This window comes from Salmo salar, chromosome 03 (assembly GCF_965601325.2).
Source record: "Salmo salar chromosome 03, fSalSal1, whole genome shotgun sequence".
Taxonomy (NCBI): Eukaryota; Metazoa; Chordata; class Actinopteri; order Salmoniformes; family Salmonidae; genus Salmo; species Salmo salar.
This window is the reverse complement of record NC_138293.1, coordinates 63,470,560-63,542,648: the sequence shown is the minus strand read 5'-3', so window position 1 is coordinate 63,542,648 and position 72,089 is coordinate 63,470,560. Positions and strand designations below refer to the sequence as shown.

At 42.7% G+C, this 72,089-nt stretch overlaps 1 protein-coding gene across 1 annotated transcript; it reads left to right on the top strand.

The window, feature by feature from the left end:
• The first annotated feature begins 38,805 nt into the window (after nt 1-38,805).
• On the top strand, nt 38,806-67,013 carry LOC106601038 (C1q-related factor). The gene is made up of 2 exons (XM_014192909.3): nt 38,806-39,921; nt 65,138-67,013. The coding sequence occupies exons 1-2, from the start codon at nt 39,319-39,321 to the stop codon at nt 65,315-65,317; spliced, it is 783 nt and encodes a 260-aa protein (XP_014048384.1). The 5' UTR covers nt 38,806-39,318; the 3' UTR covers nt 65,318-67,013.
• Nucleotides 67,014-72,089: the final 5,076 nt, after the last annotated feature.

The following is a 72,089-nucleotide window of genomic DNA, read 5'->3' as shown; positions in this document are numbered from 1 at the left end:
TTTGCCATTAATAGTTCAGTAATGGGCATTGCACATTAGGCAGTAATGAACCAATGCCAAAGCAAAAAAAAGATGAGAATGCACTTCAATCATCATCATTGCCAGCACCATGACCAGTATAGAGAAAGCCCATGCTCTTAAACCAGCTGAGGGATGGGGCTGAAGAAATGTAACCACTCTCAAATTCAAAGACAGAGCTCTGGATGCAAGGACTGACCATCATTGGTATTAAAATTACAGTTTGAACCATGTTTTGAGGCTATACAGTATTTGTTTACATTTACATTGTTTAAAAACAGTGGAATAAAACAAGCTTATATTTTGGGTTCTGATGGCGTACAACAGTTGAACTAAGCTCATAAGGCATTTTTCTGATATTTTTTTCAAGAATCAGTGGGTATAATGTATGCCATTAATTTAAAAGTCAAAAAATGGAAATCGCAGAATGCCCCTTTAAGTCTTCTAGTGAGTCTGTATGTGAAATAGGGTGAGATAGGGAGTCAGAGCTGCATTGCCCATTCCATTCACTCTCCTTCAAATAATGGGCTGCCAGGTGAGAGTTGTGGGGCCTCTCCTCTGCTCTGCCGTGGCTGACTGGAGAAGGATGCACTCTCTGTGAATTGTCTTCAGGTGTCACCTCCAGACGGGCTACCTGGCTGCAACCCCATCTCCTCTATTCAGGCCTAATAGGCAATCCATCCATCCCCACTATCTCCAGCTCTTGTGATGGGCAGCTAATTAATCACAATTGTGTGAGTTTTTATTAAATGATTTGGTCTCTCTTGGTCTTGTAACCCCCTTCTCCCTCAGAACAGTGTTGTCTCCTTTCCTCTATATACCCTAACAAGCAGTGGTTGGAACCACAGTCTTTTCTAATCGTTTCATTCTGAACAGAACCTTTTTTTCGTTCCAACCAGCAAAATAAAGTTCAATCCCCAAAAAGTAACAGCTTATATTGTTCCTTTCTGTTCCTTTTGAAACCTCCGATGAAATGTATTTAAAGTTATTTAAATGAAATGGACAGTGTAGGGCGCGAGATGGGACTGAAATTTTGCTGGTGGGGAGAGAGTGAGAGAGGGTGTAGGAGGAGGCTTGGTTTGAAGCACTGGGCATCTTGTTATGACATACATTATCTGAATCAGGCTCACAGGAGGAGTGGCTTCTATGAAGGGACATTGAATGTCTTTGAACGTCAGAGAGTTGGTATAATGTTGGACCAGCTAACAAGCTTGTGTGTGCAGAGTGGCACCAGAATTAAAATAAAAACACCTGTTTTTGTGGTTAATAAATCCATCTGTACACAGATCCCTCGCAAGCGTACATACTGCACCGTACCCAAATACATCCTATGTAAACATACCCATACAATGTCATGACAGCACTTGCATGTACACTGTATACCTGTATACTGTATGTTGCACATGTCAACATTGTTTTGGTATAACTAAGCATGTGCGTGTGTGTGTGTGTGTGTGTGTGTGTGTGTGTGTGTGTGTGTGTGTGTGTGTGTGTGTGTGTGTGTGTGTGTGTGTGTGCGTGTGCGTGTGTGTGTGTGTGTGTGTGTGCGTGTGCGTGTGTTTGCACATCCACAGAGATAATGATGTTTTGGTCATTGAACCCATGTCAGTCATGTGTTATTGTCTGAAGAAGCCTGAACCAAGAATCAATAACCTGACGTTTGTGATTAAATGGGAGTGACACAAAGGGAGAGAGAGAGAGAAAGAGAGAAGAGAGTGAGAGCGTGCGAGTGAAAGGAAGGGATGGGCAGAAGGAATTACACCTCCAGCTCTGTTAGCTTTAGTATCCACAGTGTAGCAACGTGGTCCCATATCATAGCCCTAGAGTTCATAAAGAATTAATAAACCTTAAATATCAAAGTTACTTTGTCTTCCTCAACACCTCATATTGCAGGAGCACTCCTGAGCCTATCCTTGACAGCCCTTTGATTAATTTCCTTTGGCCTGAAAGACAGGAAATGAATAGAAAGCTTGGATATTGTCAGGCGCTAAATGGAAAAGTGCTTCTTCTCCGCCTCGCTCTGGAGCCCGACGCTGCTGCTCTGGCAGGATCAATGCAGCGAGAGCTGCTTCTCAGTCCCCCTTGGCTGCTGCTCTCCTCTCCTCTCTCACACGACCCTGAGTGGAAACGGCTTCCAGAGTGTGTATAATTCATACAATGCCATGATCTGTCTCCGGGCCGCATGGGCATCATCTGAGGAGTGACGTACTCCCTGCAGTCTGTCACTCCTCAGGTCTCTGTGGTGTCACATATATACACACACACACACACACACACACACACACACACACACACACACACACACACACACACACACACACACACACACACACACACACACACACACACACACACACACACACACACACACATCCACACATCCACACACATCCACATCCACACATCTATGTGTTAATATACTTGTGAGGACTTTTTGGGACCAACAATTGATTCCCATTGAAAATCCTAACCCTAACCCTTACTCTAACCCTAAACCAAACTCTTAAAAAGCCTTTTAACAAGTGAGGATCAGCAAAATTTCCTTACTTCTCTGAACTTCAGTTAGTTTACTATTCTTGTGAGGACTTCTGGTACTCACAAGTATAGTAAAACGTGCACGCACGCACGCACGCACACACACACACACACACACACACACACACACACACACACACACACACACACACACACACACACACACACACACACACACACACACACACACACACACACACACACACACACACACACATAACTTGTCAGAGGTCCTCTATTATAAGCCGGCCATAGTCTAATGTGTCAGAAGCCATAGTACAGTATGAAACTAGAGTTCTCTCAGAGATATAGAGAAACAATATAGAATGGATAGGAATGGTTGATAAAGAAGGGACTTAGGTTCATAGAAGGGGTAACTCAAAGCCTCCTTGCCCAGGGAAAGTGTCTGACTCACCGGGTACAAACACAATGCTCATTTCCTTGTGGGGCTGAGATCCATAGAGATGCCTCTGGAAAGGAACAAAGGACCAAGAGGAGAACAAACACTTCAGGCTTATCCAGAGAAACTCTACAGGATTATAAAAGCGTCTGAACACAATTATGAACGGTACTTGGCCTTATGGACACACAGTAAATACAGATTTAATGTGACCTTAATGTATTCTTCTTCAGGGAGACTGCGATGTTATGAAATGACTGAAGGGGTCCATCAGAATACGTAAGAGTAACTGACTTTGGCTGGGTCATAAGAATATCTCTGCTGGACATTACTTCTTGGTCAATGCCTCGTGGTCATTGTGTTTAGCGTGGTCAGTGAACCCTGCATGGTCAGCTGGCTGCTCCGGCAGCATGGTGCTCCACAGGGGTCACTGTTTCGTGTCTGCTGGTGTAGGTCTTGGCCCAGAAACACAGGGCCAGAGACAGCATGTGGCTGGGCTTCCTGCCAGAGCTTGGATCCAGCTGGGGTTTGGACCCTGGATTGGGTCACTACCACACACACCCTGCAGGAGAGCAAGGGGAACGTGCGGTCAGCTGAGTTAGCCCAACCTAGTTAATGCTGTACTATAGTTAACCATTAGGAAAGTATATTACTGTACACAAAACAAGTGTAAAAACTAGTTTTTGAATACTAGTTGTACCTGCCAAAACCAGCACTTTATCTTGACGCACTGCTCTACACAGGGTTTCTCTTTTTTCTTAACATTACACTAGAAATTGGGCATTCCAAGTTACTGGTGCTCATCACTTCCCACTTCCTGGTTGGATTTTTCTCAGGTTTTTGCCTGCCATATGAGTTCTGTTATACTCACAGACATCATTCAAACAGTTTTAGAAACTTCAGAGTGTTTTCTATCCAGATCTACTAATTATATGCAAATATTTGACTCTGGGTCCGAGTAGCAGGCAGTTTACTCTGGGCACGCTTTTCATCCGAACGTGAAAATACTGCCCCCTATCCCTAACATGTTTTAAAAAATCTAACATTTTCAATATCCACTACTCTGTCCCAAAAATATGTTATTTTGCTTCAGCCTTGGTAGGTTTGGTCAACCTACTGTCGATATAAAATCATGAAAAGATGACTGTCTATGCCATTGTACTGGTCACACCATACTCTACAGGTCATCATACTATCAACAAACTATCTGTTGACAACAAATACCTGCTAAGGTTACGGTTAGGGTTAGGTTCAGAATAAGAATTAAGGTAAGGGTTAAGATCAGGGTTAGGATAAAGGTTAGGGTTAGAGCTAGGGTTAGTAGATAGTTAGTTGAAATTGTACTGATAGTCTGTAGATAGTCTACAGAGCATCTACAGATGGACTATCCAAGTAAAGTGATAACCAATACTGTAGTTCAACTTCTTTCAGTAATATTATTATTGTCGCTCAAGGTTGCAAAAGCGGAATTCCATTTTTTTAAACACCCAGCAATTCAAACCTCTGCACATCCTTCCCTGACAAAAGACAGAGTGCGTGTGGGAAGGATTCTTAGAACGCACACAGTGGGGACTGTATAGTACTTGCATGACTCAAGCCATGCCTATCTACAATGGCCTGAGCTGTGAACTGAATAGGCTGGTTAAATGTTTGCTGATTGTGATGAAGACCAAGGGGAAGGAAGAAAGAAGGAAAATAAAACTAGTTGACTGCTGTATTGAAATGTTGGATTGGTCGGGTTCGAGGAAGACGGCCGAGGTGATTCGGTGCAGCAATAGCGTTTTGTTTTCCAAGCGCTTGACCTAGACAATAGCCTCCGAGATGGAGCCCAGAGAGTGAGAGGGTCCTGGGAATGGATGCGGGAAGCATGACAAAGCTTTGCGTAATGATGTCGCTTTCAATTACTAACCTCTGTCAACCCTGTGCACATCGGAGGGCAACTAAGTTCCACCCAGAACAAAGAGAGCTGAGCTTCCCCACCTCCTCCAAGGAATCAATTGAGACAGAGATCAGAATGCCGACTGAGGCAAGGGAAGTGCTCAACTGAATCCAGAATCAAGATTCACTATGCTGTGGCCAGATGATGTGTTCCCGACCATCAGGAACTATTGTGTGTGTGAGTGTGGGAGTGTGTCTGCATGCGTAACTTTCTATGCCCTATATGTCTGTTTGTGTTTGAGATTGTTTGTGTGTGTGTGTGTGTGTGTGTGTGTGTACTGTATGTGAGAGTATGTGTGTATATATCTTACTGTGGGGATATAAGACAGTTGGCTGTGCCAATGCCTGCTCTTCTGGAGCGGGCCTGACACCAGACTAGAAAGATTTCGTGCCCGGGATGCTGCTTTAAACATTGCATGTGTGCGGCTGTCAATCTGTGTCCGTTCAAAAAGTCCAAGAGTGTGTAATGAGTCATGCGGAGTCGCTCGCTCTTGGTCCTGACACACTGCGCACACACAAGCCCAGTGCCGGGGTCAACGCGTGTGGACACAGCGTCCCGTATGGAGGAAGGACGACCAAGACCCCGGGCGTGTCCAGAGGCCAGAAACACAGCTCGTATTGCATCTGAGACCAACGACTTTCTCAGTAAAACTAATCATCACTGCTCTCACACAATCACCCCACCTGTCAGTTGTTGTGCTATAACACTTACAAGGAGATGTGAGACAGAATTTATAATGGAGACACACAGTGAGTTGAATTGATGTTAGGGGGTTCAGTCTAGAGTATGTGTGGATGTCAAATCTGTGAATAGATAAAGTAAAGGTCTGTGCCCCTTCGTGCCCCAGAGTCAGAGGAGTCAAGGGCCCCCCTGCTGTTGATGAGCCATATGGCCCTGGAAGATGGAGGTGTGTGCCCGTGAGGCAGCTAGAGCCATGCCATCCCTGTGCTGATTTCTCGTTATCGCAGTATAAATAGAAAGAGAAGACGGAAGAAGCGGTGCATCGTGTCACAGTTGTTTTTGACTTCGGTGTGAGACAGATGGTGCAAATTAATGACCAAGTCTGAAAAAAGACAGACATTAACAACTGCGGCGCCGGCAACCAAAGTGAACAACTCACTTGTTATTAACAAAGTGGCACTGTCTATCTGACAGCTTTTGTGGGAGCATTAGCTCAACTCACCTCGATCACGTGTCACCCATTTGACTTTTGCCTGACCTTTTGTCACTTCCAACACGTGACTGGTTGACTCTATACTCTTTGGCTTTTACTTTATTGGCTGCGTGAGCAGAGTGTGTGCTTGTGGCGGTGGCGGGTGGCGTGGGTGGGAGGAAGCATCGAGGAATTGCCGAGCGGAGCGGCAGATGCCTGTTGTCCTCTGAGGGGGCTGGCAGGCAGGCGAGGTGAGGCGGACAAGGAAGAGGCATGGGGGCTAACTGTAAATATAGCTCGGCACTGAAGCTCCCCTCAGCTCCTGGACAGGCGATTCCATTAAATAGCCATGTATTTCCCAGCTCCTGGCTTTATTGCGGTGTTGCTCAGGGATTGAGAGCCCAGGAGGCTCTTCAACATTATTAGCAGCTCGCAGTACATAATCCCAGGGCAGATACTCGTCTATCAGCAGCCCAGACATAGGGCGAGTCAGAGAGAAGGAGACAGTTGTGAGAAGAGCGAGGGAGAAAGACAGACAGACAGACAGACGGACGGACGGACGGACGGACGGACGGACGGACAGATGGAGGGACAGACAGACATTTTTTAAATTAAAATTTTGCATTCACAAAATGAAAAGTTGACCATTTACAGTGTGTCAGCAAATCCATACCAAACCAGCAGTAAATGTTATTTCAACACTGTTATTTTACGATAGACGAACAGACCGTTACATGGTAGATGGACATCATATGGTACCCTGTCTTTCCAAAGGTCCTTTGTGTATCAATAAGCCCCTGCACAGGAGAACAGTGCCACCACACAGACAGACTCTGTTAGCCTTTGCCTGGTTCTAGAAACTTCTACTGGGTAGTTCCAGGTATTGATGGGTTGGTTCCACAGTACCTGGATGTACATAAAGACAGGCAGAGGTTAGCAGTTGGCTGAAATGTGCATGTCTAGGTTCACGACCTGTGGATCCGGGCCTGGATTTAATCAGATCAGCGCTAACCCTGGTTAGCTGACAAACGCATTGCTTTTCATTGATTTAGTTTAGGCGGGTTGGAGGTATAACTGAGCTAGAGCTGTCAAATCGGTGAGTGGGGGCTCTTTTGGCCACGAAACCACACCCGTCCTTATATCCTAACTGCGTTAGAGATTCAGAAAGAGAAAGGCTATATAAAAACAATGACACTCAAATTCAAAATCATTTAACTAAATAACAAGGATTCCTATCAGCCTAATCAAGGTGTAGATTACATTCCACATTCCAGTGTTAGGACGTGTAACACGGCAGCAATGGATTTCTACTAATGCGACTCGGTACATGTGACTTGGTGATGTCTGTAACAGGTACAGCGACGGGAGCCGCTTGTGGATTAGACAGCTCCAATGCAGTTAGACCTCCGAAAACTCCTAAACAAAAGCAATGACAAGATATGCGTTTGTCAGTTACTGTGGATTACCGCGGATATGATTAAACCCTGAACCTGGTGTCAAGAGGGTTAGCTAAGAGGTGGCACAGTTCGACCTACATTGACTCATTTCAGTGTTGATTTTTTAGCTATTTTTTTTTCCTGTCATCTGTTTACAAAATGGGGTTGTTGACATCACAGCCCCAGACATTTATCACATTGGCGCTATAAACTGATTGAGTGAGTTGCTTTTGTTTGTCAAATGTTTAATAACTAGCTTACTGGAATTCCAGCCATTTGTAGCATTATCTTTAGACTACTGTTGATTTTCATTCCGTTGTGTCTTGTCTCTACTAGCCAATGGACATTCAGATCTCTGCAAGATGCATTGACGTGTGTAGTCATTTCTGTTGTTGCCATGGTATAAGGGATCTAACTCGGACATGCAGAGCCTACTTGACAATCTATAGTTAATGGATCTTAAGTCGACAGTGTAACGGTTGCATTCTAAACTCTGTGTAACTGTTACATTCTAAACTCTGTTTAACTGTTACATTCTAAACTCTGTGTAACGGTTGCATTCTAAACTCTGTGTAACTGTTACATTCTAAACTCTGAGTAACTGTTACATTCTAAACTCTGTGTAACGGTTGCATTCTAAACTCTGTGTAACGGTTGCATTCTAAACTCTGTGTAACGGTTGCATTCTAAACTCTGTGTAACGGTTGCATTCTAAATTCTGTGTAACTGTTACATTCTAAACTCTGTGTAACTGTTACATTCTAAACTCTGTGTAAATGTTACATTCTAAACTCTGTGTAACTGTTGCATTCTAAACTCTGTGTAACTGTTACATTCTAAACTCTGTGTAACTGTTACATTCTAAACTCTGTGTAACTGTTGCATTCTAAACTCTGTGTAACGGTTGCACCCTAAACTCTGTGTAACTGTTACATTCTAAACTCTGTGTAACTGTTACATTCTAAACTCTGTGTAACTGTTACGTTCTAAACTCTGTGTAACTGTTACATTCTAAACTCTGTGTAACGGTTGCATTCTAAACTCTGTGTAACTGTTACATTCTAAACTCTGTAACTGTTACATTCTAAACTCTGTGTAACGGTTGCATTCTAAACTCTGTGTAACGGTTGCATTCTAAATTCTGTGTAACTGTTACATTCTAAACTCTGTGTAACTGTTACATTCTAAACTCTGTGTAAATGTTACATTCTAAACTCTGTGTAACTGTTGCATTCTAAACTCTGTATAACGGTTGCATTCTAAACTCTGTGTAACTGTTACATTCTAAACTCTGTGTAACTGTTACGTTCTAAACTCTGTATAACTGTTACGTTCTAAACTCTGTGTAACTGTTACGTTCTAAACTCTGTGTAACTGTTACGTTCTAAACTCTGTTTAACTGTTACATTCTAAACTCTGTGTAACTGATACATTCTAAACTCTGTGTAACTGTTACATTCTAAACTCTGTGTAACTGTTACATTCTAAACTCTATGTAACTGTTACATTCTAAACTCTGTGTAACTGTTACATTCTAAACTCTGTGTAACTGTTACGTTCTAAACTCTGTGTAACTGTTACGTTCTAAACTCTGTTTAACTGTTACATTCTAAACTCTGTTTAACTGTTACATTCTAAACTCTGTGTAACTGTTACATTCTAAACTCTGTCTAACTGTTACATTCTAAACTCTGTGTAACTGTTACATTCTAAACTCTGTGTAACTGTTACGTTCTAAACTCTGTGTAACTGTTACGTTCTAAACTCTGTGTAACTGTTACGTTCTAAACTCTGTGTAACTGTTATGTTCTAAACTCTGTGTAACTGTTACGTTCTAAACTCTGTGTAACTCTTTCGTTCTAAACTCTGTGTAACTGTTACATTCTAAACTCTGTGTAACGGTTACGTTCTAAACTCTGTGTAACTGTTACATTCTAAACTCTGTGTAACGGTTACATTCTAAACTCTGTGTAACTGTTATGTTCTAAACTCTGTGTAACTGTTATGTTCTAAACTCTGTGTAACTGTTACATTCTAAACTCTGTGTAACGGTTACGTTCTAAACTCTGTGTAACTGTTACATTCTAAACTCTGTGTAACTGTTATGTTCTAAACTCTGTTTAACTGTTACATTCTAAACTCTGTGTAACGGTTACATTCTAAACTCTGTGTAACTGTTACATTCTAAACTCTGTGTAACTGTTATGTTCTAAACTCTGTGTAACTGTTATGTTCTAAAGTGCATTTTGACAACTGTGTATCCGTTTTACACTTTCAAAATATCACCTTCCCTTTTACTGTGGTATTTTCGTACTGGCAGGTTGCCACCTCAGACGACCCTATATCGTCTCTGTCTGGCCCTCCATTTCAAAGCTAACACTCGAAGTGTTTTTGGTTCTACCTTAGCATTAATGTAAAAATGCTCCTCTCTGTTAGGGTAATGATGTAGTGACTACAGAGTTCAGGTGCAGCTTGGAGAAGTGTGTCTGTAGTCCTTTATAGACTAATCTTGACATACTAAACGTTCTGCAGTAAGAGCACTGTTGAAAATGTTCTCTAATTGTAATAATTTCCAAGATATTTGTTAGCCCTACCAACCAGGTTTGGTGTGTGTCAGCTGCATGACTAGTGGGTAAGGGAGGGGGTGTATGAGCTGAGGTCACTATACTTTATGTGTATTTGCATGTGCTCTCCACCATGTGTCCCTAGACCCTGCAGGCTACCCCTCCAGCACCCTGGCACTGCCAACTCTGTGAACTCTGCCAGCCGCACTGCTTGGCTTTGGTTGATCACCCCCACTGCAGAGAGATATTGGCTTCTATAAGCTCCTGCTCCACCACACTCCCATCAGCCAATCATCCCTCTCTCTCTCACTCTCTCTCGCTCTCATCATCTCTATCTCCTGGCTGTGACATTTGCCATTTAGAAAATGGAAGGAGGGTGGACCCTTATCCAAAAAACTCTGACATTTCCTCCCTCCATCCCTCTCTCCTTCATTACAGACATGTCTGGAGACAACACAGTATAACTGACATTGCGTAAAAATGAACCCAGCTCGGATGATGTCATCAATATGCACTTCACCACGTCATGCTAGTTGTTCTGAATGGGAGCTATTGTTCCTACTCGTGTGTTTGTTTTTCAAATACCCTTTCTCAGTATCCTCACTGCAGAGGAAAATAAACGCCTGCCTTGTAATTTAGAGGTAACTGCTGCTTCACTTCCTGTGATCGGGAGTAAAGGTTAATGCATGTTAATGAATGCTTGCTGAATGTCATGAGGAATGTGTTGCTGCTTCTGTGGGTATTGTACTGTAGTACCAGTATGTGCCATTCATACTGATGCTCTAGATCATGTCTGCTGAGACCACTTAATGTTAGAGCATCTCTATCCCCATCTCCTTTATTCATTCATTTATTCATCTATAACACACCTCCCCTCTTACAGTCAAGGTCTGCACACAATGGCATACTTTCACACTACTTTTGAATAGGTTCCACAAAGGCTATGGTCAAAATTAGTGCAATATGTAAGAAAATAGTGTCATAGTGCATTACTTTTGTGAAGAAGAAAAAACATTTCAGGGGGTGCTGCAGCACCCTCAGCACCCCTACTTCCTGTGGCTACGAACAGGGTGCCATTTGGGATGCAGACAGGCATTTGTAATAACCAAATAAGTCTGCACACACACCCTGTCAGATCCTTCTGCCCTCCCACCCCTTTCCCTCTCCACCAATAACAGCAGGGTGGTGGTGACACATATGGCCAATTAAAGGTGGAAGTGGAGACGATGATCTGAGTTGAAAGCTTCTTCACACGTGGCGGGTGGCCAGACAGCCAGAGGGAGGAGGTGGAGTGGGGAGAAGGGGTGGGTGGTGGTGGCAGGGCCGGCTCCAGGCATAAGTGAAATAAGCTGTCGCTTAGGGCCCCATGCCGCTAGCAGGCCCTCAACCCCAAACAATGTTTCATTCGTTTTTTTTAGGTACTCAGTCAGGGTCTCAACTTACTGTTTACATTTTAAATGGTAATTATTTTGCCACTATGGCCTATTTATTGCCTTACCTCCCTAATCTTACTACATCTGCACACGCTGTATATATATTTTTCTATTGTGTTATTGACTGTACATTTGTTTATCCAATGTGTAACTCAGTGTTGTTTTTGTCGCACTGCTTTGCTTTATCTTGGCCAGGTCGCAATTGTAAATGAGAACTTGTTCTCAACTGGCCTACCTGGTTAAATAAAGGTGAAATAAAAAATAAAATTTGAGTTTGAATAGTAGAATACACAAGGTTAAAGTTCAACATTTGGTTGCGCATCAGCAATTTCTCTTGTTATGTCAGTCACTCAATTAGCCATGTCAGCGAACAATTTTTAGATTGGTAAATTAGTCTAGCCAGCTATCATGGCCTAATACTGACCGGTTATGCAATACAGGGGAACGTGCCCAGGGGCCCTGACCTCCAGGGGACCACCACTGATTTGTTAGTCACTCTCACTTTAATATCATTAACATGGCATAAGTCAAGGCAAAATGTGTATAGCAAGAAATGCACTTTAAAATGTGCATTTCTCTCCACTGTCAAGAGGGTCACTAAAATGTTTGCCTGCTTAGGGCCCCCAAAAGGCTAGACACGGCCCTGGGTGGTGGTTAGGTGGGGAGGATGGAGAGAAACTCACCAGTAGCCCTCCTCTCTCCCAGGCAAATCAAAGACAATTTTTTCTTGATCAATACCGTCCCTTAACTTCCCTTTATTGCTCTACCTAGGGGAATGGGAGGTGGGCCTAAAGGAGGGGGAAGCAATGTTCACTTCATAAATCATGCAGAAAAAAATGTCAGGGGGGTAATTGTGGTTTTCTAGCACCCTTTAAAGGGAGGCAGATTTTATAAGTGGGTTAACATCACCAGTCGACCCTAATTTCTTCTCATTACACACACAGAGGTATCATCAAGCCTGAAATGTTGCATGGCTACCCTAGGAACCCTGGCCTAATTTCCCACAAACACACACTTACAGAACATGCCCAAACTCCTACACACAGCACAACACCAGGCCCAAACTCCTACACACAGCACAACACCAGGCCCAAACTCCTACACACAGCACAACACCAGGCCCAAACTCAGACACACAGTGCATCACCAGGCCCAAACTCCTACACACAGCGCAACACCAGGCCCAAACTCCTACACACAGCACAACACCAGGCCCAAACTCCTACACACAGCACAACACCAGGCCCAAACTCCTACACACAGCACAACACCAGGCCCAAACTCAGACACACAGCACAACACCAGGTCCAAACTCCTACACACAGCACAACACCAGGCCCAAACTCAGACACACAGCACAACACCAGGCCCAAACTCAGACACACAGCACAACACCAGGCCCAAACTCAGACACACAGCACAACACCAGGCCCAAACTCAGACACACAGCACAACACCAGGCCCAAACTCCTACACACAGCACAACACCAGGCCCACACTCCTACACACAGCACAACACCAGGCCCAAACTCCTACACACAGTGCAACACCAGGCCCAAACTCCTACACACAGCGCAACACCAGGCCCAAACTCCTACACACAGCACAACACCAGGCCCAAACTCCTACACACAGCGCAACACCAGGCCCAAACTCCTACACACAGCACAACACCAGGCCCAAACTCCTACACACAGCGCAACACCAAAGGCACATACTGTTAAACATTTTTTTTTTTTTTACTTTACATTCTGAAACACCTATAACTGTTAAATGTTCATACATAAACACGTTTTAGTAGAGCGTTTCAGACTCAATTTAGTTCAGACTCAATTTAAAAAACGAATATTCTTCAATCATTGGCTCATTTGCTGTAATGAATTGTGCAGGAAGTGGCTTGTTAATATGTGCAGTCTCATCACACACAACTAACCTCTAATAATCTGCACAACTCCAGTGTTCTCCTCAGTACATCCAAACCCCAGTGATTTCCCAAATAGATGGCACAGATTATTGGAACCATTTAGCGGCAGAATGTCATTTTCTTTGCAGTTTTTCCCGTCATTTGTAATTTTTATAAATTTGTATTTAACTCTTATTTTACAAGGTAAGTTGACTGAGAACACATTCTCATTTACAGCAACGACCCGGGGAATAGCTACAGGGGAGAGGAGGGGGAATGAATAACAGTGTAATAATATAAACCCTGCTTAGACCCCAGGAAAAGTAGCTGCTGCCTTGGCAACAACTAAATGGGGATCCTAATAAATACTAAATATGAAATACAAAAATTCATGAATTGTGTATTTATGTGGAAGAACGTGATATTCCATGAAAATAATGTTTTAAAAACTCTTTAATTGGCATTCTCATTCTCTTCATCTCTCTCTTGCTCTCTCCCTCTTTCCTCTCATGCATTTCAATTTCCCAATAAGAATCTCCCAGCGTTTCCCTCTCTTACGGTGTTTTGTCAGTGCTCTCTCTTTGATTGATTTCTGCTCTCTCTGGGATGATTAATCCCACAGTGGCTATACAAAGAGCCTGACAGAATCCCCCTGTAATGGATTCACAGTGAGACCCCACCATTTATACAGCTAATGAGATGTGGTTATAGAGCAGAGGCGAGTGGGACAGTGCTACTATACTGTATGTGGGGGGTAACTCACGTCCATCAGGATCAGAGCGCTTAGCTGCTAAATATCTGTTTAATGATAATGGGAGAGACAGAGAGATGATTAGAGTAAGAGAGGCAAGGCAGTATAGCTGTATGTGGGATTTATCTAATCTGAAGAGGGCCCTCAGGAGCTTTGGTGTAGATGGCTGATTAAGGGTATTCTCTCTTGCCATAACATCCAACCTTGTATAGTATCCCAGTGTGCACCTCACCTCGTCTCACACCCATGAGTCATTGCTCGTGCCATGACAACCCCTCCCAAAATCCTTGGATCTGTCATTGAACTAAGACCCCTTTAGGCTGTTGACAGTATTTCAGCTGGTGATGATGCCTGTCCATTTAGCATGTATCCCTTTACATGTCCAATTGACTTTGTCAGGAGGCATATCAGCAAAAATGTTGGTTGTGGGCACAATACTATGAGGGATAGATAGAGAGTGACAGCTGAACTTTACTGGGTCTGAGACGTGGCAGCAGCTGCAGACATGTCAGTGTCCCACATACATTACAGTGCTCTGGCTGGTTTTGGCAGGTCTGGAGGAACGGGGTTGGAGGAGGCCGGAGGAGAGGACTGCAGGGGAGCTTCTCTCTCGCTGCAGCTGGGCGTGGGAAGGGGGACTGGGGACTGGGAACTGTGGATGGTATGGTCCAGTGGAGTGTACTCCCTGCACACTGCTCTGTCCATCTGTGTCACACCCCACAGCGTACAACCTCTATCATCTTCTGTCAGAAGTCAACAGGACTGACATGTCTGCAGCTCCCAGTCACAGGGGGAGGGGGAGAGATGGGGGAGGAGAGGGGAGAGAGAAAGGTGGAAGAGGGTGGGGGAGGGATTGGGGAGGAGAAGGGAGGACAGAGAGGAGTGAGGAGAAGGGAAGCGAGGAAAGAGGAGAGGGGAGGAGGATGGGGGAGAAGAGAAGGGAGGAGAATAGAGGAGGATGGCGGGGGAGAGAGGGACGGAGAACATAGTCCAGTCCTGTGTAAAAACACATGTAGGACCCGCAGGGGGATCAGAGGCCCCAATCACAGCTGGCAGTCAGACATATGTGTTGGGGGGAATGGGAGCCCAGGCTTGCTGCAGTGGGTTACCCCAGGTCACTGCATAAGTGATAGCCCCTTTTCATCAAAGAGTGAACAGTTTAAAGGCCTAGAGAGTAGAACAGATTATAGAGTGCATACACCATCCCCCCATAATGGTCCCTTGTCCATGGCATCACATTAGCTCGCTCACAGGAAGTCAAATGTATGTGTGAAAGTGTGAGCCTTTCCTGTGCTTGTGTGTGTTTGTGTGAGTCCACGTGTGTGAGAGAGACAGAGAGTCAGTGAGAGAAAGAGAGTGGTAATGAGAGTATGCATGTTTTCTAGCATAGTGGACTCAGTAGAATATTAACAAACTGATAGTGACAGGTCACGAGAGGGCTGGGAAGAAGCAGAGGGGGGCCAGAGGTGCCATCTCTCATCCCTCAGCGCTGGGCCTCACTGGCATAAAACAGAGAACAGCAGAGAGCAGAGAGAACAAGCCTTCTGGTGCCAATAAGGGCATACAGTTTGTCTGTCCCTAGCCCACCCTCCTTTACAATAGGCCGAGGCTGCGGATCTGTAGGCAACCGCCCAGTCCCGCCGCTGTCCCGCCTCCTTGATCCCGCTGGAAAGATCCGTGTCATGTTCCGCACGTGTTTCTTTGCCGCTACCTAACGCACAGATTTTTGGTGCCACCCTCCCTTCACATTTCTCACTGTCAATCGTGAATTATGTCCATGCAGCATCTGCATCTGCATGCCAACCAAGGGGGGTTTGACCCAGGGAACCATACAAGCTAGAACCGTCACTGACTGTGAGCGAATTTCAGAGCAGATGGTGTTAACAAACTATAGCACAACTGTGTTTTGTTTCAATCAAATACATATTTTGCTTAGTGGGGTGTGCTGTTGTGTTGTGGCCACGTGAGAGAAACATTTGAGCATTTGCACAAGCATCCTAAAATCTATTAAGAAATGAGGTGGTGTGTTTTTGTTACAGTAATGTTTATAATATGCTATTATATGTAACACAATTCAGGGGAGTCGCAAGTCACGACTTCACAGGAGGGCGAATTAGAACGTAAAAAATATATTTTTTAATCAAAATGCGTAAGTAAAACTATGTGGTTCTGTACAATACAGTGTTCATTTTGGCAGCTATTTTCAATATAGTTTTAGTCATTTCTTCCTTGTTAGTTTTAGTGATTATCAGTTGACTAAAACTCTGGACCATTTTAGTTTAGTTTTAGTCACAGTCATTTTAGTCCCATTTTAATGAGTGCATTTGTTTTCTACTATTCCCCCCAAACTGTGGATTTTCAGTATTTTTACTAACCTAATATCCCTGCAGTCAATGCCTATAGTTAGTAAACGTTATCAGTGCTGGTGGTGATAACAACAGTGGAAGTTGATTTGGGGTGAGAAGGTTCAGGTTTCTTAAAGATCAGGGTTTGTAAAGCTCACAGCTGCTGCAGTATATTTTTGGAATAACACCATTGCTGTGCTTCTGCATGACGGTTCAAGGTTAAGTTCTGTGTCTCAGACGTCAACGGTGAAAGCTGAGGTGGAGTTGAAGAAGATAATTATGGACCATCACTTTGGGGGATGTTTGCCTCTGGAGGAAGTGCAAACCTGGCAGGGGAGTTGTGTTTCTGCTGACTCTTACAACTGCGGCCTGTCAGTGGATATTACGGTACGTGTGTTTCTGTGAGAGTGTGAATGTTTATGCAATAACGTGTGTTTGTGTGTGTGTGTGTGTGTGTGTGTGTGTGTGTGTGTGTGTGTGTGTGTGTGTGTGTGTGTGGTGTGTGTGTGTGTGTGTGTGTGTGTGTGTGTGTGTGTGTGTGTGTACAAGTAGTGTACATTTAGCTAATAGCACCACCCTATATTTCTTTGCAGTGCGAAGTGTCTCCAGGTACAGAGGTGAGAGAGAAAGAGAGAGAGTTTTCCCCTCAGTGCAGGAACCATTAGTCAGAATGCAGGTGATTTATTGGTTGTCTCCTTGCAGAATTTAAATTAACTGTGCTGCTGTACAGGGGAGGCAGGGACACAGGGGGGAGACAGGGTGAGGGAAGTAGGGGGAGGGAGCAACACAGTGCTTTTCAGTTGTTCCCATTTTTGCTCTATCGCTCACTCAATCTGACTCTCTCTCTCTCTCTCGCTCTCTCTCATGGGAGAATTAGGACCACTTTCTGGCTCCAGGAGTGCCAGTCAGTTGTTCATCTCTCATGAGTCTTTCAGATGACTAAGCAGTAGAAATGTACAGTGAGATTGGACTGATTCTCTTTTAGAGACAAAAAGGAGCCAAAAACAAATAGCAAATCAGACAGTACAATAATAAGCCAAGTCTGCAGTAAAAGGCCTTAGACGAAGTACTGAGGCCACCATTACATTGCAGATTATTGATCACAACACACTTCCCCTTTAAGTTCAAAGTTGTTTAAGTGTGCTAAAGACGAAAGGAATGGGAGAGCAGTTCAGGACAGACAGTAAGGGTTAAGTAGTTAAAAGTGTTCTGAGAATCAGAACTTAATGTTTACTGAGTATCTCAGTTAATGGTTTTCTGAGTATCAGCACCATACACTTGCCACTAATACTGTATGATCAAGCATAAACATCAACATATTACATAGTCCTATAAGTATAAATAATAAACGTGCCTCTGCTTGCTGTACCAGTGTATAGGACATAGTGACTGTGATAGTAATCATAGCACCTCTCATCATATCAAGCTGTGTCTTTTCCCCCCTCTCAGATCCATATTAATGATGTTCTGTAGCATACACTCCTCCCTGACAGCTAGATGATGTATAATTGAGAGAGGAGACGTCCATGCCTGGAGTGGAACTCAGATCGCTGATGATGAGTGTGACTCACAGCCATGCACTCCAAGTTCATCAGAATTCTTTCCACATTGCTCATGATTAATCTAGACCACTTCATTACCATAAATACTTAAGGAGACAAAGCTTGTGGGTTCTCCCTTCTCCGGCTGGGTAGTCTTTGGTGATTGGCTGGGCCAGAGTCCCAAGGTGCAACACTGCGTGAGAGAGGAGGCTAAGGCTCACTCTAGGTGACATGGGGCGTCTGCCTCACAGCCTACTGAGGAACTGCTCTTCAAAAACACTATAATGATATGAATATACTATGCATAGGCAGTCCAAGACGTGTATAATTATTTGAGTGAGTGTGTGTGTGCTAGTTTGTGTTATTATTGTGTCTGTGTGTTACCGTGGCGTGTGCCTTTGTGCATGTTTATTGGTGTGTGTGTTTTGCTCTGATATTAGCTGAGAGCTTTCTAGCTGGAGATGTGCTTTTTCAGCACATACAATTATCTCAAAGTCTTCCCCCTACTTCCTCCCTCAGCTCCTCAGGCCAAACTGTATGTAGTCATTACGCATCTATTTCCCCTGTGAGTGTCCTCGTCCTTTTGTGTACTTATGAGCTTACTGCTAAACAGTAATAAGGAGCCACGCATTATATAATACTTCACTGATATCAATATTTACATTGCCACAAAGCACTTCATGCTGTTGAATATTTTGGACAAATTTTAGATTCATGCTGTTAAGGTACTTAAGGACAGTGGAGGGCACTTGAGTGCTCAGACTCAGACTGTTGGAGATCTGAAGTCTGGAAGTAAACAGAGCTTGGACTTGCCTCAGTGAAATACACAGCAATAAGTCGTTCTCAACATTCAAGTAAAGAAATCTACAGGTCTAACATCTATGGTAAGAAATCTATGGTTTGCTGGACTTAACTATTTAGGTTGAGACGGCCCTGACAAAATTAACGCACTTCTAAAATACAGTGATAACCCCCAGGCCATGAGCTAAAACATAAGCTTACTGTATATTCATGTCTTTATGGGGTTTTCTCAATTCAATTCATATTCACAAGGGAACACCAAGCTACAGAACATGTTAAAAAGGTAATAAATGACAAACGTTCGGTGAGCTGAAAGGATGGAGGTAACCTTTTCCCCTCCTCTTCTACCATCCATCCATCCATCCTGTCTCTAGAGAAGCACCACTTCACACCAGACCACAATTCCTCCATGGTTCTTCCAAAACACTCTAGCGATGCTGCGAGCGAAGCCAGGTCACAGTGCACCCAGGCTGCGCTCCTGCTGAGGCTTTGACAGGCCCCTGTCTCCAACGCATGGAGGATGGGAACCACTCTGGGATTTCTCCCTTGGGTCACATAAAAGAGAGGAAAACAGACAACTCCAAAGTCTCCCATTTATTTATATATTTTGTCAGTACAAATAGGTTTTTGAGAGCACTCAAAAACTCAACAAAATAATATAGTTATTTTTTACCAAAAACTTTGAAAGACATTTCAGTCAATGGATACTACACAATAAAGACAAAAAAAAGCCCCATTTATATCTGGTTCTAACATGGATAATTCGTTCGACGCTTGTCCACATTCTGGTTGTGCCCACATTTTCAGAAAGGTGTAAACGATTAAAAGATGTACCGTGATCTGATCTTCCTGGCCACCTCCAGAGGTAGTCAGGCACACATTGTATCTGTATATCTTACAAGTGTAGACAGATCTGGACAGTGAAACCGTTAAAATCGTCACTATCCCGTCCTCTAAAATCATTGACAGGTGGCACTACTGACTTAGCCCTCATTATACCGACTGGGGTCCAAAGGTGGTTCATTCAATTCTTGAAAATGTTCATTACTTTTTCAATCAACTTGTTTTTAATAAATCTAAATCATTGTTTAGTGTTTCTGTATCATAACAAACATGCGCTGGCGCACACCCAGAAACATTATTTTGTGTGGAGGTGCTGACTAACGGCAAATAAACTATAAACTCGCACATTCCATATTTAAAATCCCAGTAATTTATTGGGTAATTACTGAGAGTTTAAATATGGAGTGTGCAACTCTCTTTATTTTTTTATAGTTTATAGTGTTTCTGTATCAACATAGACTTAAAAAAATGTGAAGTCCTTTGGGGTCATTTTGACCCCAGCCAAAAACACCTACAGTTATTCTATAGTAATGTAAAACTGTAGATAGGACCTTTATTTTCTCAGGAGACAGAAGTTATCCATACCACCAGAGGGTGGAGGAGGACCTGCATTAGTGATTTTGACTCCCCATGTACTCGCCTAAGATTGTACTTTTCTATACCACGTATTGTCTGACTGTGTACAAAACCAAAATTACCTTATTTTTGCCAATGGTATAAATACTTAATGCAACTGCAATACAGAACTCAGATACAGTCTGAATCTACACAGAGCGATGTATTGGTGTGTATTGTTCGAAAAGTAGTTATTCTACGGCAAATCAATAAATACATTTCTTTGACTCCAGGTTTCTCTGGAGATATAATATTAAGTTATACATATCCTCGCAGGGTGGAGGGGGACCTGTTGAAGTGATTTTGACCAGATAGACAGATCACATACAGAAATGAAGCACCTTATATACTCGCCTATGGTTATAACAGGTTATAACTAGGTATGACCATGTACAAAAACAAAATGACCTAACATATATGCTTAGTTGCAGTCAGAACAGATCATAAAAGTCTGTCAGGGGTATAATTACTTGGTAGAAATGGAATACAGAAACCATCTACCCACTAAATGTACATATAGTGCTGTATTGGTGTGTATTCTTCAAAAAAATCGATTGACGCACCGGTGCTTGAATCTAAGTAGCACAATGAAGAAAATCCCCATCAAAATCCTTCAGTTAAAGTTTTTGCATTGGATGCATCTCAATCCACCGCATCCGCACTTCCTTCCGCATCTGCGGTGACAGGTGGCAGATCTAGAGTGATGTTTGTCAGACCATGAGACATCCCAAAAATTGGTCTTCTCACGAAAACATCTGTAGCTTCCGAACGGTTTGACCTAGAAACTATTATGACCACTCTATGGAAAGGGGAGACTCTCATGAACACGGACTCGTCTGAAGATAACCGGTACTGGTAAAAACAAAATGGAAGTATGAAGGTAGTTTTGTGCCTACCCAAAAAAGGGGTTAAATACGTGTAAAAAAAACTAACATTTTTTTTTCTTTCTTATATCTTCTAGATATAGGACAAACACTTCTAAACCTTGTATCTTATAATTAATTTTAAAAATATTTTTTGTCATTAATGAATGTGTTATTCAATGCGCTTCTCTGGGCTATAGTAGTAAAGGTCAAATTCCAAATCCAATAAAATATATATACAGTGCAATCGGAAAGTATTCAGATCCCTTCCCTTTTTCCACATTTTGTTACGTTACAGCCTTATTTTAAAATATATTTTTTTGTTGTATCATCAATCTATGCACAATACCTCATAATGACAAAGCGAAAACAGGTTTTTAGACATTTTTGAAAATGTATTTAAACTAAAATACATTAACTTATTTACATAAGTATTCAGACCCTTCGCTAAGAGACTCGAAATTGAGCTCAGGTTCATCCTATTTCCATCGATCATTCTTGAGATGTTTCAACAACTTGATGATAAATTGATTGAACATGATTTGGAAAGGCACACACCTGTCTATATAAGGTCCCACAGTTGACAGTGCATGTTAGAGCATAAACCAAGCCACGAGGTCGAAGGAATTGTCCATAGAGGTGTGAGACAGGATTGTGTCGAGAAACAGATCTGGGGAAGGGTATCAAAACGTTTCTGCAACATTGAAGGTCCCCTCTTCAGTAAAACAGCCCGCTTAGAGTTTGCCAAAAGGCGCCTAAAGGACTCAGACCAAAAGGACTCTCAGAAACAAGATTCTCTGGTCTGATGAAACCAAGATTGAACTCTTTGGCCTGAATGCCAAGTGTCATGTCTGGAGGAAACGTTGCACTATCCCTACGGTGAAGCATGGTGGTGGCAGCAATATGCTGTGGGGATGTTTTTCAGCGGCAGGGACTGGGAGGCTAGTCAGGATCAAGAGAAAGATGAACGGAGCAAAGCACAGAGAGATCCTTGATAAAAACCTGCTCCAGAGCGTTCAGGTCCTCAGACTGCTGCGAAAGTTTACCTTCCAAATGGATAACGACCATAAGCACACAACCAAGACAATTTAAATCTATTTTAGAATAAGGCTGTAACGTAACAAAATGTGGAAAAAGTGAAGGTGTCTGAAACCTTTTTTATACCTAAAGGGGTCCTAAAATTCCAAATCAAACAGCTAAATGATACATAGTATGATCATTTTAAAACAATTCCATATGTCAGCTTAGAACCCCCCCCCCCCCCCCCCCCCCCCCCCAGAATTGCTATAACATCCTTTATTATAAACTGGGTGGTTCGAGCCCTGAATGCTGATTGTCAGTTTATAATAGCAATAAGGCACCTCAGGTGTTTGTGGTATATGGCCAATATACCACGGCTAAGGGCTGTATCTAGGCATGCGTTTCGTAGTGGCCATATACCACAAAATCTTATTGCTTAATTATACCATAGCATTGTTGAATACTTTTTGACTGGCGTGAAGGACATTCTAGAGTATGCATTATTTCCCTATAAAACACGGTATATTTGCACAGTAGAATTAATAGCTATAGTTCATTATTTGATGTTCTATGTTTGAGCTGCTTTTGAAAGCTAAAGTTGAATTGAAAACATTATTGGCATTGTTGAATTGGACTGATGGTTTGGTTAGCTAAGCTAGGAAGACAGTTTGGTCAACGCGGCAACTACTGTTGCTATCTAGTAAACTTACAAGCTACTTCAGTGGATGTTGAACATATTTCTCCTGGCAAATTAACACATTTCTAGTGGCAAATGTGTTAAATTATAGCCATTGTATGTAAGGGATAATCAACTTGGGGCTCTATGTGTTCCATTATTTTCCAGAGAATGCATAGCCCCTCGTGGATGATCTATTACATATTCTATATGTGAAACTTGTTATGGCATTTAGGTTGCTATAACATTTGGTTTGAAGTGACTGAAAATTTTGGTATGCATTTTGAAGCATCCTGCCATTGGCCCTACCACTCCCATTGTTTCACTAGCAGCGATGCTAATGCTGGCTGTGGGGTAGGTAAATAAAGAAAACTAAGCCATATTTTTGGTCATTGTCTCTCAGGATAAATGGATGATTCACTTTTTGTCAATAAAATTAAGTAAATTTAAAATGTGGGTGTGCCGCCTCTCGTTTTACCACATAAATATGAGTAAATGTGTATTTACTTAAAACTTCTAAAAACAAATGATACTAAAATCAAATTATGGTAAATTGGCTTTTTAGTACGTACAGTGCCTTCAGCAATTATTCATGTGACAAATATAATTAAATTAAATTTTTGCAAATGTATTGCCAATTAAATACAGAAATATCTCATTTACATAAGTATTCACACTCCTGATTCAATGCATGTTAGAAACCCATTTTTTGGCAGCTTTTACAGCTGTGAGTCTTTCTGGGTAAGTCTCCAAGTGTATTGCACACCTGGATTGTACAATATTTGGACATTATTCTTCTTTTAAATTCTTCAAGCTCTGTCAAGTTGGTTGTTGATCATTGCTAGATAGCCATTTTCAAGTCTTGCCATAGATTGTCAAGCCGATTTAAGTCAAAACTGTAACTAGGCAACTCAAGAACAATCAATGTTGTCTTGGTAAGCAACTCTCCAGTGTATATTTGGCCTTGTGTTTTAGGTTATTGTCCAACTGAAAGGTGAATTTGTTTCCCAGTGTCTGTTGGAAAGTAGACTGAAGCAGGCTTTCCTCCAGGATTTTGCCTGTGCTTAACTCTATTCCATTTATTTTTTATCCTAAAAGACTCTCTAGTCCTTGCCAATGACAAGCATACTCATAACATGATGCAGTCACCACCATGCTTGAACATATGAAGTGGTACTCAGTGAAGTGTTGTGTTGGATTTGCCCCAAACATAACACTTTGTATTCAGGACATTGTTTGCAGTTTTACTTTAGTGCCTTATTGCAAACAGGATGCATGTTTTGGAATATTCTTTTCCTTCTGTTATTTAGGTTAGTATTGTGGAGTAACTACAATGTTTTTGATCCATCCTCAGTTTTCTCCTATCACAGCCATTAAACTCAGTAACTGTTTTAATGTCGCCATTGGGCTCATGGTGAAATCTCTGAGCGGTTTCCCTCCTCTCCAGCAACTGAGTTAGGAAGGTCGCCTGCATCTTTGTAGTGACTGGGTGTATTGATACACCATCCAAAGTGTAATGAATAACTTCACCATGCTCAAAGGGATATTCAATGTCTGCTTTTTTTATTTTGACCCATCTACCAATAGGTGCCCTTCTTTGCGAGGCATTGGAAAACCTCCCTGGTCTTTGTGGTTGAATCTGTGTTTGACTGAGGGACCGTACAGATAATTGTATGTGTGGGATAAAGAGATGAGGTAGTCATTAAAAAATAATGTTAAACACTATTATGGCACAAAGAGTGAGTCCATGCAACCTTTCGTGTGACTTGTTAAGCATAGTTTTACTACTGAACTTATTTAGGTTTGCCATGACAAAGGGGTTGAACACTGATTGACTCAAGACATTTCAGCTGTCCATTTTTTATTAATTTGAAAAAATTTCTAAAAACATAATTCCACTTTGATATTATGTATGTAGGCCAATGACACAATCTCAATTTAATACATTTTAAATTCAGGCTTTAACACCACAAAATGTGGAAAAAATCAAGGGGTGTGAATACTTTCTGAAGTCACTGTACATGGAATGTACTTTGGAAGAAAAAAATTAAGAGACAAATGTCCGTTCTACATAATATGGAAATTCAATGTAATTTAGCAATTTCGCAGTCTGTTTTGGTCTCTTTTTATTTTATTTCCGATAACATAAATACTATTTTGAAAGAATATCTTACAAATAATTTGCATACGATGGGTGAATTTGCATACACAATGCAGTCACAGTGGACGGATAACAGACACAATTTAATACCATGTGAAGAAACATTTCTGAAGACGTGGTCACAATAAGAATGTGGATAAGATCAAGACACATGATGCATGATAGTTCCAGGTATAAACAAGGCTAAACTGGGGATATTGTCTGCTCAAAGAGTGGGGGTATTGATCAACACCTTGGGTGTATTTCCTTTCCCTCTCCCATCTTCAGAATGGTTTCCTTCACTGAAATTTGTTGTGGGAAGGGAAGTGGTGTATAATGTCACAGGCAGACAAATCAAGCAATCACCTTCACAAGATGCTTCACTGTACCAGGTCCACAATGCCTTCCATGGCTCTGATCAAATCTATTGGTCAGCTGCCATTCCCCTCAAAGCCTAATTCCCATACTTTACCCCAACTCACAATCCAATTCCATTTTCCCTGCCACTATCCCACATTTGCTGGGTATTTGCCATTATAGCCACTAGACTTTGGAACAGTCTGCCACTGGGGCCAGGCTTGCAGATTCAGTGCCTCTTTTTAAATCCCTGCTGAAGGCACTTTTATAAAGATGCTTTGGTAGAACCTTATAATAACTCTATGTAATAAAGCATTTATAATGGATTAGTAAATCATTTATGAATCATTATTCCATTCATCAGATGTTGAATATAGGTCCTTATAAACCATTTACTTAGTTGTCTTTTTGTCACGTCCTGATCAGAAAAGGGGTATTTTGTTTTTGTAGTTTGGTCAGGATGTGGCAGGGGGTGTTTGTTTAGAGTGTCTCGGGGTTTGTTGGTCTATGTGCTTATGTAAGAGGGGTGTTTGTTTAGAGTGTGCTGGGGTTTTTGGTCTATGTTCTATGTTAGTGTATTTCTATGTTCAGTCTAGTCTTTCTATTTCTATGTTTAGGGTTTGTTGATTGACCTTCAATTGGAGGCAGCTGTTCCTCGTTGCCTCTGATTGAAGGTCCTATGTATAGGGGTATTTGTGCTATGGGGTTTGTGGGTAGTTGTTTCCTGTTTTGTGTCTGTGCACCTGACAGGACTGTTTAGTGTCGTTTGTTGTTTTGTATACGTGATTTGTTTGTTTTTCCCTTCTTTTAATTTAATAAAGAAGATGAGTATACACGTTCCCGCTGCACCTTGGTCTAATCCTTACGACGCCCGTTACACTTTTAGCATGGCCTCATCTAAAGTGTGGGCTGTTTATACTTTATAAATGCTTTGAGTGACGAGCGTTATTTCTCACAAAAAGACGGACATGCTTCCAGTGCTTCAGTCTTTTAACCTCAGACTATTTTCCCAAGTGGCTTTGTTTGGTGGCACCTTTACTGGGTCTTTAAATGTAGTAACTCTTTAAACGTATAGTTCAGCAAAATAATCTATTCAGGTATATGTTTCCTTACCTCGTAAACAGTTCTATAGACTGCTCTTAATCTCTCGTGGACAGATTCTGCGCGTAAAGCGAAGAATCTGTCGCAACGATGACATAATGCATAGGATAATGAGTCGTTTTGGAGTTTGTGTTTTCGTCACAGATGAACATACCAGGATTGGGCGAAGGCAGGGCTTTACCTTCGACTGCTTCGCGTGTGAAGTGAAATTATGGTAGGTTTTGGTAGAAAAGTCACTGCCAAGAAACATTTTCAGAATACATGTTTTTATTTCACTCAGCATAGTGTGTCTAAAGTTACACATCACGCTATTACAACAGTGTGACTGTTTTGGAATACAATTTTCAATATATTTTCTTAAACATCCTCTGTATTGTGTCCTTATTGTTTAACCATTCAGGGCTGGTCCTGGCCGGACCAAATCTGAACCAAACATAGACGTCTATGATTGGTTCAGATTTAGTCCGGAACATACTAAAAACCAACGTTGATGTTGGTCTGTGCTTACTGTGTAATGACACAAAAAGGTGTAATGACACACTTGGCTATTAATGGCAATTTGTCATTTATATATTTTTTTATTTTACCAGGTAAGTTGACTGAGAACACATTCTCATTTACAGTAAACAACCTGGAGAATAGTTACAGGGGAGAGGAGTCATGCCTATGACATGCGGTATTGATCAAAAGTGGTGTAATAGCCTGTAGTTTTCTTGACATTTTTGTCTGAATCATTGTGAATGTGTTACCCTGGCTATATCTGCTACATGATTTATGTTAGATCATTTTTTTGACGGAATGTTGGTGGAGTGCCACAGCTATGCATCTCTCCAACAGGGAGGCATGCTGGGAATGGACAAACAAAATATTTTGCGCCCCTGCCTTTGACAAAGTGGGCGCTGCTTATCACATGGCGGAATCAGCCCTCACATAAAATGCCCATATGCCACTCGTTGAGAGAAATTGTTTTTGGGGCAGATTTATGTGAGGTTTTGTGTTTTGGGGGTGTGTCTTGGTCAGTTTAGCTCTTAAAATGCCGCCCTCATCAATCTGTCACCATAGGCGTCCGCATAATCCTACCTAATGAGCGGGCTGACCCTGTAACCATTGATACAGTATAATCTAGGGGCCATTTTGAGACCTTAAGGAGCATCAGGTACTGTTGGAATGTTTACTAATGGCATGTCCATCTTTTTGTGAGAAATTACACTGGTCACTCAAAACATTTATAAAGTATTTATAAAGTATAAATAGCCCACCCTTTAGATCAGGCCACACAAAAAAATGTAACTAATAGTAAATGGTTTATAAGGAACTATATTAAACATCTTATGAATGAACTTATGAATCATTATTAAACACTTTAAAAGTTGTTTATAAATCCGTGGGAGTAATGATTCATAAATGATGAATAAACTATTTACAAATCCATTATAAATGCTTTATTCTAAAGTGCTACATATGCTTTTAATGTATGATTTCAATGTATGATTTTAATGAGCTATCTTGTTTCATTCTCCTTCCTCCTGTTTTTGTTTCTTTGTTAGAAGTTTTATTTATTTTATGATGTGAAGCACTTTGTTACTTGAAAAGCGCTATACAAATAAAGTTATTATTATGATATTAAAACTTTCCTGGTAGATTGCAAATCATTTCCCACAATTGTGCTTCGCAGGAAGTCAAGCCCTGTCTCACCCTAATCCTTTCCAATCACTAACTTATCCTATATATTATTGCACTGTCTCATTCTATGCAACCTTTCACTGCTTGGAGACTGTCAACAGAGGCATCCTCCATGGCAGCAACCTCTGGGCGTGGCCAATGACAACAATGTGAGTGACAGTCCAGCCAGGGAGAGAACCTATGGCTTGGGGACAGTGTGTGTGTCACGACTTCTGCCGAAGTCGATGCCCCTCCTTGCGCGGGTGGTGCTCGGCGGTCGACGTCACCGGTCTTCTAGCCATCATTGATCAGTTTTTCATTATCCATTGGTTTTGTCTTGTCTTCCATCACACCTGTTTCCAATCCCATTAATTACTTGTGTATTTAACCCTCTGTTTCCCCTCATGTCCTTGTCGGTGATTGTTTGAATGTTATGTTACGTGGGTTTGTGTATAGGTGTGCGACGGGTATCCTTTACCCATTTTATTTTGTATTTTGCTTTTGGAGTTTGTTTTTTAATGAAATACTCCATATTTAACCAACTTGGTTTCTCCTGCGCCTGACTTCCTTGCCACCTACATACACGAATATGACTGTGTGTGTGTGTGTGTGTGTGTGTGTGTGTGTGTGTGTGTGTGTGTGTGTGTGTGTGTGTGTGTGTGTGTGTGTGTGTGTGTGTGTGTGTGTGTGTGTGTGTGTGTGTGTGTTTGTGCGTGTGCAGGGGGGTAGGGTAGAGAGAGAGTTTGTAAAACTGAATCCGTCTATCCGTTAAACTCAGGCCAAAGGGTCTGATTCACTAAGGATTTCTGACTGCAATGACCTTGGCTTGCCTGATGACTCAAACGGAAGTCTTCCGCTGCTCTATCGTTCACTACATACTTCAGTCTGAGACCGCCGTCACTGAAGTCATTTGTAGAGACATCAACATAAGGGGTGTTCTACAAAACAATCAGTGATTGGATATTCTCTAACCAATAAGAGTATCAAAGCCAATGACGAATATGCTGCTACACCCATGTGTGTATTGGCTCTGGCCCAACCCATCGGTTTCTGGCACCAATCAGACGGTCTAGAATGAATATCCATTCTCGAAATCGTTGTGGAGTTACTCAAATCCAGACTCATTGCGGAGAAGAAACCAGCGTCCGTAGTCGTGGTGTAGCGTTTGGCCGGAGCAAAGATTTTGGGTAGCCAGTCAAGCCCTAGGCATGACTGAGGAGCGAAATGGAAATACTAAAAAGCCAAAAAGGCATTAAATTGCAGCTGAATCACTTGCAGTTGTGAGATGTTTCCACTTATGAGTGTTATTACTCCCTAGCGTCGTTTTCTTTCAATACATATTGCCATTTACCTGGAGCAATAGCTCTAGCAGTTGTTTAAAAGCAGCAAGGTTTTTAATCAAATATGCATCACTATAGAGGACTATGCTGCGCCGGAAAACATCTATGTTCTTGGATGCTGCAGTAGTGCACATTGTCTGTCTGTTGTTTTCCCTGTGGGTTAGAAGGTGCATGAGGGACAGTTCTGAACTGACTGTCCAGAACTCTTAACAAGTTTATATTCTACAGACTGACCACCTCTTTTGTCTGGATGAAGCACTAGCAGCACCTCTTTGAATATGTATTTAAATGTAGTCAGTAATACTGATATTCAGAAGTGTCTGGCGGAGTGGGAGGACTAACAGTGAATCTCCCTATTTTTAGACAGAGAAGCCTTCATCGAGAAATGATATATAAGACGAATACAGAGATAGATGGAATAATATTATTGATTAAGGGTACTATCAATGATTACTCAATCATGATCAAAACTGTGTAGCCATACGTGGCATGTGATTCGCCACATGTACAGTAGAGTAAGTCACAGTATGTCACACAGAGCAGAACCCCTGGGACAGACAGCAAGGCCTCTTCATGATCTCACACTCTTCTTCACTCAACAGCATGTCACAGCCCCGTGAGTGTCAGCACACTGCATGAAAATAAGTTACATCATAGGGACCTACCCTGTCTACCCTGGGTCTCTGTATGTCTCTGTATGTCTCTGTCAGGGAAAATGGACTAGACAATAAACAAACACACACTGAGCCATGGCCATGGGGAACGGGATTTAGGGAATGAAGAATGTCAAATGATTGTTTTTCTTATTACTGCCTTACAGAGCGGGCTGCAATGAGGGTTTGTTGAGCAGGTAAATCATCTCATATTTGACAGTTAGCTTTAGTGACTGCAGTGTGTATTTAAAGAAACTGTACAGTTTATTAAACTAAAGCACCAGGCAGGTGTCTAGACAGTGGTAGAGTATTTGGGCTGGTTTTGCAGAACCTTTGAGTTATTATTGTGCACTGTAGTTTCTATTTCGCTCTCCTGAGAAATAACCATTGACAGAAAAGAACCATCCACAGAAGTACTGATCTTTGGTTGTTTACCTTGACTAAACATCCGGATTAGTCATTGCTCGTCTGTTCCTAAGAGCATGTTTCTCTAAAGACCTCATTGAGCATAATGATTCTATTCACAGACATTCAACACGTCCAACTTAAAGGACCCCCCCCGGAGGAAGTTGCCACCACTATTTTGACGTAATTTCCTGAGAGGAAATGCACTTTAGGTTCCACCTCGGAAGAATGACGAAGGCTACCTATACATATTCACAAAATGGGTGTGGGAATTTCCACGCTGAGTTGAAAAACATCAACAAATAGGCCACTGACATCTGGCTAATCTTATCTAGCTAGCTAATGGTATCTGTTATTGCTTTTCTTTTACAACACCATACTAAAAAGATTAGCCAGCTGGCTCTATGGCTGATTCTGGAGCTGGACTTGTCATCAAGCATTGATTTTGGGAAAACTTTGTCACTGACGGAAACCACTGGCCTATCTTTGTCTTCACCATCTATTGTTATCTCCAACGTTTTGGCATCTTCCGCCGCAGAAATAGTTAGAAAGAATAAGATGAAGCACCGGTAATATGGATAACTATTGAACGATCGATGATATGCATTTTTCTACATTATAATAGACAAGGTGCAACCTTTGGTGGGTAAGCTGCTGGCAGGCTTCGGCTGCGGTTCAGCAAAGCCAAGTCAGCCCGTGCTCAAGGTTCTCACAGGGGAAGTGAAACGATAGACTACAATGACCTTGCTCATGATCATGCACGTCGCAAACGAAACGTAACTCTATAAGTTACTTGAATTTTCTTTTGCGGGTGACTTTTCAATATCTGGATAGACACTTGAGGTTTCTAGTTAACGTTACACTAATCAAAGCAGTGGTGCATGTAGTGAAGCAACATTTTTGTGGTCAAAAGCATTCATCTTAGGGCGACGGGGGGAGGTGGTTGCAAAATGCTATCATATCAACCAATTATACCATTTACAAAATGGTTACATATATATACTGCTCAAAAAAATAAAGGGAACACTTAAACAACACATCCTAGATCTGAATGAAAGAAATAATCTTATTAAATACTTTTTTCTTTACATAGTTGAATGTGCTGACAACAAAATCACACAAAAATAATCAATGGAAATCCAATTTATCAACCCATGGAGGTCTGGATTTGGAGTCACACTCAAAATTAAAGTGGAAAACCACACTACAGGCTGATCCAACTTTGATGTAATGTCCTTAAAACAAGTCAAAATGAGGCTCAGTAGTGTGTGGCCTCCACGTGCCTGTATGACCTCCCTACAACGCCTGGGCATGCTCCTGATGAGGTGGCGGATGGTCTCCTGAGGGATCTCCTCCCAGACCTGGACTAAAGCATCCGCCAACTCCTGGACAGTCTGTGGTGCAACGTGGCGTTGGTGGATGGAGCGAGACATGATGTCCCAGATGTGCTCAATTGGATTCAGGTCTGGGGAACGGGCGGGCCAGTCCATAGCATCAATGCCTTCCTCTTGCAGGAACTGCTGACACACTCCAGCCACATGAGGTCTAGCATTGTCTTGCATTAGGAGGAACCCAGGGCCAACCGCACCAGCATATGGTCTCACAAGGGGTCTGAGGATCTAATCTCGGTACCTAATGGCAGTCAGGCTACCTCTGGCGAGCACATGGAGGGCTGTGCGACCCCCCAAAGAAATGCCACCCCACACCATGACTGACCCACCGCCAAACCGGTCATGCTGGAGGATGTTGCAGGCAGCAGAACGTTCTCCACGGCGTCTCCAGACTCTGTCACGTCTGTCACGTGCTCAGTGTGAACCTGCTTTCATCTGTGAAGAGAACAGGGCGCCAGTGGCGAATTTGCCAATCTTGTTGTTCTCTGGCAAATGCCAAACGTCCTGCACGGTGTTGGGCTGTAAGCACAACCCCCACCTGTGGACGTCGGGCCCTCATACCACCCTCATGGAGTCTGTTTCTGACCGTTTGAGCAGACACATGCACATTTGTGGCCTGCTGGAGGTCATTTTGCAGGGCTCTGGCAGTGCTTCTCCTGCTCCTCCTTGCACAAAGGCGGAGGTAGCGGTCCTGCTGCTGGGTTGTTGCCCTCCTACGGCCTCCTCCACGTCTCCTGATGTACTGGCCTGTCTCCTGGTAGCGCCTCCATGCTCTGGACACTACGCTGACAGACACAGCAAACCTTCTTGCCACAGCTCGCATTGATGTGCCATCCTGGATGAGCTGCACTACCTGAGCCACTTGTGTGGGTTGTAGACTCCGTCTCATGCTACCACTAGAGTGAAAGCACCGCCAGCATTCAAAAGTGACCAAAACATCAGCCAGGAAGCATAGGAACTGAGAAGTGGTCTGTGGTTACCACCTGCAGAACCACTCCTTTATTGGGGGTGTCTTGCTAATTGCCTATAATTTCCACCTGTTGTCTATTCCATTTGCACAACAGCATGTGAAATGTATTGTCAATCAGTGTTGCTTCCTAAGTGGACAGTTTGATTTCACAGAAGTGTGATTGACTTTGAGTTACATTGTGTTGTTTAAGTGTTCCCTTTATTTTTTTGAGCAGTGTATATTTTTAATACAGACTAGCTAAGAAAATAAGTGAAAATTGACCAACTAGCCAATGGATTATGATCATTTTTTAAATAATTTGCTATATGGTTCCGGCGGCTGAATACAAGACTGTTTGGCTCATCTCACTCGCAAAGAGGAATAACTTTGCCATGCTGGTGGGCGGTAACATAAACAATTCAACCCAGCCCTGAAATGATACCTAGGCTGAAGAAAATAATTTATGCATATCATAGGAAAAGATACCGCATCCACACTAATTTGCACGAAGTGGGCAGTTCAGATTTGTCACGTCAAGCCCAAATATATAATTGTTTGACTAAAATGATGACTTATTGACTTAAATCATAGTGCAACATCATGGGAAAGCTCTGGCCGTCATCAATGCTGTCACATTAGTAAACAATGCAGTTGTTTACTGTGTCATGGCTGCTCTAGTGGAGCACACACCCCGAGGGTACAGTGTTAGTGTTTTTTGTTTTCACTGAAGTCATGCCCCTCGCTCTGTTTCTTCATTTACCTGGATGTGCAGTGTGTTAAAGTGCCTCATCAGCAAGTAAAGCAGTGAGACAGAGCAGGCTTAGTTCAAACACACACGCATGCACTTCCTTTACAACTTTCCATGTCATCTCTGTGCCAACTGTTTTCCGATATTCCGACCCTATCATACCCCATCCACCCAGCTCCCTTAAATGCACCCCCTCTCTTCCTCCTTCCTTCCTCCCTCCCTCCCACCCCTCCCCTCCTACCACGCCAGCTCACTGCACTTTGACTTTGTCTCTCTCTCTCCTCTGTGTTGTGAGTCCTCTCAGTGGGAGCCAAGTGATCATGCACAGACAGCGGTGACTTGTTTCAGCTGTGTATGAAAGGAGCCCATTGATAAAGCCCTGACAAGACCCACACAGCACAGGAGAGTCAATCAGAGAGCCAGCCCCAACTGGATAGACAGGAGGACTGTGACTGTGTCTATGCACTGTTTATTTGTGTTTTTATTTGATTGTTTTACTCTTTCTTCGACCTGGTCCAGTTTTCTCTTAAAAGAATGCGACCCTTAACATCTTCTCTTTCTTAGTCCTTTTTTATTTACTTATTTTCTTACTCCGGTATGTTCAGTCTGTCCTCCCTGTGGACCTCTGAAGCTCTTTCTCTCTGAAACACATTTTGAGATCTTTGTTTTTCTTGAGGTGAAAAAACTACAAAGCTGTAGTGCATTGAGCTGTGTTTGGTTGGTTGTGTCTGATGCCTCAGAGGAGACGGCCTCCTCTCCTGACCCCAGCCACGAGTTAAAACATCTCTGAGGAAATGCAGGCCACAGGGCTAAGGCCATGACCAGAATTTCACTCATTCAATTTTAAAAGCTTTCTGCACCTTCTCCTCCCCCCTCCAAACCCCCCTTTCACAGAAACAAACCGGAAAGCATGTTTCAAACTCTCCCTGAAAAAGTCCATTGTCTATTTCAACCTTGATACTTGTTTTTGTCCGCTATTTTGACGATTGACACCTGATCAACATAAGAAACCACTAATCAGCCTCTCACTCACTAAATAACCTTGTTTATAACCACCATCAGTTAAATATCAGGTTTAACTTCTCCCTCACATGGTGCTAATTGCAGAGCAGTGGGGGGGATTTCAGCACCCCCTTTCACTGAACAGCTCCATAGGATTGGGGCAAGGCTGAACTGAGCTGTGAGCCTCCCGCAATGTTTTTCCTAATTATCTTTTCGAAACCAACATGGTCTGATTGCTGAAACAATGTCTCTTTGAGGATTGTCAGTTTTTTCAATTGTATTGTATTTCTCCTTTTTAACCTGGGAAGTCACATTGAGATTGACATCTATGTTTAAGGATAATAAAAACTTGGACACAGAGCTAAGTGAATTATCCTCATTGTATTACAAGGGGGAGGAGAAGGTGTAACCTTTTAAGTGTTTGTTCCAAAGTCCTAGAGAGTTTTATTACTGCTTAACCCTCAATGTTCTGTCACTTCAATACAAGACATTTCCTTCCATTCAATGACAAATCAATCCCCATAAAACGGTGACACCGATTTTCACTGGCCATAACATTTTGTCAGCCGGTTATTGTCATGCAAAAGAGTGCCGGTCTCACGGTAACTGAACGGTAATTAACATAAACACATCTAGCATCTCCAGGCCTCCATGAATACAAGCTGTATACAAACCACTGTTGCGCGCCTTTGGAACATCTACATTTAAAAAAAAGGAATGAATCAATTTAATCTACACCATCACAATAATCCATGATTTAGTTTAGTCAGGTCTAAAGAAACATGAGATGTAGAAAATGTATTTCAGAAGAACAGAATGTGAGTTGACCTACTGTATGTTATGTGGTTATGCTCCATGCTATAGGATGCACTGTAGGCTTGTTTATTTAGTTGACAATATATGCTTATAAGTCCCGTGCAATTATTTTTTATTATATGATTTTATCGTAAGAAGAATATAATTGAACTTAGCTGAATAAAATAGAAAGGATATTTTTCCCTTTTGGCGCGAGTACACATACAGTATGAGAGTAAAAGTGATCATCTGAAACAGGTCCTATATAGAAGAAAGTAGCAAAAAAGCTGTTCCTTGCTTCAGGCTGCATAGATGATCTCTCATCAAGTGAGTATACAGTGGGCTAGACCAATTATGTACCAAAGACATCTTAAATCATTAAAAAAATAATAAAAAATGATCTGCCATTTTTTATTATTATGTATGTATTGAATAACAGCTCAATCATCATTTTTATTCCGTTTTTTTTCTCACCACAACAGCCCTACTCCCTCCGCCCTACTTACTTCCCAACCAACCAACTAACCAACCAACCAACCAACGCCAACCTACTCAACTGAGATGCCTCAACTCCCACAGCTTCCAACTACTTCTCTCCTGTTCTTTAAATTCCTTCTGTTTCCTCTCTCCGGCCCGTCTTCCTCTCTCGCTCTCATCTCTTTCGCATCTCTACCCCTGTGTTTGTCCTCTGTGCTGTGAACTGATCTCTCAGTGGTTAAAGGATGTAGAGATTTGGTGCACTGACGACAGACTCACTGGCAGGTACTGCCGGCAGGTGCCTAAAACAAACAATCCGACTAAGCAAACCCAGAAATCAATTTAAGTATTGTTTGCTTCTTCATATGGACAAACTCCATGACAATTATAAGGCTTAACACATAGTGGTCAAATATACCCCCAACCGAGTCAGACACACACCTGGTCTTTTGTGAGTTATCTGGGTTGTGTGTTGAGTCTGTGGATGGACTCACCCTGTAAGATGAATTTGACAGCCAACCGGTTATGCCATAACACTGCAATTGCTGTTTAATGATGATAAAGAGACAGAAGTGGAATGTTCTAATTGGTGACCAGTCAAGCCTAGTGGTGACAAATGTTCAGGCATCCTGGTGAGCATTGATCCATCTCAATCTTCCATGAGAGCCCTGTCTAAACCTAGTGCAAACAACGCCAAAGCCCTCCATCTGGTGGAGGTTTACATCATGTTTCACAATGCTGGCCTGGCCCTCATCGCTACACGACAACAACAACAACAACTTCAATAAAAGCTGAATAACAGCACTCAAGGATATTAGCCTCAATTGTTTGCTATGACGAATTGTAATGCACATCCCTGGTAAAAGCCTAGTGGATTTGTATAAGATATAGACTCATTCAGCCTTATTTGTTATGCTAAATAAATCCAGACATAATTGAATTGACCTCCTCTACAAAGACAGTCCATAGGAGAACTGTGTATGTTGACTATTTTCTAATGTTGTCATTTCCCTCCATATTTATCATTCATCACTCTGAAAGATGAAAATGTAAAAAATATGACATCACTGCAGCTCAGAGATATTTCCCCCATCAAACGGGACCCTTAATTGAATAAAACCAGGAAATCAATAGCTAAAAAAGATACCAATAAGAAACGATGTCAGCACATTGAGGTGCAGAAGTGCGGTTATTGACACTGAGAGAGGGCAAAAAGTGGAGTACAATAACAGTAAAATGGAGTCAATGTCAATGGCACATTAACCATGGATGGCACCTCCCCACTGTCCTTTAACCCTGTCATGTTCCCAGAATAAAATCTCCCCCAGGAGGAGGCTGTCTGCCAGGAAATACAAGAAAGTGATGGCACAACCCCCAATCCATCCAACAGTAGATTTAGGATTTGTGTTACTAGTATGTACAGTATGTACTGTTGGCTCATGTGTTGGTATTTAGCATTAGCCTTCTTAATAAACACCATACACATTTTAATTCTTTAGAGTCTAAGATGCTGGGGGAGGGAGGAGGGGTGCTAAGCTGACATTGAATCGTTTTAAGTTGTCATACTATGGATCATTTATCTATTTGATTTAGAATTTTAGGACCCCTTTAGGTACAGAATAAAACAATATATAATTATAACAAATTATTTGATAAAATACTGATTTTGGTCTTTACTACTAAATCCCATAGAAATGCATTGAATAACACATTCATAAATGGCAAAAAGTACAGTCAAAATTGAAATCATAAGAAACAAGGTTTTGAAGTGTCTGTCCTAAATCTAGGAGATATTTGTGCCAATATTTGTGCCCACCCCCTTTATTGGGGTAGGCACAAAACTACCATCATACTTCCATTCGTTTTTTTTTAATCCAGTACTGGTTACCTTCAGACGAGTCCCGTGACACTTGTTCGCGAGAGTCTCTCCTTTCCACAGATTGGTCATAATAGTTTTGTAGGTCAAACCGTTCGAACGCTACAGATGTTTTATTGAGAAGACCGATTTTTGGGATGTTTCATGGTCTGACAAACACCGCTCTAGCTCTGTCACCTTCCATCGCAGATGCGGAAGTGCAACAGCGGCGGATGTGGTGGTTTGAGATGCATCCAATGCCTAAACTGACGGATTCTAATGCCAATTTTTTTTGCATCAATCTACTCTAGGGTGTAAAAAGCTGTTAGTGTATTTGAGCATTATGTGTAAAAAACTGGGTAATAATTACGTTTTGTTTTGGTGTGTGTGTGTGTGTGGATACGCCAGATAGAAAGTATAGAAATCATATATATATCTGGCACCTCCAGGAAAGTGCAGAACCCTTTCCCTGTGCTCCATCTTTATTTTTAGAGGCTGGAGGCTGATGAGAGAGAGAAGGAGAGAGAGGAGAGAGAAACAGTATCAAAAGTGGAAGGAAGAAGTGAGGAGTGAGAGAGAGAGAGAGAGAGAGAGAGAGAGAGAGAGAGAGAGAGAGAGAGGAAAGCAGAGAGAGAGAGAGAGAGGAAAGCAGAGAGAGAGAGAGAGAGAGGAAAGCAGAGAGAGAGAGAGAGAGGAAAGCAGAGAGAGAGAGAGAGAGAGAGACAGAGAGGGGGAGAGAGAGGGGGGAAGAGGGGGAGAGAGAAAGCATCAAAAGTGGAAGGAAGGAGTGAGGAGTCAGGGTAAGAGAGCTGAAAGGGAGAGGGAGGGAGTGTGTGTTGGCTCTTCACTGGCTCAGAGGGAGTGTAGTATGGTAGAAAGTAATGTGATGTGATGAGAGCCATTCTGAGTGAGACAGAGAGGGAGAGGGGACAGTGTGGGGCTCCCTCCTCCCCCTACTCGTAACCACGCCAACCAGAGGAGGGGAGGAGGAGAGGGGAGGAGGAGTGGGGGGTGTGGGGGGGGGGGGGGGGGGGGTGGGGGGGGGGGCTCCACTGCTACAGCCATATAAAAAGCCAAGCCTGAGAATCCGTCACCACAAACACACCACACGCACGCACACGGACTCTATGACTACTCTCTCCGTCTCTCTTTCTCACACTCTCTCTCTCTGTTTCGTCCTCTTACCATTCCTCTTGTTTCTCTCTAACACTCCTCCTCCTGAGTGTTCCTTTCTTTGCATCCTCTTTCTTTCTCCTTTTTCATGCCAAGAGTTTGGGACTAAATTCTGTATGTCGGCTCGTGTATGTGTGTGCTCCCTATGTGCGTCAGTGTGCACGCTGGTGAGCGAGAGTGTACGGGAACTACCTCCGTGTGAGTGAAAGCAGTGAGGCATATCAGTGAGTGTATGTGGGTCTCTCTCTTACCATCACACACTCGCCGCTCCTCCTCCTACTCTTCTTGGGATCCCCGTGTCCCTTTCCTCGGTGGCAGGCTCCCCACACCCAGCAGTCACCATTTCCGCCCCAGGGAGAGCCACGCTGGCAGCACAGCCCCTTCCCCGACTCAGCATCGGGAGGAAGACCCTGGTGGCGGCTGCCGTCGGGGTCATGCTGGTCCTGGTGCTGGTGGTCCTCATCCCCGTCCTGGTCAGCTCCGTGGGCACCGACACCAGCCACTTTGAAATGCTGGGTACCTGCCGCATGGTGTGCGACCCCTACCTGAACAAGGGCACCACGGCCAGCAGCACCAGCTCCAGTGGCTTCCAGGCAGAGGCCGAGGCCCTCAGCGACAACAGCAACATGCCCTCCACGCTGGTGCAGGGCCCCCAGGGCAAGCAAGGCAGGCCAGGTAAACCTGGACTCCCGGGACCGCCTGGAGAGCCAGGGCCACCGGGGCCAGTGGGACCCCCTGGAGACCGAGGGTCTGGAGGGAGGACTGGGATTTTGGGGTTGGGGGGGAACGGAGCTATCAGCACGGCCACCTACAGCACAGTGCCCCGGGTGGCCTTTTACGCAGGGCTTAAGAACCCCCATGAAGGCTATGAGATCCTCAAGTTTGACGACGTGGTCACCAATTTGGGAAACAACTACGACGGCATCTCGGGCAAGTTCATCTGCAGCATTCCTGGCACCTACTTCTTCATCTACCATGTGCTGATGAGAGGAGGGGATGGGACCAGTATGTGGGCAGACCTCTGCAAAAACGAACAGGTGAGTCAATTCACTTCTCCAAGTTTCTGTCTGTCTTATACTGCTCAGTCACTCAGCATAGAGGGATCTTATACGTTCTACCACTCATTGCTTACTGCTCTTTGTAATTAGCACTCCAATGGTTTCTCTGCTACAGACTCAGGTCCCTTCTAAATTACAGATATCTCACCTTATCCCTTGATACTCTGTTGTGCTCGCTCTCCCTCCCCCTCTCTCTTCCTATCGCTGGGTGTCACCTGATGTCACTGTGGTAACTTTGTTGGTGGAAATTTAATCGGAGCTTCACAATCAAATTGCCCTGAAACCGCTTTATAATACAGAGGCTCTATTTCCGAGGAAACGGAAGGCTGGTGGGTAGCGGAAGCATCTGTCGTGCTCTCCCAAACCCCCCCCTGAGCGAGCAGATGACGGTCACACACACAGCTGTGGCACCAAACGCGCCCAGAGAGAAGGATGTGTAATCTGGCGCGCGTCCCCTCATTGCATAAATACACACTGACATTGCCCGCATCCCTCAAATCAAAGGACAGACAGTTTCCCCCGAAGTCCATGTCACTTTCCTACTTGTTTCAAATTTGAGAAGTTTGCCATATAATTCTGGTGTAATTGTTTATTTAACTTGGAATGTAGAAGAAGGTGAGAAAGGTGTATGTGCCTGACTTATGGAAGCATCTATTTGTCAGTTAGGACTAGCGCTATTTAATAATTGACTCAGATTTTTACGCATTTGTAACAAATCATTTATCTTTTCAGAAATAAGATATTAACCTGTAATTTCGGATCGTATTACTTTCGCATTTCTGCTTGTGTAGACTAAATTGATTAGACGGGGAAAATACATTAAGTAAGTGGAGTCAAAGGAGTGCGCACTATAGCAGATGCAGCTTTTAGTCAGCCGACAGATATTTTAAGAATTAAAAAAAAATCCCAGACAGTGCCTATCATTATTATTATTATTATTGCGAAAAGTTTAAATTGTGAACCAAGAACGGTCTGCTTCTCTGTGCTCGATACATCTGTGAACTGCAGCAAGTCAGCAAGTGATGCGTTCAGACACAAATTACATTGTGCTACATTTAACTGTCGAGTTCACTTATTTAATTACATGTAATCTAACGTCGTACTCCTGGAGAGACTCAACAAGACCTCAATTAGCCAAACGTCTCGTGCGTAAAACAAGAGGATGACAGCAAGCCTACTTATCCGTCACAGTGTGAACATACTGGAAAATGTAAGTGTTGCTTATTATGTCGGGTGTATATGGTTGATAAAACAAGGGAATAGTTGCGTGACATTCGCTTGAAATAAATATAATTTGCATGATGTATTCTCCGTTTTTATTTTTACGCATCACTTGACGGGTCTGGAAATTGATTTATTGCGCCCTGGGGGTGCTCTCAGGTACTCGAGTGTGTGAGACTCTAGAACTTTCTCGTCCGGCAAAGGCGGCAACATCTAAAGCGCAGGAGAGTATAAGAGAAATATATATATATATTTTTTACCATCAAGTCATGGGCAATATGCATCGAGGCAATCATAAATTAAACTACAGCTTTAGCGCGCATCAAATATTTTGTGATTGAATATCCTCTTATTATCTGTTCACGACCACTTGCGTATAGGATAGGTCACATCCCCCTTTTACATGACATATTACAGCTACATTAGCCTATAGTGTATAATTACAATCCTCACAATTATCTTTCATTAAGCCCCATGTAATGTTTTTCAATGCCCTAACAGCATGGTCTCCCAACATATTGCTTTGTCAATTAGACTTTTGAGTTAATTTGTTTAATGTTAATTAGGCTACGTAAAAATAAAATTGAAGGAGGTCAAAACTTTTGCTCCCAGTGTTTCCGCAGAACATTTTATTATAAACGCAAAGTATATGTTTTACTTATTACCCTGATATTACAGCACTTAAGTGGTTTAAATTATATTTTATAATGGAATAAAACCTTAATATGTAGTTCACACAGGGTACTGCAAATGAATTTGTCATAATGACTGAATACAACTTGTCCTAGTCGGCCAGTTTAAAAATGTTTAAGGTGGACTTCATCTGTAAGGTTACCTTGTAGGCTTACTGCTAACGCAGAGGTTAGGGTTTGGGGGTTGAGAGCAATGCAACATCATGCCATTTCTGTTGAGCACATGCTTCCCTGCTATGTTTTATGCTTTAACGGGTGTTTTGCCTAACACTTGTACACATAATATAATCAATTATTTCACCATTTTCAGTTGGTTGCAATCTGATTCGTGAGCAGGCAGCTCCCGCCCCCGACTCAAGACTTATGTGGACTTGATTGTAGCTATATTTTACATTTAGATGGGGATCTCCAAAGAGTCATCTGTTGTCAGTATAGGTCAGAGAGAGAACACCCTCATTCTTTAAAAAAAGAGAGCGGGAACACTTTCTTTCATAAAAGCATATAGATTTCTAGCAACTATAAAACACAATCTCAATTTAAATCTATGTAGGCCTAAGGGTATGTCTGGCAGCATATCTTACAGCCTCCAGGTTATTCATCTAATGTAAAACTTGTTGTCAAATATAGGAAACAGATATGTTTATCAAGTCTTTATTTTTTGTGTGCAATGTTCTTCATATGTTGCTATAGAGAAATATCCATCCCATGGTCACAGAAGGGTTGTTTTAATTGATTAATTCTATTGTGAAACCACTTGAATTGGCCATTGCTTACTTTTACAATTACAGAGAAAATATGACTGAAATGGAAAGAAAGGATACAGGTACACTGAGTGTACAAATCATTAAGGACATCTGCTCTTTCCACAACAAAGACTGACCAGGTGAATCCAGATGAAAGTTATGATCCCTTATTGAAGTTACTTGTTAAATCCACTTCAATCAGTGTAGGTGGAGGAGACAGGTTAAAGAAGGATTTTAAAGCCTTGAGAAAATTGAGACATGGCTTGTGTATGTGTGCCATTCAGAGGGTGAATTGGCAAGGTAAAGTATTAAATCAAATCAAATTTTATTGGTCACACACACATGGTTAGCAGATGTTATTGCCAGCGTAGCAAAATGCTTGTGCTTCTAGTTCTGACAGTGCAGCAATATCTAAAATGTAATCTAATAATTCCACAATAACTACCTAATACACACAAATGCATATGAGATGAGTAATGAAATATATGTAAACATTATTAAAGTGGTGTAATTAAGGGATAGGGGTTCCGCTAGCGAAATGTTTCAACAACATCCGGTGAAACTGCAGAGAGCGAAATTCAAAACAAATTATTACAAATATTTAACTTTCATACATTCACAAGTGCAATACACCAAATTAAAGCCTAATTTATTGTTAATCTAGCCACCGTGTCAGATTTCAAAAAGGCTTTATGGCGAAAGCAAACCATGCTATTATCTGAGGACAGCACCCCATCAAACAAACACATGACAATCATAATTCAACACGCCAGGCGCGACACAAAACTTAGAAATAACGATATAATTCATGCCTTACCTTTGAAGATCTTCTTCTGTTGGCACTCCAATATGTCCCATAAACATCATAAATGGTCCTTTTGTTCGATAAATTCCATCGTTATATCTCCAAAATGTCCATTTATTTGGCGTGTTTTATTCAGAAAAACATCGGTTCCAACTCGTGCAAGATGACTACAAAATATGTAATAAGTTACCTGTAATCTTGATCCAAACATTTCAAACAACTTTCCTAATACAACTTTAGGTATTTTTTAACGTAAATAATCGATCAAATTTAAGACGGGATAAATTGTGTTCAATACAGGACAAAAACAAAGTGGAGCGAGCTTTCAGGTCGCGCGCCCCAACCACAACAGTACACTAGACTCGACCCTCGTTCTGAACAGCCATACTTCTTCATTACTCAAAAGAAAAACATCAACCAATTTCTAAAGACTGTTGACATCCAGTGGAAGCGATAGGAACTGCAAGCAAGTGCCTTACAAATCTAGATCCACATAGAAAACCCATTGAAAACACTGTCACCTCAAAAATAAAATTTCTGGATGGTTTGTCCTCTGGGTTTTGCCTGCCAAATAAGTTCTGTTATACTCACAGACATAATTTTAACAGGTTTAGAGTGTTTTCTAACCAAATCTACCAATTGTATGCATATCCTAGCTTCTGGGCCTGAGTAGCAGGCAGTTTACTTTGGGCACACTTTTCATCCAAAATTCCAAATGCTGCCCCCTATCCTAAAAAAGTTAAAGTGCCTTTGAACAGGGCATGGTAGTAGGTGCCAGGTGCACCAGTTTGTGTCAAGAACTGCAACGCTGCTATGTTTTCACGCTCAACAGTTTCCCATGTGTATCAGGAATCGTCTTCCACCCAAAGGACATCCAGCCAACTTGACACAACTGTGGGAAGCATTGGAGTCAACATGGGCCAGCATCCTTGTGGAACGCTATCGACACCTTGTAGAGTCCATGACCCAATAAATTGAGGCTGTTCTGAGGGCAAATGATTCTATATTAGCAAGGTGTCCATAATGTTTTGTACACTGAGTATGTAAAATGTAAAGAGTGCTGGGTCTGGTCTCTGTGACCAGTGAGGTCAGAGCTCTCCATCATCCACTAACATTATGACATGAAGGCAGTGTTACCAGAGGAACGGGCCCTTCTGGAGATGGGCAATTATTCATAAAGATAAATACCATTTCCGAGGCATATCTGTTGGTGGTTCAGTGTGGTGTTTTTGATCTTGTGTCTGTTGGACAGATACTGAGAGTGTGTCCTCGTGGGGAAGGCCTATTGTCCATGGCTGCTTTTTACATATCACCCCTGATGCACCTGGAGGCTTCAGCCATGCCATGGAATACTAATGTAACCTTGTAGGAAGATAATGCATGTGAGGGGTTCAACATAAAGGTTGGGGTAAATGTCAGTAACAATCTATCTGATGTACTGTACATTTTGTGTAATATCTTTTATAGACTAGGCTACTTTCTATTTTCATCCAAATTTGTGTTTTGGTGTGCTGGTGATATATTCATTTGAATGAAAACGTGATAAGATCACTGGACTGGAATAAAAAGAGATGAATTAAGTGAAATCCATCTCTGCCGTGTTAGAATGTCGACATGATAAGCATGGAGGGCACGAAATCAAATAGACTAGAAAAAGTGTCCGTTTGCTTGCTACTGACACAGCTCTTTGCAGTCATTTTGCAAGTCTCACTATGGTTCCCTGAGTTCAACTCCTTTGACCTATCCAAGCTGACAAACTTCTCACCCAGCAAACCCAAGGAGAGGGGAGGTGGCGGCTACATGAAGGGCCTCTCCTCTATATATAATGTCTCAGTCCACCATAATGTTTATGGGGGGGGGGGGGGGGGGGGGGGGGTGTAAAAGTGTTGATACATAATAGGCGAAGGCGAACATATGTTCCTATAATGCACCTTCTGTTCCCGCTTCATTGTGTTCCTAAGAGGAGGGAGGGGAGGCACTTAAGTTAGACACAGGCAACGCACATCTCCAGAGACTGGGGCAATGTTTATAAAGTGGTAACTGCCTGGCTAATGAAACATGTCTTTTCTCACGCTCTCTCTCTCTCTCTCTGTCTCTCTCTCTGTCTCTCTCTCCCTCTCTCTCTCTCTCTCTCTCTCTCTTTCTCTGTCTCTCTGTCTCTGTCTCTCTCTCTCTCTGTCTCGCTCTCTCTGTCTCGCTCTCTCTGTCTCTCTCTCTGTCTCTCTCTCTGTCTCTGTCTCTGTCTCTGTCTCTCTCTCTCTGAGCATAGCTTAGAGGGGGATGTAGCTTACACTCACTATAACCAGAGAATCTTCATGTCATTTTACATCAAAAATAGAGATTTGGTTGTATCTTTCTGTCTGTCTGTGGGTCTGTCTGTGGGTCTGGTGTGGAGGTGAGACCCCAGTGTGTCTGTCTGTGTAAATTACTGTGAAGGGTTATAAATGTGGGGTAACTCGTGCTGTGTCATTGAAGAAGTGTCCATAGGAAGGCTGATGGTCCTAGAGCAGGGCTGTCTGGGCCGGAGCATTCCTCTGCTCATTTAAGGCCGAGAGAAGCTGTGTAGGGACTAGGAGGCTGGGGAGGACTGGGAATAGCACACAATGCCAGTATTTTAGCATCCTTTGGCCTTGGTGCATCATGAAACTGCAGGTTCTCAGGCTCTAGCACTGCAGTTGTTCTGCACCCTGTATCATCTCCACCCCGGAGCCTTGCTGTTTTTATCTCCCTCTCCTTCTTCCCTCTCCCTCTTTTGGTTCTGTGGGCTGCATTAGGAGAGTGTCAACATTGTCCCCAGCACCTTGACACATTTCAAGCTACACCAAAGAGTTAGCTGCTCTTGGTAAGCAGGCAAATACGATTCTATTTTCAGCCCGGTGCACTTCATCTGCTCTCCAAGTTCCCTCTCCACTCCTCTCCTCTCTCCTTGGCTTCTTTTTCCTGACGTTCTTTTACTCGCTTGACAATTATCTCCAACCAATCCCAATCTTCTCAGACGGATGTGTCAGAGTCTCGATTCCCTGAGTTGGAGACACCCTGGGAGACGAGGCAATGACAAAGACAAATCCATTGCCACGCTACTACAAATAGAGAGAAAAAATATATAAAAATAAGGAGGCGGAGAAAAGAGTTTTGTCATGCCAAAGAGCCTTTTTAATGGTAGTTTAGAACCTTGAACCAGATCCAGGATGTGTTTGTGCTCCTCCTCGGTTCTCGTCTTAATATTGTTATTAATCCGCAGAACCGTTTCAGAGTTAATTAAAAGCAATGACGTGAGCGTCACTCTCACAGGAGGGCCCTGTGTGAATAATCACTCTGTCTCCTTCTTTAATAAGCTCCAGCGTCCTCCGAGCAGCGCATATGGCTCTTCCCCAACAATTACTGCTCCCTGCTTCCCACCACGCAGGCGCACATGCAGAAACACACATCTGCCCCCCCCCCCCCCCCCTCACTGTGCACTGCCCTCTACAACTCCTCTGCTCTGTTCTAGCCATCCAAGGTGACCTCCAGAAGTACACAGTTTATGCCCATCCCTTTATTGACAATTTAATATCAATATATGTCTTGATTATTATTGGAGACAAAGTTTTGCTCTTGGAGGTTAACTTCAGGAATACTGTTTCGCTTAGAAAGCAAAACACACTGGAAAGATTCTGGCCTGTAGTATAGAAATTAGGGGAAATCTTGGCACAGTCTGTCACTGGCTCCTTTGAATTGATGTATCCAAGTAGACACACGGTGCTGTGAAGTGAAGTACTGCGATCATCTTCACAGACCAGTTTATTTATTTGTTTATTTGGATCCCCATTAGCTTTTGCAGAGACAACAGTTATTCTTCCAGGGGGTCCACAAAAAACACAGAACATGCTAAATAACAAAACACTGATACATGGATAGCATAGGACAGTCACACACATTTTTAACACAAAGAAATACAAACAATACAACAACAAAAACAAAAGATAAAGGAAAAAAAAGTAAAGATAAAACATAATAAAAGTACGTTTGAATGACACTAAGTGGCAGTGTTTTTACAGCTAATGCCGGTTTGCCTGAGGCTGATGCAGGTGTTAGTACACATGCATATACACACACTCATTCATATAAACACATACAAGAACACACACATACATGTAAGAGTGCCAGACATGCACACAAACATATACAGCTGGCATTGCTGTTATGATTTCAGTTGTCCTTGATGTCCTTTGTTTTAAATGTATTATTTTGTTTTATTTTTCTTGCATTGTTGTTTGCTGTTTTCTTCTGTCTTTTCCTTTTTTCTCTTTAGTTCACTCTGTTGGTTGTTGGTGCATTGTGGGGTTCTTGGGGGTGGGGAATGGAATTAATTGTATTTTTATTTTTTTTATTCCGGGGGGGGGGGGGGCTGTGGGAGGGGTCTCGGATGGTTGAGGGACAGCTATTGGGGAACTGTGGGGGGATCTTGGAGGGTTCGGGTATCACAAGATTGTGATCATGGAAAAGGAAACTATGACATATATTTTATATAACTATCAGGCACACGCAGCCTCACACATAAGGATGGCTCTGTTGCGGAATGACTGATACATGTTTGATAGTGTCTTGATGCTGTATTGTTTGTCCTTTATGTTCTAATACTTTAATGTTACAGCTTCCTTGTGTTGTTTTTGTAATAAATAATTTTTTTATTTTTTAAACAACAGTCCCCACCATTCAACGAGATGTAGTTTTTTTTAAGGTCATTTTGTTGTTTGCTTGAGTAATTGAAAGGGAGTTCCATGCGATCATGGTGCTGTATAGTACTGTGCTTTGCCGTGAATTCATTTTGGACTTGGGGACTGTGAAGAGACCCCTGGTATTATGTCTTGTGGGGTACATATGGGTGCCTGAGCTGAACGTTATTTGATTATGCAGACAATCAGGAATTTTCATCACAATAATATTTCTCATAAAAACTAGAAGAGAAGCAGTTAATGTCTCGTGAACCCTCAACCAGGAAAGACTGGAATGCATGTTGTTGATGTTAGTTCTGTGTGTGTAATTAATGGCGAAGTTTTATTTTTTACAACCAAATCTCTATTTTTGATTTAAAATGACATGATATAGAAGGGAACAGATTAATTTAGATTTCACATGGGGTTTTTTTTGTATAATGTTACAGATAAATGATGGAATGATACAATTTCATGTGTACCACATCTAACAACCTGTATCACTATAATGAGTGTTGCCGTTTGTAAAAGGACGTATTTGGGTGTTTTTGGAACCTTTGTTCATGTTTTTTCGGTGCCCCCATACTACACAACAAGGACGAGGAAGTGATTTAGTGTTTGGGGTAAGTTTCTCAAAAACATGTGAAATCACATGAAAGGTGTCTGGACCCTTCTATAGCATGCCATTTACATCAAAATGTTTGATTTGGTTGCAACATTTTTTTACTTATCTTTTCATGGCAAGGCGCGCTGCTCTGTTTTGTGCCAGCTGCAGCTTTGTTATGTCTTTCTTTGCTGCATTTGACCACATTACCAGACAGTAAACAAGATAAGACAAGACCAGAGCCTGAACAACTAGTACAGTTGATTTTTGTTAATAACAGACATACCCCTCCCCATCTTCACAATAACTTGTCAATATGACTTGACCATGATAATTGACCATCTAATGTTATATCTAGGAGTTTAGCTTCTTCAACTTGCTCAATGGTCACTACCTTTATACACAACTCCAGTTGAGGTCTTAGAGAATGTTTTGAACCAAATACAATACTTTTAGTTTTAGATGTACTTAAAACCTGTTTATTACTAATCACCCATTCTGATACTGTTACTCCTTATTTAGAATTCAGTGCGCTCACTGGCTTTTGGTGCTGATATGTTTAGTGTGGAATGGTCCGCAGACATAGTCATTCTAGCTTTGTGTAAGACCAGTGGCATATCATTTGAAAAAATTGAGGAGAGTAACGGCCCAAGGCAACTGTCCTGAGGGACACCACGCTGTATATACAGTTGAAGTCGGAAGTTTACATACACTTAGGTTGGAGTCATTAAAACCCATTTTTCAACCCCTCCACAAATTCCTTGTTAACAAACTATAGTTTTGGCAAGTCGGTTAGGACATCTACTTTGTGCATGACACAAGTCATTTTTCCAGCAATTGTTTACAGACGGATTATTTCACTTATAATTCACTGTATCACAATTCCAGTGGGTCAAAAGTTTAAATACACTAAGTTGACTGTGCCTTTAAACAGCTTGGAAAATTCCAGAAAATTATGTCACGGCTTTAGAAGCTTCTGATAGGCTAATTGACATCATTTGAGTCAATTGGAGGTGTACCTTTGGATGCATTTCAAGGCCTACCTTCTAACTCACCGCCTCTTTGCTTGACATCATGGGAAAATCAAAAGAAATCAGCCAAGACCTCAATTTTTGTGGGGAGAAATCCACAAGTCTGGTTTATCCTTTTGGAGCAATTTCCAAACGCCTGAAGGTACCACGTTCATCTGTACAAACAATAGTACCCAAGTATAAACACCATGGGACCACGCAGCCATCATACCGCTCAGGAAGGAGATGCGTTCTGTCTCCTAGAGATGAACGTACTTTGGTGCTAAAAGTGCAAATCAATACCAGAACAACAGCAAAGGACCTTGTGAAGATGCTGGAGGAAACAGGTAAAAAAGTATCTATATCCACAGTAAAACGAGTCCTATATCGACATAACCTGAAAGGCCGCTCAGCAAGGAAGAAGCCACTGCTCCAAAACTGCCAAAACTGAGAAATGTCCTCTGGTCTGATGAAACAGAAATAGAACTATTTGGCCATAATGACCATCGTTATGTTTGGAGGAAAAAGGGGGAGGCTTGCAAGCCGAAGAACACCATCCCAACCGTGAAGCACGGGGGTGGCGGCATCATGTTGTGGGGGTGCATTGCTGCAGGAGGGACTGGTGCACTTCACAAAATAGATGGCATTACATTTACATTTTAGTCATTTAGCAGACGCTCTTATCCAGAGCGACTTACAGTAGTGAATGCATACATTTCATACAATTTCATACATTTTTTTTTGCTGGCCCCCCGTGGGAATCGAACCCACAACCCTGGCGTTGCAAACACCATGCTCTACCAACTGAGCTACAGGGAAGGCTGATGAGGGAAGAAAATTACGTGGATATATTGAAGCAACATCTTAAGACATCAGTCAGGAAGTTAAAGCTTGGTTGCAAATGGGTCTTCCAAATGGACAATGACCCCAAGCATACTTCCAAAATTGTGGCAAAATGGCTTAAGGACAACAAAGTCAAGGTATTGGAGTGGCCATCACAAAGCCCTGACCTCAATCCTGTAGAAAATGTGTGGGCAAAACTGAAAAAGTGTGTGCGAGCAAGGAGGCCTACAAACCTGACTCAGTTACATCAGCTCTGTCAGGAGGAATGGGCCAAAATTCACCCAACTTATTGTGGGAAGCTTTTGGAAGGCTACTCGAAACATTTGACCCAAGTTAAACAATGTAAAGGCAATGCTACCAAATACTAATTGGTTGTATGTAAACTTCTGACCCACTGGGAATGTGATGAAAGAAATAAAGGCTGAAATACATCATTCTCTCTATTATTATTCTGACATTTCACATTCTTACTATACAGTGGTGATCCTAACTGACCTAAGACAGGGAATTTTTACTGGGATTAAATGTCAGGAATTGTGAAAAACTGAGTTTAAATTTATTTGGCTAAGGTGTATGTGAACTTCCGACTTCAACTGTATCTGATGTTAGAGAAGCACACTCTCTGGGTTCAAATGGCTATATAACTCTCCAACGATGTGATGGCAAGTGATATAAAGCCATAGCAAGTGAGTTAATTCAATAACAATTTATGATCAATTACATCATAGACTGCACTGAAATCTAACAATAAATCTCGAACTATCATTTTATTATCCATTTATTTTAACCAATCATCTGTCATCTGAGTCAGTACAGTACTAGTTGAATTGCCTTGGGTCAAACACAATATTCCCCATCAGTTTACTAAGAACAGGCAGCAAACTGATTGGGTGGCTGTTAGAGCCAGCAAAGGGTGCTTTACTGTTTTTAGGCAGTGGAATTACTTTAGCTTCCTTCCACGCCTGTGGAGAAACACCTCTTTAGGCTTTGGTTCAAGATAAAGCAAATGGGGGTGTCAATACATTCTGCTACCATTCTCAATTGTGTCCCATCAAGGTTGTCTATACCTGGTGGTTATTGATGGATAACAATAGTTATTGCCCATGATATAATTTAAGGTACTCCAGAGTGTAACGATCGTCGTAGAAAGTAGACCAAGGTGCAGCGTGTTCAGTGCTCATGAAAAAATATTTAATTTAACTCAGAACACTAAGGCAAACAATAAACAAAGAAACACAAACGTCACGTTCTGCATGCTTTACAGAGCTGTGCAAAAACAAGATCCCACACAGAAGGAGGGAAAAGGGCTGCCTAAGTATGATTCCTAATCAGAGACAACGATAGACAGCTGCCTCTGATTAGGAACCATACTCGGCTCAACACAAAGAAATAGAACACATAGACTGGCATAGAATGCCCACCCCACATCACACCCTGACCTAACCCCAAAAAAGGGAAAATAAACGGCAATCTAAGGTCAGGTCGTGACACAGAGTCTTTTTCCATTGTGTTTTATGTCATTTATTTTGGTTTGGTAATATAATTTCTTCTTTTTGTTTAGACACCACATTTCTCAATTTACAGTATGTCAACCAATCAGCTGAGCAGACTGACTTGTTTGCCACTGCTTTTGCATAATTTATTTGAGCCATACACTTTTTAAATTCCTCGTTAAAGCCAGAGGGCTCTAACAGTTATCACAGTTAATTTCTTAACAGATGCATGCTGATCAGCAATTGGCATGAATACTTTAACAAATACTTTCAGTGCTGCATCTGGATTCATTTCTTCATCCACATCTTCAATAACGGAGTCCTGAGAAAACATTTTGTATGATCTCTTATAAATTACATGGATCCCAAAGTTCTTGTATTTATTTTCGGTAATACCAATTACACCACTGAAGACATTCTTTAAAAAAGTATACTTAGTCATTATAGACTTTACATGGGGAAAAAAATACTTAGAATAAAAAGGAAAGTTTTACATCTTAGTCTGAGGGGGGTTTAATAACCTCTCTGGGCTAGGCGGGACGAATTCGTCCCACCTACGCAACAGCCAGTGTAATCCAGTGGCGCGATTTTCAAATACCTTAAAAATCCTATTACTTCAATTTCTCAAACATATGACTATTTTACAGCTATTTAAAGACAAGACTCTCGTTAATCTAACCACACTGTCCGATTTCAAAAAGGCTTTACAACGAAAGCAAAACATTAGATTATGTCAGCAGAGTACCCAGCCAGAAATAATCAGACACCCATTTTTCAAGCTAGCATATAATGTCACAAAAACCCAGAAGAAAGCTAAATGCAGCACTAACCTTTGATGATCTTCATCAGATGACAACCCTAGGACATTATGTTATACAATACATGCATGTTTTTTTCAATCAAGTTCATATTTATATCAAAAACCAGCTTTTTACATTAGCATGTGACGTTCAGAACTAGCATACCCACGCAAACTTCAGGGGAATTTACTAACAATTTACTAAATTACTCACGATAAACGTTCACAAAAAGCATAACAATTATTTAAAGAATTATAGATACAGAACTCCTCTATGCACTCGATATGTCCGATTTTAAAATAGCTTTTTGGTGAAAGCACATTTTGCAATATTCTAAGTACATAGCCCAGCCATCACGGGCTAGCTATTTAGACACCCGGCAAGTTTAGCCTTCACCAAAATCAGATTTACTATAACAAAAATGTTATTACCTTTGTTGTCTTCGTCAGAATGCACTCCCAGGACTTCTACTTCAATAACAAATGTTGGTTTGGTCCCAAATAATCCATCGTTATATCCAAATAGCGGCGTTTTGTTCGTGCGTTCCAGACACTATCCGAAATGGTAAATCAGGGTTACGAGCATGGCGCAATTCGTGACAAAAAAATTCTAAATATTCCATTACCGTACTTCGAAGCATGTCAACCGCTGTTTAAAATAAATTTTTATGCAATTTATCTCGTAAAAAAGCGATAATATTCCGACCGGGAATCTCCTTTTCGGTAAACAGAGGAAAAAACAGAAAGACGGGGGCGGCCAGTGCACGCGCCTAAGCCCACTGTCCCTTGATCGGCCACTTGAGAAAGGCGATAATGTGTTTCAGCCTGGGGCTGGAATGACGACATTCAGGTTTTTCCCGGGCTCTGAGAGCCTATTGGAGCCGTGGGAAGTGTCACGTTACCGCAGAGATCCTAAGTTTTGGAAAGAGATGTCAAAGAAAGCCAATAAATGGTCAGACAGGCCACTTCCTGTAAAGGAATCTCTCAGGTTTTGACCTGCCATTTGAGTTCTGTTATACTCACAGACACCATTCAAACAGTTTTAGAAACTTTGGAGTGTTTTCTATCCAAAGCCAATAATTATATGCATATTCTAGTTACTGGGCAGGAGTAGTAACCAGATTAAATCGGGTACGTTTTTTATCCAGCCATGTCATTACTGCCCCCTAGCCCTAACCCTAACCCTTCCAGACTGGGAATTGTATTAACTCAATACCCAAGGCTTTTACTTGCGACATACAACTATCAAGGATTGCTATGGGGCGCAATTGGGCAATGTAGGCTTGTACACAATCGCCCAACCTTAACACACATACACACACACCCCTCTCTGTGTGTGGTTATAGTAGGCTAACGTATGTCAATGGTTTTAGGAACAGCAGTAACATCAGGCAGGATTTAGGCTACGAACTGCCTAGCCAGTTGTAGCTCAATCTTGGGTGCAATGATCACGTTCCCATGCTGACCGACTGTGTGGAGGCTCATTGATTTAACGTTACGTTAACCTACATGCTACACTAGCAAAGTTATAAATTACATAACGTTAGCTGTCGGCTATAATAGCCACGACTTACCATTCTTTGTGCAGCTTCAAATGTCGAACAAAGTTGGAAGTTGTTGCGCCTCCGTCTGTAATTTTCTTCCCGCATGTTTTGCAAGTTGCAGTCCGTTTTCTGTTGATACAGCTAGTCTTTATAACCAAAAATAATAATTTTGGGTATCACTTTTCCAAGGGCTCCATCTGAATTCACCTGCCGACATTCCTCTGCACTGCCACGCACAACTTTTTCCCAGCTGGCACAATTTGATTGGCTGCTGTCCGATTCAAACTGTAATTCGTTAAATGAAGAGTTGATTCTTTTTTTTAATAGCATCATTTTTAATATTGGGCTTGGGGAGGGTATCAAGTCAGTTTGAGTCAAAAGGCTCAAGTCCAAGTTAAGTCATGAATCATTGGTGTTAAAGTCAAAGTCGAGTTGCAAGTCATCATATTTGTGACTCGAGGCTGACTCGAGTCCAAGTCATGTGACTCGAGTCCACACTGCTTATTTGAGTCAGAAAAGGATGTTTATATGATAGGTAAGATATATACAAAACCTTGCAGGGAGCATATCCAACTGACAATCTCTTAGAAGAAAATATAAACTATTGGAACCAAGACTTAAAAAGAACTGATGTTGGCACAAGATGGAGGGAATGTTGGAGCATAAAATGTATGTTTAATCCAGTATAAACTAATGTATAGAATGTATTATGGAAGAGACAAAATGTTAAAAAAATTACAGCACAACGGCAGAGTCATGTCTTCAGTGTAAAAGTAACAATGACTCAATAATCCATGCTCTCTGGGAATGCTATAAAGTCCCAAAGTTATGGGTGAGATAAAACGTTGGCTGTCAGAAGTATTGAGATACCCAATGGGCTGGACGATTCTCTTCTCATCACTCATCTTGAAAAAACAAATACAAAAAACTTGGAAATCAATCTGTCAATTGACATAATGGAAACATCGTATTATTTATTATTGAAATATTGAAATAGAATGGGTAAGAGGTAGCCTAGTGGTTAGAGCGTTGGACTAGTAACCGAAAGGTTGCAAGATCGAATCGCCGAACTGACAAGCTAAACATTTGTCGTTCTGCCACTGTTCCTAGGCCGTCATTGAAAATAAGAATGTGTAAATTTGTACAATTTAAGGCAAACAATAATTCAGGCACTAGGAAAGGGGGTGTGGGTCTGGGCAGATGAGATGTAGTTGTTGTTTGTATTTGGTGTGAAAAATACAAAATAAAATGACAGAAATGTAATATATAAATTACTTTAGGCCCAACCTTAGGCAATTTGGCTTTCCTTGTTATTGCCACAATGTTATGGTCACTACAGCCAATGGGAACTGATACAGTATTGCATCAAAGCTCTGCAGCATTAGTGAAGATCAGTACAAGTGGATGTCACAGATCCAACACTATTATGTGTGTAAAGTATTATCCAAAGCAACATTTAGAAAAAGTCTTTGTATTTCCGCCTAGAGGGCTGTTGGAGATACAATACTGCGTGAATGAAGCTGTTATCTGCGTGTCGTTTCCCAACCTATCACCATGCATCTCAGTGGTTCTTTCTTCATGTCTCTGGGGGTTTCTTAAGCTCTGGTACACATCAACACAATACTGTTTAGCCTATTGCTGTGTATCCAGGTGTGACCCATGCAGTGTGTTTAGCATGGCAATCTATACACAGCAAATTGAACAAACATGAACCACCTGGATCCGAATCTGGCATGTTATATTAGTGTCTGTCTTGATTAATGAAACCTGTTTGAAAATTTGGAGGGAAAAAAATTTGCTTTTTCCCGTAATTATCATTAAATTCAATTCACAAAAAAAGAGGGCGACTGAAAGAAAGTTCAGGCTATGTTGGGTGTTAAAATACACATATATGCATTGCATTCATTTACTTTGTAGCATCTATTATTTCAGAATAGTCTAGACATCAGTACACATATTAGCCACTTATTTGTAGTTTACAAGTATGTATATAATGATGTTATAAGGCCTTTATTATGTCCTATTAGCCATATATTGGACCTTAATTTAGCGATATATTATTCAAAGTCATGTATTACTGGCCAATCCTTAATAACATCATTATTAGCAATAATAAAGGCATATTAACATTTAATAAAGAGCAAGAAACAGACTCTTAATGAGCTGTCTCAATGTGGGACTGGTAAGGGGATTGTACCTCAATATATGTTCCCTATTATAAGTGTGACCATATTTTTACTTGCAGAATTGTTTTCTCTATAAATGACTTCATTGGACAGAAAGGGGCACACCTCCCCTCATATATGCCATACAGCCATCAATGAAGTCATTTGATGTAAAAAAATGATTTTAAAAAATGAGCCACTAAACTTCAATATATACTTCCATATATGGATGTTGACTGTATGGCATGATATAATGTGAATCGCAAAAGGGGGGCGCACCTCCCCACACCCATGAGCAAAACCATAATAATGATTGCCTGAAACAAATTGTTTACATCAATTGTTAAAATCAGACTTGAATGTTGGTTATATGACATATATCAATCAATTTATTATGTAATCAAACTACACAAATCCTCAGTTTCAGGCAAACATGATATGTTTTTGCTCAAGGGTGTGGGGAGGTGTGACCCTTTGTAATTCATAATATGTCCTTATCCAGCTGAAGTTCATATATATATATATACACATGAATAAATATTCACAGTATTTCCATATATATATATACACACACTGTATATACTGTATAGAAATGTAGTTGCTTACATAAGAATTTTGACTAGAATGTTGGCTGTATGGCATATATGAACGGAGTGCCCCTTTCTGTCCAATGAGGTAATTTATGGACAGTTAAAATAGGGAACACATATTGAGGTACAATCCCCTTACCAGTCCCACATTAAGACAGCTCATTAAGAGTCTGTTTCTTGTGTTACTTGCTCTTTATTAAATGTTAATATGCCTTTATTATTGCTAATAATCATGTTATTAAGGATTGTCCAGTAATACATGACTTATGTTTGAGTAAGAAAATACTTAATAAAGGCCTAATATATGGCTAATAAGACCTAATTACGGCCTTATAAGCTACTTATATACACACTTATAAACTACAAATTAGTGGCTAATATGTGTACCTTAAAATAAAGTTACCATATCGGTATATCTGTCTCATCAGCTAAACAGTCTACTTAACACTGGAGCAAAAATAAAGCCAGAGAATATCTTTGGGCTAGGTTTAGGTTTTTTAGCACTGAGACTGAGGGGCCGCTGTTCGTCTCTGTATGTCTTCAGGAACAGAGAGCCTCTGTCTAGAGTAGACGGAGGTGTCTGGGGTAGGGAAAGGCGAGCTGAGTATTGATCCCACCATGTGCGTGCGTGTGTTTCTGTCTGTGTGCGTGCATTCATGCATGTGCCTGCATGTGTGTAACCCGTTCCCACTCTGACAGACCCTGGATGTAGTCTATGACCCTCACTCTATAATCAGCTGGAGAGGTAGCAGAGGCCTTGATTTGCTGTGTAATTGGACATCGGATTTGACACTCTGCCGAGTGGAACATTAGAAGCAGCCTAATTAGGTGCGGTAGGACTATTAAATGAAGATTTGCCCATGTTGTTAAGAAATACCACACACATTGGAAATGTCAAGATGACACCCGGCTGTCATCGCCAACCAAACGGAAGAAAATCTATCATTTATCGTAAAAGTTTCCCAAAGGAAAGCAAACACAATCCCCATACTACTACTTCTCTCCAATGCCGTCTCTTCTTCAGCCTCTCTGCGGTCTTGTCCCTTTAAACAGCAGAGCAGCAGCCAGACCTCGCTAGGACTTCCTCTCCACTGTCATCTCAGATTGAATTGTTTATGAATAAGTGCTGTAACATCCCCATACATTGAAACACAGGAGTGTATGGTCTAAAATAGCCTCTGGGTTTCCATCTGGGGATGACTGACTCCTGCATGACATTTGGTGTTGACTCACAAGGCTCCTTCATTATAATGAGAGCACATACGGGGGGACGGGAAAGGGCCCATGGGCCTGTTCTTATGTAAACATCTCTCTCTAAGCCCTGACATCTCGCCATCACCCAATTCAATCCATTCTGATGACCCCCAACCCCCTCTCTCACAGCACAGGGAACCCTCATGTTAATGGGTCCAAAGTGACTCACTCTAAGTTACTGTGTGTGCTTAACAAGGTGGCTCTCCCCTCTAAACATGAATATGGGCGATATCAACAGTGAGATATCAACAATCCATCCAGACAGAAATGATGAATAGGACACTTCATGAAAAATGCATGCGGCAGCAAAACGTCTGAACCTGTCTCTCCTTCAAGACTATTAGCACTTTCTGCCTAAGCTTTGCCTCGTTAGGGAGGTTTCTCACACTGCAAAATGCTCCTCTCAATACCCCATAATACTTTGTGTTGCATTTCAAACAATAACTGTTTCTTAAAATTCATAGCGACTAAAATAACTTGCTTTATGTTGTGCAAGGGTTCAACGTGTCACCAGATTCTACCCTAAAAACACTGTGTTACCAAGATGCAGGGAGTGAGAGGGGATTGAGACTAAGCAGTGTTGAAAGTTGAGCATTTCTCACAGTATTTGACTGACAAGAGTGAGTCACAAACAGGCAAGAGTGGCTGGGCCACACACAGGTCAGAGTTTACCCTTCCCCCTCTACCTCTCTCTGTTTCCCCTCTCCTCCCCTTTCCCAGTGATAAGTCTGTGCCAATACATCAGCATCATCAACAAGCCAGAGGATTTTACAGCCCCATTGTTATCACTGTTGCCCCATCCATTGCCTATGTGTTTTGTTGTGTCATTATCATCCCGAGTGGTTGTTGTAATACATAATGCATTTTGATTTGCCTTGACACCCAGTGGGAGGGACACTTTGGCATTATATAAACAATTGTATAAACTGTGGAGAGGTTCATGCAATGAAAGGCATTCACGTTACCAGGGAAAAAAGCCCTGAAGGTACAAACAGTACAGATGCGGTGATTAATGCACAAAGCCTTTCTCTCCTTCTCCTTGACAGATGGTGGCTCTCTCGTATCTCCTTCTCTCAACAACTTATCATGTATTTAATCATGTTTCTACCACAAAAACACCAATAACACAAAAGAGGAATGGAAGTTTTTCACACCATGACAACCTTGCTCAGAACAACAGCTGACACCAAAAATGTGTGGGGCAACGGTCTTTTGACTAGGTTTGTATGTGTGTGTGTGTGTGTGTGTGTGTGTGTGTGTGTGTGTGTGTGTGTGTGTGTGTGTGTGTGTGTGTGTGTGTGTGTGTGTCTTTGCGCAAATGTCTGTGTGCGTGAGTGTGAGTTGGTGGAGTGGGTTAGGAGATGTGACAGGGTTGTGACAAGGTGGCTAAGCTGCCATCAGGCATGCGGCTCATGGTTGGGTGTTCAAACCCAATTAGGTGGCGGTACACTTGGATTTAGAAAGAGGCGAGCGAAGTTTAAAGAATGGAAGCTTAATGGTGAGTCAACAAGTCCCTGCCAGAGAAACGTCAGAAGCTGTCCTCCATCCAGACATGTCCTTGTCACTACTACGGGAGAGAACATATCAGTGTTCAAGAGCGTCCAAGAGAGGGACTGTTACTGACACCAGCAAACAGCTAGGCCAACAAGGTACTATTCCAGCACAATATTTCAATGGGTTGTTTGGATCTTTTGTATTGGCACTCAAGACAACAACACAACACTAGGCATTTCAGCCTGTTAGCTATAGGATAATGCAAAATGCCATCTCAACTCAACATGATTCCCAACTCCGTAGAACTAATCAGCTTTAGCAGAGGACAGTGAATATGCAAAAAGCTGTCATCCCTTCATCTCAGAGGCCTATTATAGGTACGAGTGCTGTCATTATTGATAAACTCCACATTCATATTCAAATGAATTCAGAATGCGAGCAAAGTCGAGTGGAGTGGTATTCACTGTGGAGTCTGGGGGGGGGGGGCATTATCTATTAAGCTGAGGCAGCCCAGCCTCAGCCCTCAGCTCCCATCTCTCTCTAGTGTTCCAGTACCACGCAGAGCATTATTCAATCAGAGACATCACAGCGACAATGTGACGGATGCTAACATGCTTCAGCAGCCACGGCAGGGGGAGACGAGACGAGACAACGTCAGACGACTCTGGGGCCATTTGCATTCGCTGGAATAGACTAGGCTGGGCTGGGCGCTCACACTTTGTTTGTTGTGTCAAAAGTTCCACGTCGTATTCTATTTTGAGGCCATGCTCTGCCAGTTGCCGTTTTGTTCTCTCTTTCCATCTCGCTGCTTCTTTTGCTCACTCCCTCTTTCTCTCTCTTTCTCGCTCGCTTTCTAAAGGCTAACCTATGGCTTGCGCTTCCAGCTTGTGAGTTGTTCCGAGTACAGTGTGAGGGTAAATGATGTGGCTTCTCTGTCATTGTGTACAACAGTGACTGAGTGAAACAAATAGAGAATGAACAATGAATTGAGCAATGAATGACAGTTTCAATCTCAATTATTTAATATCACTACAGCGTGGTCAGATTCTTTGTAATCCATGGTTGCTGAGAACAAATACATTGGATTTCTACTAGCTTATGGATAGTCCTTGGCAAGTTGACTTCCTTAACTTTCTAACACAAGGAGTTGAAGCGAGTCATATCACACACCTCTGATATCAGAGGTCCCAGAGTTCAATGTGAATGCAATAACGGAAATATTTGAAGAAGTTTCATCAAAATCCCCATAGACAGATCCAACCAAGTCCCTATCCGCCGCCCACATCTGGCACAAAGCAGCAACCTTCTAATAAGAACGTGTTGACTTTGTGTGCTCAGGGCGAATCATCTCATATTAATATGCAGTGGACGACTGCTGCTACGGATCAGGAGAGAGAGCTTTGTTTGCACATCGATATGAGCCTTAAGATTTAATCAGGATGGTAAACAATGAAAAAAGACTCATATATGCCTGTAGTACAATGTGCCATATATAAACCTACACTTTTAAGGCTGGCTTCAGCATAACTGTTTGGCATAGACCTTCATAGCATTACTCAGAGTACTTCACCTTGAAAGTACTCTCCGATATGGCAAAGATCTCCATGCAAGCTGGAATGTCTTAGCTACAGACAACTGCTACTGAACATTCCTCTTATTCTGGCTGAGAATAATCTAAGGTGTCTGGCATGATTGTGTCTCAACAGCCACAATTACTTTCTTCCTCTGTTGTGAGACGAGTGGAACAGACAAGAGGGAGATAAACTAAAGAGAAGGCTTCATGAAATCACTGAGATTTCACAGATTCTCATTATCGTGACTGTCTGATGGTCAGCAGGGTGCTTCAAACCCAGCTGTCAAAGAAGTAGGCCGATTCCAAAGGACTGGCAAGGCTTCCAAGATGCCTGAATGTGATGAATGCGATGAAGCACTGATGTCAGTAGATAAAATGCTGCTCCATGAGAAATATTGTATTATCGTATTGTCTCCATGGTGAAGAAGTGAAGCTTTTCCGTCTGTCACAAGACCTGCTAACGAGAGGGGATGACAGGCACATGAGGTGTTAGCAGTGGATGTGTGCCCTATCAATGTTGAAAATGATCTTGCAGTTGGCATTCTTCTAAAAATCAAATCATATTTTATTGGTCACATGCGCCAAACATAACGGGTGTATACTTTACCGTGGAATGCTTACTTACAAAGCCATTCAGAGTTATGTAGAGTTAAAAAGTAAGACAAATATTTTCTAAATAAAAAAGGAAATAGTAACACAATAAAATAGCAATAACAAGGCTATATACAAGGAGTACCAGTACTGAGTCAATGGGCAGGGGAACGAGGTAGTTGAGGTAATTGAGGTAGTTGAGGTATTCTCAAGTCTTCTTCACATGCCCTTTGAGAAGCTTTCCATTTCTCTCTCACTCAGTTCTAGTCTTTCATAGTTTCTAAAGACTTTCATCGAACTCCTTTGGAAGACTGGACAAAAGTTTTCCCAGCTTAGAAGGAGTAAAAATATGGCCATCTTTTTCATATTGGTTGATTTCTTAAAGCCTTTAGAGGACAAAATATCCTTCCTCTGACAGTTGCCATTATGCCCGCGATGATGGGAAGTTTTCAGTAAATTTCATGATTTATTGATCATGCATTGTCCCTCACATCATGGCTTAGCTTGGACAGGTTTTTAAACACAATGTGTCAAATCAATACATGTATCTCTCAAAACACTTTGTTCAGCACTGACTAGGGACTGACTCAAACTCTGTTATTTGATTAAATTGAATAGACAGCTTCAATGTCCCTGCCTGTTGCTTGTAGTGACTCACAACCCATCACAGCTATTGGGCATTAGATCACTTTGCTTTCATTGAATTAGCTTTCATTGAATTAGCTTTCACTGCATTTTCACAATGTGCATATTATGTTTCTCCAATTAAAATGTCAGTGAAATTGTCAGATAATGTATGTTTTTGATGACTTTATCTTTATATAGACTACCTTCTAGTAAAACATTTAAAGATTGACATTACAGGACATAATGCATATGGTTTGCTATCTGCTCTCACAACTTGGAAAAGATAAAAACAAAGACATATTAAGTGACACTTATCCAGAACAACATTCACTAGATTCATGTTTATACTTTTCCTGTACTGGTCCCCCATGGGAATCGAACCCACAACCCTGGCGTTGCAAGCACCATGCTCTACCAATTGAGGCACATGGAAGCCTCATAATTACAGCAGTAGTAGAGGGAGGGAAGTGAAATACATAGATTCATTAGACAGCAAGTCTCCCTCCCTGTCTCTCTCTACTCCTACACCCATCCCTCTGTTCTCCCGCTCTCCCCTAACTCTGGCACACAGACAATCACTGACAGGTCTACAGGGTTAAACCCCATCAGTGTGTTGTTGCAGGAGGTCTGTGCCAGCCCCCTGGCCCTCAGATGTGTCAATAAATCCATTGTGTGTGGCCCCTGGTTAAACGGGCCAATTAATTGTCCCATCTTATCCCTGCCACCTGCTCAACCAGGCAGCCAGGCAGCACACCAGATCTGGGACCCTGCCCATACTTCAGATTCAGATCCAATGCTTTTTAGAGAAGAAATGCATGGGGAAAAGAGTAGTTTGATTGAGTTTATGACAGCTGTGTTTTACATTGGACAGATTATAAAAGATTCTTAGCTACAGACAATATCAGGGTTTATGGCAACTAAATGTATATCTCAGATGCTTTGGTCTTCCAAAATGTATGGTGCTGATGCTATTTATTTAGGCCCTTATCTTTCTGTGCTTGTGTACTGGTTATGTGATGTCTCAGTGCAGTACAATCTGCTGCACTTCAGTTTCTTTTCGTTAAACTCTACATGAATGGTCAATGGTTAACTTTAAAAGTATTTATTTGTGTCGCATGCACACACACACGCGCACGCGCGCACACACACACACACACACGCACACACACACAGTTATTACTGTCAGGGCACCCGTTTCTCACTACAGCCCACACCGTTCTCCCAGGAGAGAAGAGAACGTTTCAGATGGAGCTTAATTAGCCAGGACCATAGGTCAGGAAGACCCAGCTCCAAATTCTCAGACTGCCAGGCTGGCAGTACCATACTCACCACATAGGCTACAGTCAACATAAATGCAATTGCTATGGTAGATTTACAGTCATTTATTAATTCAATCACACTTACAACATATCTTACTTTCACAGTATTTTCTCATTCACTAAAGAATAGGGATTTATTTTTCACTTTTTATAAGTTGATGTGAGGTGGGTGTCCTTGATGTATTTCACTGTAACTCCTCAGTAGTTCCCTCTACACTCTTAGATAAAAGGGTAAGCCTTTTTGGCTTGAGGTAAAAAAAAAAACGTTTTGGTTCCAGGTAGAAGCATTTTGGGTTCCATGTAGAACCCTTTCCACAGAGGTGGAACAAAATGGGTTCTACCTGGGACCAACAAAGGGTTCCCCTATGGGGACAGACAAATTACCCTGTAGCCCTTTCCTGCAGTCAAATTACCTAGTGGCCTCATGGGTGGAATGTTATTCATATTTTTCATAATTTATAAACATTATATAGAAAAAAACAAAAGAAAATCCGTTATTTCTATATCAAAGGTTTTGTTATATTTCAGTCTTCTGTGATGTATATAACGTGTAATATTGTGGATACAAACTCAAAAATGTAATACATTTCAACTCTATATCTGACATGGTACAGGGGTCTTCTTTTTCCAAGCCCATAACCAAGTGAGTGAGGTGTATACTTTGTTTCAAAGTAGATTTGTTTAAGACCACCAAGAAACACTCCGTGTGACCCTGATTTCGCCCACTGCAGTAAAAGCTTTTAAGGTTCTAGATGGTACATTTTTTATTTCTAAGTGTATATTAGAGCCAGGTCACCAGGAGAGTGAGACCCGTTGTTGGGTTTCTTAGAATGTCTACTCAGGTGGAGAACACTGAGCAGCGCTTTGAGCAGAGACAACAACCATCTGACCCGACACCCCGGTTCTCCGCCTTCAATTCATTTCCGAACGTTCAACGATGAACCAATGACAGCCTAATTAAAATCATGTTGTGGTGTGTGATGCGCCAGAAGGCTACTGACCCTTCGCTTGTTCTTTTCGTGAACAAGGCAAAATCAAAGCATGACAACAGAAATGACTTCCATTTCAGATCAAATAAGTGCAGAATGTTTCTCTAACCCATACATCCTCTCTTTCCTCTCCTCTCTGTTCCAGGTGCGAGCCAGTGCCATCGCCCAGGACGCTGACCAGAACTATGACTACGCCTCCAACAGCGTCATCCTCCACCTAGACGCAGGCGACGAGGTCTACATCAAGCTGGACGGGGGCAAGGCTCACGGCGGCAACAACAACAAATACAGCACCTTCTCTGGGTTCATCCTCTACGCCGACTGAACCCACGCAGGTGGCACGTCCAGAGAGAGAAAGACAAGAAAGTAAGAGATTGAGAGAAAGAGTTGTAATGAGGGAAGGAAGGGGTTAAAAGCCAGAATGCTTTCTAGTTTCCTGGTTCTCTCCATCATCACACCAACCTCTGCTTATAAAACACATCAGCCCCAAATCAAGGTTCTCCAGCTCAGCTCGGCCTGCCTGCCTGTCTGCCTTGCTGTGATGGAGGGAGGGAGGGAGGGAGAACACGATGATAGGGGAGGGAGTAGTGGGGGGTGAAGCTTGGTAGAGAGCGGTGCCCTCCTCATCAGAATTCTAACCTGTCAGCTGCTCCTCGCTTTCCTTTTCCTCAAACTGGAAACTAAACCAACTAACGCCAAGTGGATCCGGCCTCATCATCTCCTCTCCATAACAGTTGGCTGTATGGACTCTGTTGACTGAAATTGTCCTATCTTGTCGTTGTGTGCTTTTCCTTAGAATGTCAGTATTTTACTTTTGTAAAAGATACTACTACATCGTATATTTACACAAAAGAGGATATTAAAAATATGTTTGTCCCTTGTGAGGAAAAAAAACTTGATTTTGAGAGAATGGTTTTGTGAGATGTTGATTGTGATTCAGAAGCTTTTAGTTGAGAAATGGAAATGAAAGTTGTCATTATGGTTTCTAACGATATATGATTTCTTGCATTTGACAGCTGGCTATCACATGGTGTTTGTTTATGTGTGATGCTGTGGGAACACAGACCTGGTATGTGGCTGAATGTTATTCATGCAAAGCATGTTATACAGATACAACATTACATTTTCCCTTGTCCCATCCAACATATCTACAGTCTCTATCCTTGCCCCTTGTCCCGTCTCTGTACCCCGATCCTATTTGTCTATACAGGGCCAAAGTGGGTTGAAAATAGACTCAAATGTATATTAGACGTTCTAGTTAAGTAGATATCCTCCACCATCAATGAAGCCACATATTCGGATTCTGAAGCAACCTATTTTATAAAAAACAGTGTCCATTACTTCAGCTTCGTCCTCGAGCACTCTGCTGTGGTGAAGTAAAACATATCAAGCAGAGCAAGGAGGGAGAGCAAGGAGGGAGAGAGAGAGAGAGAGAGAGAGAGAGAGAGAGAGAGAGAGAGAGAGAGAGAGAGAGAGAGAGGTGGGAAGTTTTTATGGCGAGGCAGATTTTCTGTTTCAGTGTCTGAGGCTTTACTGGATGTCATCCGTTCATTAGCTGCATATTCACTGATACATACAAGCATTATGGTAATATTTACTCAACATGGCGGGCTGACAGCTTGCTTTAGAATGACATTGATTGGGTGAGTGTGTGAGTGACTTGGCTTCTTAGCATTGTGTGTATGTGTGTGTGTGTTTGAGTGTGTGTGGGTGTGTGTGCATGTGTGTGTGTGTGCGTGTGTGTGGGTGAATGTGTGTGTTGGTGTATTTGAGTGTTTGCATCAGAGCATGCGCCGTGCCATTGCTACATTGTTGTTTTTCTGTTATTCTGTGCTACAGCCAATGACAGATATTTTACTCAGCAGACAATGAGATTGCATTGCGTAGGGAGGGGAGCCTCTGTAGAGATGATGATAAGAACAAACAGCTTGTAAATGAAATCTATGATATGTTTGTCTATCTAATTTTATCTTTTTGAATTGTTGAATACATTTAAATAATAAATGGGATTTTCAGAGTCACTTGTCTCAAGATAACTCTTTTTTCCCAAATACTCTTATTGTGTTGAACTATTTAGAGTGCAGACAGCATGGTTGTGAGGCCGGATGGATGTAGTGCCAAATTCTCTAAAACAACGTTGGAGGCGGCTTATGGTAGAGAAATTAACATGAAATGATCTGGCAACAGCTCTGGTGGACATTCCTGCAGTCAGCATTCCAATTGCACGCTCCCTCAAAACTTGAGACATCTGTAGCATTGTGTTCTGAGACAAAACTGAACATTTTAGCGTTTTAAGGTCATCTGCACAAGGTGCACCTGTGTAATGATCATGCTGTTTAATCAGCTTCTTGATATGCCACACCTGTCAGATGGATGGATTATCTTGGCAAAGGAGAAATGCTCACTAACAGGGATGTAAACAAATTTGTGCACAACATTTGAGAGAAATAAGCTTTTTATGTGAACGGAACATTTCAGGGATCTTTTATTTCAGCTCATGAAACATGGGACCAACACTTTACATGTTGCGTTTATATTTTTGTTCAGTATCGTTTAAACTTTTTCAAAAAATTCTATAATAATCCATGCATACATTTTACATATAGGTGGCCCCGGGGAATCGAACCCACAATATTGGCCAATGCCAAGCACCATGCTCTACCAACCAAGCACCAGAGAACCAATTGTCTGTTTAAGCAAACGTGAAACAGATCCTGTTATAAATGCCTTCTCCTCTCTCTCCCCTTCATATCAGTCTAACCAGAGGTTATTTGGGATGATAGGTATCAGGGCGGCAAGCAGGGGGGTAGGAAGGGTGCACCCCTCCTAATATCCTCCACTCCTCTCCTCTCCTGTGGAGATGCTATGGATCTGAAAAGGTGGGCTGCAAGATAAAGTCCATCTGACTCCAGCGAAGTCCGCCAGCGCAGCAGTGGAATAAATCTACTAAATATAATGCTCAGTTAAAAAGCGAATGACTCCTGAAGGAACACCACAGTCTGAGATCTCAGCCTATACTCACAGATACTCATCAACAGCGGAACCATTTATCCACCGAAGAAGGTTAGAGGGGGAGACAGAGAGAGAGAGAGAGATAGAGAGAGAAGAGGATGGAGAGACTGAGAGGGGGAGAGAAGAGGATGGAAAGACAGAGAGAGAGAGAAGATGATGGAGAGACAGAGGGAGATAGAATAGGAGCAGAAGGTGCTGTGACAGAGACAAATGTAGAGGAGGGTGGAAGAATGAATGACGGAGAGATAGAGAGAAAAGGCAGAGGGGGATGAGGAAGACATGAAAAGGGGAACGAGGATGGGAGGGAGAGAGATAAAGAGAGGACTAGACAGAAGGATAGGGATGGGGGGACTAATATAGATTGGGTCTGTACAGAGAGAGGGAAGTGGATTGATTTTAGGGGTAGAGTGGAAGGGGTGGAAGGGGTGGACCGTCACTTTAGGCCACAGCCGACAAAGAAGCCTTTTCCAGTTTTCCCTGGATGGGCTGAGGCCGCCAACACAGGTGTACTATCCAGTCAGTCCCCTTTATACGTGAGAGAGAGAGAGAGAGAGAGAGAGAGAGAGAGAGAGAGAGAGAGAGAGAGAGAGAGAGAGAGAGAGAGAGAGAGAGAGAGAGTAGGAGAGAAAAAGAAAGAAAGAGAGAGAATGCGCAAGGGTGAGAAAGAGAGAGAGAAAGAGAAAGAGAGTAGGAGAAAGAAAGAAAGAAACAGAATACGCAATAGTGAGAAAGAGAGAGAGAGAAATGAGTGTGTAATGATTTCATTTAGGGAAGTAGCGGAGTCAGGCGCAGGACACAGGGATGAGTGCAAACAAAAACGTGTTTACTCAAAACCATAATAAAACTTCTCCCACAGCAATAAAACATGGTTGGGAGAAACACCTCCAACAACCACAAAACAGGAAACATAGATCGGTGGTGACTAGTAAGCCGGTGACGTCGACCGCCGAACGCCACCCGAACAAGGAGAGGGGCCGTGACAGTGCCCCCCCCTTGATGCGCGGCTCCAGCAGCGCGCCGACACTGGCCTCGGGGACGACCCGGAGGACGGGGAGCAGGGCGATCCGGATGGAAGCGGTGAAACTCCTAGATTAACGATGGGTCCAGGATGTCATCCGCCGGTACCCAGCTTCGCTCCTCCAGACCGTACCCCTCCCACTCCATGAGGTACTGAAGGCCCCTCGCCCAACGTCTGGAGTCCATAATGGCTCGTACTGTATATGCCGAGGCCCCCTCGATGTCCAGAGGGGGCGGAGGAACCTCCCGCACCTCAGACTGCTGGAGCGGACCAGCCACCACCGGCCTGAGGAGAGACACATGGAACGAGGGGTTAATATGATAATCAGGGGGGAGTTGTAACCTATAACAAACCTCGTTCAGTCTCCTCAGGACTTTGAATGGCCCCACAAACCGCGGACCCAGCTTCCGGCAGGGCAGGTGAAGGGGCAGGTTTCGGGTCGAGAGCCAGACCCGATCCCCCGGTGCATAAACCGGGGCCTCACTGCGGTGGCTGTCGGCACTCGCCTTTTGCCGCCTGATGGCTCGTTGTAATCTTACATGGGCAGCGTTCCATGTCTCCTCCGAGTGCCGAAACCATTCATCCACCGCAGGAACCTCGATCTGGCTCTGATGCCATGGTGCCAGGACCGGCGGATAACCTAGCACACACTGAAAAGGGGTAAGATTAGTAGACGAGTGGCGTAGGGAATTTTGGGCCATCTCCGCCCAGGGGATAAACGACGCCCACTCCCCCGGCCGGTCCTGGCAATAGGACCGCAGAAACCTACCCACCTCTTGGTTGACTCTTTCCACCTGCCCGTTACTCTCGGGGTGGAAACCCGAGGTAAGGCTGACCGAGACCCCCAGGCGTTCCATAAACACCCTCCAGACTCTAGACGTAAATTGGGGACCCCGATCAGACACTATGTCCTCAGGCACCCCGTAGTGCCGGAATACATGGGTGAACAGAGCCTCCGCAGTCTGTAGAGCCGTAGAGAGACAAAGGAAGGAGACGGCAGGACTTAGAAAACCGATCCACAACGACCAGGATCGTGGTGTTACCCCGTGACGGGGGAAGATCCGTCACGAAATCCACCGATAGGTGTGACCACGGTCGTTGCCTCTGGGCAGATGTCTAGGTGCCTTGCACTGTGCGCATACTGAACAGGAAGAGACATAAACCCTCACGTCCTTAGCTAACGTGGGCCACCAGTACTTCCCCACAAGACAGCGCACCGTCCGACCGATACCAGGATGGCCAGAGGAGGGTGATGTGTGGGCCCAACAGATCAAACGATCGCGAACATCAAACTGAATGTACATGTGCCCAACAGGACACTGGGGGGGAGTGGGTTCTGCACATGACGCCCGTTCGATGTTCGCGTCCACCTCCCATACCACCGGTGCCACCAGGCAAGAAGCTGGAATTATGGGAGTGGGCTCCGTGGACCGCTCCTCTGTATCATACAGCCGGGACAGTGAGTCTGCCTTCACGTTCTGGGAACCAGGTTTGTAGGAAAGGGTGAAAACAAAGCGTGTGAAAAACATGGCCCACCTTGCCTGGCGAGGGTTCAGTCTCCTCGCTGCCCGAATGTACTCCAGATTTCAGTGGTCAGTCCAAATGAGGAAAGGGTGTCTAGCCCCCTCAAGCCAATGTCTCCACGCCTTCAGAGCCCCGACAACAGCCAACAACTCCCTATCCCCCACATCATAGTTTCGCTCCTCTGGGCTGAGCTTCTTTGAAAAGAAAGCACAGGGGCGGAGCTTTGGTGGCTTACCTGAGCGCTGAGATAGCACAGCCCCTATTCCAGCCTCGGACGCGTCCACCTCAACTATGAACGCTAAATAGGGATCAGGATGCGCCAGCACTGGAGCCGTGGTAAACAGATCCTTCAGGTTACCAAAAGCCCTGTCCGCCTCAGCCGACCACCACAGTCGCACCGGTCCCCCCTTCAGCAAGGAGGTAATGGGAGCCGCCACCTGGCCAAAACCCCGGATAAACCTCCGGTAGTAGTTGGCAAACCCTAAAAACCGCTGCACCTCCTTTACCGTGGTTGGAGTCGGCCAATTACACACGGCTGAAATGCGGTCAGTCTCCATCTCCACCCCTGATGCGGACAAACGGTACCCTAGGAAGAAGACGGATTGTTGAAAGAACAGACATTTCTCCGCCTTGACGTAAAGGTCATGCTCCAACAGTCGACCAAGCACCATGCGTACAAGGGACACATGCTCAGCGTGGGTAGTGGAGTATATTAGAATGTCATCTATATACACCACTACACCCCACCCGTGCAGGTCCCTGAAGATCTCATCCACAAAGGATTGGAAGACAGATGTACTCATAGTGCCCAGAAGTGGTGCTAAATGCCGTCTTCCACTCATACCCTCCCCGGATACGCACCAGGTTGTACGCGCTCCTGAGGTCCAATTTTGTGAAGAAGCACGCACTGTGTAATGACTCTGTCATACTAGCGATGAGAGGCAGCAGGTAACTGTATTTTACAGTAATCTGGTTCAAACCTCGATAGTCAATGCACGGGCGTAAACCTCCATCCTTCTTCACAAAAAAGAAACTCGAGGAGACAGGTGAAGTGGAGGGCCGAATGTATCCCTGTCTCAGAGATTCGGTGATATATGTCTCCATAGCCGCCGTCTCCTCCTGTGACAGAGGATACACGTGACTCCTGGGAAGTGCAGCGCCCACCCGGAGATTTATCGCACAATCCCCCGGTCGATGGGGTGGTAATTGAGTCGCCTTCTTTTTACAGAAGGCGATTGCCAAATCGGCATATTCGGGGGGAATGTGCATGGTGGAAACCTGGTTTGGACTTTCCACCGTAGTGGCACCTAAGGAAACACCTACACACCTCCCTGAACACTGACAGGACCATCCCTTGAGAGCCCTCTGTTGCCACAAAATAGTAGGATCATGAGAAGCCAACCAGGGAAGACACAACACAACGGGAAACGCAGGAGAGTCGATCAGAAAGAGACTAATTCTCTCCTCATGACTCCCCTGCGTTACCATAACAATGGGAGCTGTGACCTCCCTAATTAGCCCCGACCCCAAAGGACGACTATCT

Coding starts and splice junctions, on each gene's coding strand:
- LOC106601038 (XM_014192909.3), top strand. CDS start 39,319: ATGCTGGTCCTGGTGCTGGTGGTCCTCATCCCCGTCCTGGTCAGCTCC. Junction 39,922..65,137: donor ACCTCTGCAAAAACGAACAG/GTGAGTCAATTC, acceptor TCTCTGTTCCAG/GTGCGAGCCAGTGCCATCGC.